We start from the raw sequence: 72,089 nt of genomic DNA, 5'->3' as shown, positions 1-72,089 counted from the left end.
TCAGCCGGATATGAGTCACGGATGATTTATACAGTCGGGGTACTTGAAGTTAATGCGTTTTCAGGACACGTTTTGGCTATTCTAAGCCATTTGATGGCGTCAGGCAAGGTTTCCAGGCGTCGATGATGTCATGCGGCGTCGGTGCTGGATTATATTAGCTATAATTAAGGATCTGGATTTATCCGAATTCAACCGGTCCCGATGCGATCAGAGGTAGAAGATATTATAACACAATATATGGCGTTAGCCTATGTTCGCTTTAAAGTCGAAGAAATTGAACGATGTAGCCTATATGAAAACGAAGTATATGGGCAGAATGCATGTTATTAATAATAATTGCTCTTAAAAAAAAGGGAAGAATACGTCAAGAACCTGTTACGAGCTTGCGAACGAAATTTGCACTAGAAAAGAAGAATACTTCATTCATCGTCACCCCAAACCGCGAGCGATCATTAATAGAGAAAATACTCCATTGTTATGTTCCCCCTACGGGAGCTGAATGGAAGTCAGGTGCCGCCAATATTTTGACACATTTGTATTGATTTTCTTTGAGGTTCCACTTTTATTTTGTGGAAGTAATTTACGCGTTTTTTTTTCTTCTGTATTTCGTAACATTGCAAAGACTATTTGACCTAAAGCGTAAGGAATTTGGCTGAACTAGGAACAAGCAGTTCCAGTATCTACAGGTTAAAGTGGATGCGATCCACTATTTGCCCTTATTTCTAGGTTGCGAACCACGGACCCTTTGATTATTGCCTTATAAACATCAGGATTCACGTAAAATTGATCAGATTCTTTACTGTTAGGGCCAATATTTCACATTTTTCGCGTATGTTTACTCAGAAAACGCTATTTGAACGATTCAAGCAAGAGTTTGCATGGCAATTTAAACACAGAAACTGTGTTTCTTCAACTTTAGCTGAAGTTTAGGTTTATGTTTTACTCTAATATCACAATTTCATCTATTCAGGCAACATTTTTTATTAAATTTTGGACTCACAAAGACATTTTTTCAACTTTTAACTTGTTATTTTAAAAGTTTATTTCCATTTTTTACTCAAATAACATAATTTAAGCTATTCTGGCAGGAGTGTTTATTACATTTTGCACTTACAAAGAGTTTTTTTTTCAACTTTTAACTTATTATTTACAAGTTTAGGCTTATCTTTTACTCTAATATCACAATTTCATTTATTCAGGCTATATTTTTTATTGCAGTTTAGACTCGCAAACATAATTTTTCAACTTCTTTTATTAATTTTTCTATGTATGGCCTTTTGTATCTTATATTTATTAATTTTTAACTTTGAGTTTTGTTCTTTATTTTAAAAAATTCTCTAATCACTAAGGAAGAAGTATTTTTAAGTAAAACTTTACCCACAAACTTTATTATTACTATTATTATTATTAATATTGTTTTTGTTTTGATGTAGTTGTTGAATATTGTTGTTGTTGTTAGGGTTTATTGACTTCCACTATGCTATTTTTGGTTTGCTTCATAGGAAACTTTGTTTATTTTAGAGTTTTATCGGTATTTTCTTACTGTTAGGGTAGGTAAAGTTTCCTAAATATATGAGTAGGGTTCCATATATTCATGTTCTTGCATGTTTTTCATATGATGTGATCACTACAACTCTCCAAGTGCCTTTACTGCATGTTTCCATTATATTGAGGCTTAGTGATCCCTAGAGCCACTTTATGCATCAGAGAAAGCTTGAAAATTTCGATCTCAGATAACCGCCAACCTTGTGTCAGAGTATTTTCGAGTATATTTTAGACTTATTATGGGCCACTAGAATATCTCTGCTTGCTTATTTTTTTAAGTATGTTGCGCAGTTATTGTATTTTTGCTTTTGCTTACTAGATAAACTGCACGAAATGTTTAATATTTGTACTTTTTTGCACTTATAAGAGGCCAAACTTTTACTGTAACTAAAATTATTATGTGTCTAAGGACTGAAACCCCTTTACCAAGAGTACTACAACTGAACGTTTATTAATATTGTTTCTTTCTTCCCTTAAATATAACAATTTAACAATATAATGACAAATCACAGGACAAGTCGATGTTAGCAGATGACTACGTGGCTCTTAAGTCAATCTGCCAAACTTTTCTTACCATGCTATTCAGCCTTATAGGTTTTTAAATTCTGGGTACGTTTCAAGAACTATTGACTTTTTGAGTGTTTGATTAATACCAGGGGTTATTTGTATCTGTTATACTGTATTATTCGAGGTTTCTATTTTTTTATTCTACAATCACTATATGTCCCTGAGGACTAAATTCCACTGACTGAAGCTTAAAGCTTAGGCTCTACAGCATGTTGAATGGTTAATCACTGGTCAATATGAATTTTACAGAGGCTTGTAGGAGGCATAGGAACACACGCCAGAGCCTTATTAGCGTGCAAGAATCACGTTCAGGGAGTACTACGAGGAAACGGAGTTGATTTTTTTGAGTGCTTTACCAGTTACACAGCCAATATTTGCTATTTCAAGTAACTACATGTACCAGAACATTTTACAGCCCAACACTAACTAGGCTTCAATTTATACTATATTAGGTGCTAAATGTAGCAAGAACACTGATTGTACATACTTTTGAGAATCCAACTATATCAGGATTTTTCTATGCAAGTATATTTTTATTGATTACTAACTTTAGCAGACCAATCAGGAAGACTGCAAAATTCACTGAACATAATACTATAGTGTAGGTGATTGCATGAAAAGTAGAAACTATAACAACCAGAAGATTTCGCTTTTTTGCTTTTGTGACTAATGGTGACGCTGAAGATGAATGGAAGGCCAAAAATCTTAAGGACTGGATGTATTTTACCACTACAGATGCATATGTAGAAACACTAGAGTACTGTTAGCTTTCAAAATTGAGGTTATACTGTACTTTCTTAAATATTTTGTATTTGGCACGCTTAACAAGTTACACTTATATCCATTTCAGGACAAATATTGCTAAAACTCTCAAATTTACTGTGTTCAAGTTGATATTTCTGCTATCAGAAATTTGCTGTGTGGTTTAGTCAAACCATAAGACAACCATATTTTTTTTTCACTAATCCTCCATGAAATTAATTGTGTAACAAAGATATTAGGAACGGTATGTAAAGAGTGAGATGCATAAATATTTCCAGGAAAAGTTCAATGCAGTTCAATTTGTTAAATACACATAGGACATCACAAAATATTGAAAATTATGAACAACTTGCCTGGTAATATTTTAACATCTCGCTGTACACATTATGTAATTAGTATGCCATATCAATTTCAAAACACTTCTTAAGACAGCCACAACAAAGTTTTACACTCCAGCCTACACCGTGTATAACTATTAGTACTGTCCTTCCCAGTGGCGAACACTCCCTTTGAAACAGAAATAACCGAAGCTATGAGACACACACCCACCCTTTCCTATTTCCAGATTTGTTGTTTGAATTTGTTTTTAAGTCCACTTTAATCACAGAAAGGCTAATCGGGACTGGACCTACTAAAGTTCAAAGTGAGATCTGAACCATTATGAACCACTACCGAGTATCGAACCTCGGACTCCTTGATACATGTATTTAAGTGTTCATGTACATTTGACACTTTAATTTTCTTTTCACACTCACTATGTTGACTAAATGTTCAATACTAGCTAACCACCTCTAGCGTGTGCTACACTTGGGTACATATAGTGGTCGCCACTGGTCCTCCCATCTCAACATATAAGCTTACTTCCTAAGAGACGTCTGTCATTTCAAGTTCCTACAGCTTAAAACTTATGAAAATAATGAATAATAAATTGCCTTGAAAAAGAACAAAATTAGATTTGAACTACTCTACTTACATTGCATATCTGTGTAAACCCAACGCATGCAGGATCCTTGAAAAACTGCTCTCAGTGATGAGTGGCGTAATGTTCAGTGTAGGTTGGAACTAAGGCAAGTGTGTTTGTGGGCGTTATCCCTATCCACTGCTCTCTATGCATGGCAAATTCCTGAAAAGTAGTTGAAAATTAAAATAATGCCTAAAATTTTATGTTACACAACCATATGTATGTGTAAAAGAAATCTAAGACAACACTCTAAAAGAAATTCTAGCTGCTGCTTGAAATTGTAAGTTTCCTTAACTTAAATTGTTAATGTTTACAATCCCCCAAGGACCGAAAATTAGAAGATACTATGGACGCACACTACAGAAAACCTAACGAATATCAGCTTCGAAGGTGGAAAGGCGATCATTGTTCCCAAAAATTAATGTCAATGTATATTTAACTTTCACGCCCTTGTTTACAATGTGTCTTTTTTCCTTTAAAAATTGTGATATTAGACGCAATCGACTACAACGAATGAATGAAGTGAGTTTAAGCAGCACCTTACAAATCTTATAAACTCTTACAGAAGCCTGTACCAAATGCATTAACTGCCAAGGCGAGCACCCAGTCTGGCATCGTGCTTTCCAACAAGAGAAGAAAATCAGAGAGTTGGTCGTCACAGAGAAAATCTCCGCTGGTGAAGCAAAACAACGTCTCCGTGAAAGTATACGCCCCATTTTACTTGTGCCATTCGCTACAGTTGCTGCAGCTGCTCTTACCCGTCGCAGTGTAGGTGTACAAACCAGCGACGTGTCCATTCAAACTACAACGCTTCCCGTAGTAGCTCGCCCTGCTTCGAGGAAACCAGCAACCACTCCTCGCTCCACAGAGAAGAAGTTCAAGCAGGTACACACTAAAGAATACTTTCTGAAGTCCAGTAGCTCTCCAGTCAGGGGGGCATCGACAACCCTGAGACTTAAAGCTCAGCTGAAAGCTGCCAGGCCGGGGGCTAAAAGCACCCGCCCCCACTGACTGCCCCTTCTTCATCCCCTTCGCCCTCTGTGTCCTTACCCGAGGACATGATACAGGACGAAGCCGCGGATGAAGAATTTATCAAGGTGACAGGGCCTAGAAATAGAGTACGCCTTAAAAGGTAACTATCATACCTACAGCAATGGCTTATTGTCTCCAATGGAAACTTAACGGTTTCCGTTCGCATCTCGAGGAATTGCAAATCTTAATATCTGAATTCGACCCTGCCATCATATGTCTCCAAGAGACACATTTTCGTCCAAATGAATCAGTGATTCTGAACGGATACGCGCTTTACAGCACCGACAAGCTTCCTGAGGGTCGTCGCGCACACGGTGGTGTTGCAATCGGTGTTCGAGATACCATCTACTCAACGCCAATCTTCCTTACCACCCCCCTCCAAGCTGTCACCGTGCGGGTCCATCTACCACAGCCAATATCTGTGTGCTGTGTCTACATCACAAGGGAGGAGCGATTCTCTCTTGAGGACCTCCTTTCCATATTCTAACAACTTCCGTCTCCTGTAGTTCTTTTGGGCGATATTCATTCCTACCATCGTTTGTGGGGCTCCGTTTGTACAGAGCCTCGGTGACAAATTGTAGATCAATTCCGTGAGGTATCAGGTTTAACGTTGCTGAATGATGGGACTCCCACATATTTCAGTCCTTCCTCAGGTACACACTCTGCGTTGGACTTGTCCTTCTGCAGTCCCAGCCTTGCTCCTACCACATCTTGGAGTCTTCACCCTGATCTCTGTGGGAGTGATCACTTCCCACTCATTCTTACTTTCGAACATCTTCAGCAATCACGTGAACAACACCCTCACTGGCATCTCAGTCGGGCTGACTGGGGTGCCTTCGAGCGTGCAGTGGACCTTGAATTCGATCTTGCGTCGACTTTGCCAGCCTTCGACGCCTTAGATATCTTTGTGTCACGAGTGCATGATGCTGCACGCACCTCCATTCCACATCCCAGTGGACATGCGAGGCAACGCCCAGTCCCCTGGTGGACTGCGGAGATCAGTTCAGCCATCAAGGACCGCAATCATGCCCTAGATCGATTCAATAGGAACCACACTGCCTCAAACCTCGAGCAGTTCCGCATTAAACGTGCCCGTGAGCGTCGGCTCATTCGAGACAGTAAGAACGCGTGCTGGGTCAAATACGTGTCTTCTCTCACGAAGCAGGCTTCGTCGAAAGCCGTTTGGACCAAAGTACGTCGCATCCAGGGGGGTGCATCTACTCCCCTGAGTGCTCTTGAGCACGATGGGACGCTGTACAGAGATTCCGGAGACATAGCTAATATCTTGGCCACGCAGTTTTCTGATGCGTCTAGCTCGGAAAATTATGAACCACGTTTCCGCCGTGAGAAGGACCGTCAGGAACGACGCCCTCTAGTTTTTCGAAGTCATAACACCGAGCCATACACCTCTCCTTTCACTGAATGGGAGTTCGATCAGGCGCTTCGAGATTCTAAGAATACAGCTCCTGGAGTGGACAAGATCCACTATGAGATGCTTCGCCATCTGCCCATTGGAGCAAAAGATTTCCTTCTGGCGGTATTCAACAGGCTTTGGTTGGAGGACTCTTTCCCTACCTCCTGGAAAGAAGCAATTATCGTTCCCATCCTGAAACCAGGTAAACAACGCACCGCAGCCTCGAGTTATAGGCCTATTGCCTTAACTAGCTATGTGTGCAAGTTGATGGAACGCATGATCAACAAGCGTCTCACCTAGTTTTTGGAGGAAAACTCATTGATAAGTAATTTTTAATGTGGTTTTCGTTCCAACCGTTCCACACTGGACCATCTGGTTCAGCTGAAAACACATATTCCGGACGCATTCCTCAACAAGGAACATTTAGTTGCAGTTTTCTTTGACCTTCAAAAGCATATGACACAACGTGGCGCTTTGGCATCACAAGGCAGCTCCATTCTTGGGGCGTCCGTGGCCATATGGCGTACTTTATTAAAAACTTTTTATCAGATCGCTTTTTCCGCGTATGTGTTGGGAACTCCTTTTCAGATCTTCACGAACAAGAGAACGGTGTCCCGCAGGGCAGCGTATTAAGTGTGACACTGTTTGCCATAGCAGTGAACAGTGTTATGGCAAGCATTGTTGCCTCTGTACATGGTCTTCTGTATGTAGACGACCTCACGATCTTTTGTCAGCTTCTCGTCAATTCCAACTGACGATAAACCGTTTGGTTGAGTGGTCCTCCCAAACAGGTCTCACCTTCTCATCCGAGAAATCCGTGTGTATCCACTTTTGTCGTCAGCGTACATGTCATTTAGATCCTGACCTGTCCATGGGAAAATCCCCTCTGCGCTTCGTGAATGAGGTCCGCTTCCTGGGCCTCATTTTCGATAAGAAATTAACATGGCTACCCCACCTTCGCCAGTTAAAGTTCTCTTGTCTTCGAATTCTCAACCTTTTACGCGTTTTATCTCATACTTCGTGGGGTGCTGATAGGGCGGTACTGCTTCGCCTGTACCGTGCACTCATCAGGTCGAAGCTTGATTATGGATGTGTTGTGTGTTCTTCTGCCCGCCCATCTAGACTTCGCATCCTAGACACCGTCCACCATGCTGGTATACGTGTGTGCTCTGGTGCTTTTCGTACCAGTCCAGTCGCCAGTTTGTATGTAGAGGCATCTGAGCCGTCGCTGTCTCTGCGAAGACAGCGGCTTTTAGTGAACTACTTCCTCCATCTTTGCTCGATGCCTTCACATCCTTCATTTCACACCATCTCAGACGAGAGCAGGCTGGCAAGGTATCGCCTCCACCCTAGTGTCTCTAGACCATTTGGTGTTCGTGCAGACGAGATCCTGTCAGCACTTTGTGTTGACAGTGATCTTCCTGGGGTCTATCCACTCATTCCGCCTCTCCCGACCTGGGAGTTTCCTGCACCTTCTATCGATCTCTCTCTGACTGCCCTTCCAAAGGCAGAAACACCAATGGTTGTATACCAGCAACGGTTTTTAGAACTTCGTGCGAAGCACCCCAATTTTAATGTGTCTTACACGGATGGGTCCAAGACAGTCGAATCAGTTGGTTGCGCCTTTGTCCTAGACTCTCAAGGTTCCACTTTCTCACTACATTCTGCCTGTTCCATCTTTACGGCAGAGTTGTACGCCATTCTAAAGGCACTGGACTTTGCAGACGTGAATGGGCTGAAGAAAGTCCTTGTGTGCTGCGATTCGACCAGCGTGTTGCAGTCTCTGGATTCGCCGTATTCCCGGCATCCGGTAGCGCAACGCATATTCAGACGGCTTGTATCCTTATCTGCCAGCGCGAATGTACACTTCTGTTGGGTCCCTAGCCACGTGGGCATTCAGGGGAACGAAGCAGCTGATGCTGCCGCCAAGTCTGCTGATGCAGATGGCGACGTTCTCGTCCCCCTTTCGCCAGCTAGCGACCTGCAGAATGTGTTCCGTTGTCGCCTTCTTGACACTTGGCAGGCCGAGTGGGATGCGGAAACGGGGAACATGCTTCACGCTGTTAAGCCCACAATAGGTGCTTGGCGTTCCTCGTCCCGTCCCTCTCGGCGAGAAGAAGTTATTCTTACCCGCATGCGTCTAGGACACAGCCGTCTAACGCATGGTCACTTGCTGCAAGGGCGGGACCCTCCGTTGTGTCGTGCTTACCTCCGGCAGACTTTTAACCTTTCCGGCTGTTTGTCATCCCTCTTGGGTGATGACAGCAGTATTTTATCACATGTTTTTAGTTTTTTGCGAAGAGCTGGACTCTTCCACCGTCTGTAAGGTCTTTAGTTTGTTTATTCTGACTTTTTAATGTGTTGTGTAGGTCTTTTTACAACCTTCCACTTTTAGTTTTTCCCAAGGGGATATATACACACCTTTTTTAAGTTGTCAGTCAGAATGTTAGATAAGGGGATATTTCCCCGTATACATAGAAGGGTGCGAAAAGGCCTCAAGTGCCGACGCACCCAGAAATTTTAAATCAATTCAATTGAATTCAATTAAAAAAGGCTTTAAAAGTTTTGCCCAAAATTTTACTCATAAAGTTTATATTGTATGGCTTGTCACAAGGAAACTACAAATTTTGAGAGCTGGTGGATTCATTTACTCTTTGGATTAAATGATAGAATATAAGAATATAAACTGGTTCCTCTATTATACACTAAACTTTTTTCGATCTAATGTTTAATCCTGCTAAGTAAGTAAAATTAATTACCACTATGCACTATTTAAATTAGATATTTGTAGGATTTCGGGTTGATTCAGCCCCCTTAGCCCTCCCCCTGGCTACGTGCCTCATAACAAGAAGGCATAACCCTTCTCTTATGGTCATACCTTTACCATAATCCCAGTGACTTCGGAAATATTAAATTGTTAATTGTGGTGGGGTCCCATTTGAAACATTAAGTTTATTTTACATCTCAGTACAGAGAATTGTCTTGACACCTCTCGTTAAACTTACTGTAAAGTAGTAAGGTTAAACAAATTATTTAAACGTTAAAAAATAATTCCAATTACATTGAGTACTCAGGATGTGTACTCCTGGTGTTATATATCTGTAATCTGTGTTTTGCATAGGAGCTTCCTCCTAGCCGAAAAAAATAATGAAATAAGAATAGGAAAAGTGTAATGCAGCCCGACAGATAAGCGTTATGAATGAACACTAGAAATACCGACTCCAAATAACAAAATTTACTTCTCCAACATAACATTGATAATGAAGGCACATTATATTTTCATGATATAATAACTACAAAGATACAGTAATACCTTACTGAAAGATCGAACAACGAAAAAGAAGAAACATTGTAAACAATAACACATAGCTTTTTTTATGCCTTAATTTGTATGCACTTGCAAGGTTGCATATGTCACACGTTCTTTCAGGCTATAAACATGTATTTTCTTTGTTAAAGTGCAGTACGAAATGTAGCAGCAAATCTAAGAAATGTGAGAGGAAAAATCATATTTTTCTTTCGTCTTAAATTTTGTTAATTTCTGACGTAAAGCAGTGAAATGGTACTTGAAAATATGAAACGACTATTCAAATAGATTATTCCCGAAATTTACATGTAACATAACAGGTATTTATTTCGTACACTTTCTAATTATAAAAACATCACAGGGATCTAAAAACTGATAGGTTTATTCAAAGGTCCGTCGACCGCTAGTTTCTCCCGCAGGAACAACGTCGACGGACCTTGGGTTTTCGACCTATTTTGAAAGTATTTCACTAGTTGGTCACTCGAACCAGCGCCACTTGCAGTACACCGCCTCTGTTGAATATTTAGAGAACTGCTACAGGGTGGTAATTTGTTGGGAAAAGGGTTCAGCAGGTAGACAAATTGCCTCGGAGAGCCTGGCAGGGGGTCCAGGACCACAAACGTTGTCATGCCGGCAAAATTCATTCGGTATGACAAGGCCTGTGAGTGGATTTTCAGTGGGAAGGTTGTACATGTGGCATCACGGTGCAGCCGAAACTCACCCAGAGAGGTGTATAGGGAAGGTTTTCACGACAGATCTGCACTCACCCTAGGGTAGGGAGGAGAAACTCACTCAAACGGGTGAGGATTCCGAGTATTCTGACCTTCGAAGCCTCCAAAGAGCGAAACTCACCCAAAACACACTTTTTTTTCTATTTTTTGCAGTGTACCTTCTCCGTGTAACATGGAGTTGCCCCTGCACTTGGTAATAGTAATTGTGTGTGGTGTTCACGATATTGGCGTTAAGCTCTTCGTCAAATTTCCAGAAAGTTACTTTCTTCGTCTTGATGGCATGTGCAGGTGTTACATGTTTGACAGGAAAGGGACACTTCATTTCGATAATGCCATCCTCACCTACCAGGTCGTCTGCGGACGCTCCTAAATAGGGAATGGTGGGGTTAACAAACAGGCCGCACGGTGTTACGATCACGTTAACCTCCTTTTCCACATGTTCAATGGCAGTGAGTTATTTTTCCCTACCGTACCGCATTACTTCACAGTCCCAGTCACTGTAAAGTAGGGTTTTAACTAGTTTCTCGCATCCGGTGTAGGGCTTTCTCTTGCACACTATCCCGAAATGGGATGCTGTGAGTAACTTACGCCTCTCTTGCTTCCAAAACCCTGAGTTCCTCTGCACTACAGTGCTCCTTTCGAGCTCTTGGCGTTCCTGTTCTGTGTGTGATAACGACTGCAGGAACTCTTGACATCTTTGCTGTAGCATATCAGGCGAAAGGTCTGGTTTTTTGGGCATTTGGACCGTAATCCTTGTTATGCGTATTACCAACAGCCGTAGGATCAAGTCGCAACCTCTTTCTGGTTCTGGGATGCTGCCGATTCTTGGAGAGGCTTAGTCGACGCTTTCGCCTTGACTCTAGCAAGTTCGTGAAAAATCATGGGCTGTTCTCGGCGCACATTTCTTTGTGTAGGCTGTAAAATGGAGTGTGGGTGTTATGAGAAACCAGAGCAGCGGAGCATCTAGCTCCGTAAGACCTCTTCAACCCATAGTTCACTCGTTTTCCACCAAGAAACTTTGCTATTATGGAGTTGAACTGTTCCACAGGGTTGTTGTCTTAAGTTGTTGAGGAGACTTCTGCAGTGAATTGCGAGTTGACCCACTGCTTCCATGATGAACGAGTAGATACAGACCGGCTCCCTTTAGTTCGGGAACAATATTAATTTCTTCTGCAGATTTTCCAGAACACATTTCAACGCAATGCAAATGTTCACCGAACACATGGCTTGGCCCGTTGATAATATCTTAATACAACTCTGTTGTCGACAAGCAGATGTCAAACCGTCCTGACGAATATGATGTTTCACGGCCCTTGTCACGGCTCCTCGTAATCTCAGAATGCTGGATCCGATTCGTTTTCTCAGGTGAACATACTTCAGATTACTATTAGAGCTTGAGTCTCATTTTCTTACATTAGTTCCGCATTTTTTCCACTGTGACATCAGTGTAAGGTCTTGCTTCTAGAATTTTTGCATACACGCTGGAGATACAAGAGTAGCACAAGAGCCACAAGAGTAGCACAAGAGCCACAAGAGTAGCAAACTTCACACTCTACAACTCCAAACTTCGTTTAAAGCCCTCCACAATTATATCAGACTCCATGCTCGTGGATGTTTCCGTCCAGTTCTTGAAACAGCGATGTGGCCGGACTACCGCATTCCTGGACGCTGCCCTGGCGCACATTGTGCAGTACTTGTTTCTCACCCCGATATAAAGCACCTTCTTAGTGCGGAAGCCGACGATGGCGGCCTGTGGAACACAGAGCAATGTAATTATTCACATGACGATTCGTACACTTACTAACAGTAAATACATTCCGAATTTCGTAGATATCTCAAAATAGCAATTTCAAGTGTTTAAAAAAATAAAAAAACACTTCCATCTTTTGGTGCCATTTTCTCAAACAAGCCATTTTTTTAACATGTTAAACTATGTCAGATTGTTCTTACGTACATGAATATTAACCATGCCAAATTTTGTAATGACTACATGTCTCCATAGGGCCTCCCCCATGGCGCAGTGGTAGCGTCGTCGCCTTGTAATCAAGGGGTCCCGGGTTCGATACCCGATGGAGGCACAAGTGGTTCGGATCCCACTTTAAACTGTAGGCCCAGTCCCGATTAGCCTTACTGTGCATAAAGTGGACTTAAAACAACAACTCAAACATGTCTCCATAGCTGAATGGTTGAGCTTATAAATTGACCATTTGTCTTCTTTACTTCAAATCATAAATTGCACTTAACGTTAGTTTTTAATTTTCCATAAATTTTTAGAGAAAATGCACATAATTTCCATACTAAAAGCTTCAAGCAAATGTGAGACTAAAATGTGAGACATAACTAATATGAATAAAAACCCTATCTAATTACATTATACCAATGTCTATCCCAGTGACACAAACTTGTCAGACATTTTTGTAGGGGGTATAGGCCAGTAATAAAAGTAGAATAGTAGAAATAATAATAATTACAACTGTTATGAATGTTATACAATAAAGAATTACTAAACTAATGAAATAACAAATTTTATTCGAAATTTACTATTATTTATTTATTAATGCTATTCGAGTGCATATCCAGCACAACAGTTAACCTACAATACTGAAATGCATAGTCATTGTATTTTATTATTTACTTTTGCAAGTGTCGTTCAAAAAATATCTTATTTTACTAATAAAGTTTACATTAATTACATTAAATTATAAAATTATATTTTTTTTGAATTCTGAATGAGTAAGCGTAATCCGGTTGCGTAACCCAACAGCTGGGGATACGTTGGGCTGACCTTTCCCCCCAATCCTGGTTGAAGATCTCCACGCTTAGAGGTGACGAAGGAAAGCGTGGGAGGGAGGCTGGCAGCTGGTAGGTACGCCAAGGCGCTTCATGGGCTGTTACGCACAGGGGGAATTCTAAATGATTATAAACAGTTCCAATTTTTAAATATAGTCAACACATGTGCGTTAGACGATTATGATTTTCGAAACACGTAAAACATTTTCATTTGAATTAATCAGGTGATGTTGTGTCGACTATAGAGCCTATTCCCTCGTGTTTGTGTCCAGTCTTTTCGCTTTACTGCCTGAATTCACTGATTATTACATATCGGATCTGCCTGAAAACTATGTATAGATACCCCAGAAAAAATATTTGTTCCCAACCTTGCGTTGCGCCAAGGAAGCACAGAAATGTAAACATCCAGTGAATAGCCCCCATACGCCTTCATGGCGTAGTGCTAAGCACAGGGGAGCACTTTACCTTTTTTTACCTTAGCTACCGACCGTGGTTGTATTATTCTATGGTTGTATTTCGATTTCGAGTTCTCAGATGAGGCCCCTGGCCATATGATCTCTGCCCTGGCCTTGACCCCCCCCTCCCAACGAAATCCGGGCTTTTCTCTAGTAGGTTGACAATATCTCGTAAATTGCAAGAAACAGTTGCCACAGTTATGTGTGGATTCATAATATATAAAAAATTTAATATATACAGTATGTAACATTGTTATTCGTACACATAGAATTTTCGAGGGGAAAATGTCATATCTACTAGTAAATATAATCATTTTCATATCTACCTGGAAATTAATGTTAATGAAGGTTACACCAACAAATGTCAATAAAAATGTATGTTCAAGGTGTATAAACAGAGCATATAATTTGTGTGAAAACAGAAAAACACGCTGTTTCATGCAACAATGTTATTCCTTCCTCGCATACAGCGCCACCGCTATTCGGGCGATTTCGTGCAGTTTGCAACTTCGTAACAAGTTCGAACATGCAGGTGCTCTCCCTGTCAAGCGGTATGCTGGCCTATAGCCTGACAAGTTAAGTCCCGATATGCGCAGATCACTGCGGAGCACTTCCCATTACGTCATCCTCCCCACCACTCTTCTACTCACTGGTCTGGCGTTGAGAGTACCAGTGGTGCCAACTCAGCAAAATTAAGCTAAAACAAATATGACGATTTTCATGGTACAGTGGCTCTCAGCGACAGACAAACCTGCAAACGAAACTGAAATTGATGCGGAGAATAGAGTGAAAGCATTGTGAACAATGAACAAAAGGAAATTGTACTTAAAAATTCAAAGTGTAGCTTATGTGAAACAGTATGCGATTGACACCAAATTTAGAAACGCGGAGCACACCTTAATACGACTTCCGGCTTACCACGCAGACTTAAATCCCATTGAACTTGTGTGTGTGTGTGTGGGGGGGGGGAATCAAGTGTAAGGCAAGGGAATTCATTCGGATTCACTGGACGCAAAGAAAGATTTGCTGGGAAAATTATTTAGTAAATATTCTGTACAGAAATGGATTAAATGTTGTGAACACGTGAAAAAAATTGAAGATTCTTACTTTGAAAGAGACGGGACTTATGGACGAGCGTGTAGATGAACTGATAATTGGACTTGGTCAAGCCGATTCAGACACTGACACAGATTCATCGGTAGACACAGATTCGCATGAGTGGGAGAGTGAAACTGAAGAAGGAGAACTGGAAAACATTTAGAATGTGAGCTCAGTTCTATCGTTTATATATTTTTCATTTTTCTATCGTTTTATTTCATACATTTCTTATGCTGGTAAGAAATATCCCTAATATAACTTAATTCATTTAAGGTTTAAAGGGAAAATATCAAAATGTATTTAGAATTTAGCGTAATCAATAGGTAGCGTAGGTGAGGGGATACTAATTATGTCTTTCACATTCTAATTTCGTTGAAAATTCTCAGACGATTCCTCTCCCTCCAGGTTTGCAACACTGCGAACGAACGTCGCCGCAGACAATGGGGTGGGGAAATGTGATGCGAGGTGCGCAAACAATGGATTGCAGCGTCTTGTTTTTAAACTTGTCAAGTTATAGGTACTGTTGTAGGCCGATCGTCTATCTATCAGCATGTTCGAAACGGGCAAGGTGAAGGAACTTAGTTCCGATCTGAAGGATGTTATTATAAATTTGGCCCTTAGAGATTATTCGTTAAGAAAAATTGGACAAACAGTCAATAAATCACACTCCACAGTTCAATAAAATAGTAAACAAATTTAGAGAGGAAAGTTCAACACAGAATGTGCCGAGAAAACCAAAAGAGTGCGAGAAAACCCCCGACTAAGTGTTCCTCAGTTACGACCGTTAGTAGAAAATGTTGCTGGCAAGATGATGTCCGATCAAACTGTCTGACGTGCCTTGTGGAAGCATGGATATCATGGCAGAATACCACGAAAGAGGCCGTATGTAAATAAGGTGAATCGCAGGAATAGACTTTCATTCGCGAAAGAGCACATCCACAAGGACCAGGAATTTTGGGATAGTGTCATATGGTCAGGCGAGTCCAAGATTAATATATATAGGTCAGATTGGATAAATAGGGTCTGGAGAAAATCAAATAAATACAATGATCACATTAACACAGTTCCAACAGTTAAACACGGTGGTGGGTCATTGATGATTTGGGGCTGTATGCAGTGGCGGATTACCAAATAGGCCCACTAGGCACGTGCCTAGGGGCGGCAACTCTTGGGGGCGGCAAATCTTTTTTTCCAGAATATCAAGAATAATAAAAAGTGTCTTACGTACACAGTGACAATTTAGACCTACGAAACCAATGTTTCAAATCAACGGTTTGGAACACTTTCGCTTCATAAGAAAGAAACCTTGATGTATTGGATTTATGTGTTATCAAGAAATGTTTCGTCTGTTCTGCCTCCTTCAGGCGGCAATAAATTTGTTTTTAACACGAGAGGTGGCTTTTATCGCTTACAACGACAATGCAAGCCGCCCAGCCTTTGTTGGTTTGTTTTTTGTAAATGCATACCCCTCGATCTTCCACTAAGCGTTTGTTAATGACCAGGCAGGAAAGAAGACTGATTGTTTGAAACTCGCATCTGTAACAATGCCAGTTTTAAAAAAAAATAAACACATAAACACTGCTGATAAGTGAGTGAGTGAGTGAGTGCAGCTTTTGCGTGGACCGCAACTAATTTAATTTTTGTCTTACTGTATTCTCTGGCTGGTGCTTTGAGTTTGTTGCTATCGCGTTTGCGATTTGGTGGTTGTTTTTTTTTATATATACAGCAGGCAGCATGAAGCGAACAAAGTTAAGTGGGGCGGGTTATCGTAAACTTGCAAACGAAAAGCGTGAAAGAGAAGCAATCTTACAGAAAAAGCTTGCTACAGTGGACACGTTTTTTTAGGCGAAAGGAACAAGTGATTTCCGAAAGTAGTTCAAAAATTGAAGTGGAAGCGGCTACATCGAGTAAACTCTGTGAAACGCAAAATGTCGAAAATACTGTGGGTTTAGTGGAGGAAGAAAGTGCACCTGAGGTAGTGTCCCCTCAGTTCGTAGGAGTTCCTGATTGTGACAGTGAGAGTGCAAATTTCGTTAGTGACGATCCTGCCGAGTGGTGTCTGAATGAGTCTACAATTGACGTTCTTCTAAGACGTGGAATTAATCAGAATGCTGAAAACGATTTTTCTAAATCGTAAAGACTCATAGCAGGTAAGACAAGATTTTTAAATATTAGTGTTGTTTCTTTTCGTAAACTTGTAAATGGCGAATCAATTTTGCGGAATTATTTGGTATATTCGTGCAGCACTGGTGCCGTTTATTGTGCATCATGCAGGTTGTTCAAGGGCAAGGCAAACATCGCAACTCACGGCATTTCAGACTGGAAAAACATTTCAAATATTCTAGCATCACACGAAATATTCTGAAGAACACAAAAACTGCGAGTTGGCACTCTTAACAAGGCAGAAATCTGTTGGGACCTTGGGGAAAATCACACATTCAGACGGAACTTATGTACTGGGTCAGTGCAAATAAGTTACTACTTTTCTTTTGAGAAGGGCGCACATTAAGCTTGTGCCTAGGGGCGGCGAGGAAGCTTAATCCGCCACTGGCTGTATGGCGTCAAAAGGTGTTGTACCATCCAGTTTATTGATGGTATCATGGATGCATATGTCTATTTGGACATATTGAAGAACAATGGAAAGCAGAGTGCCCAAAAATGGACATGCCACCTATCTACAGATTCCAACAAGACAATGACAGTAAGCATAAGCCGCGAGTTAACATGAATTAGCTAATATGGAATGAATGTGCCCAAACTAGTACAAACACCAGCTCAAAGTTCAGACTTAAATCCCATTGAGCATTCTATAAATCAGGCGTCAAGTCCAAACAAGAGTTGAAAACTGTTGTGCAAGCCAAGTGGAATAAAATAAGCTCTGAAACATGTCGGGAACTGGTTAATTCTATGAAGAACAGGTGTCAAGCAGTAATTAAAGCCAAAGGATACGCATCAAAGTATTAGAACTGTCAGTCAATTTGCTCTGAATATACTTTTTTCTTTTATATTATTAAGTGTACGAATAGAAAAGTTGTACAAACAATGGCATGTTTCTCTTTCAGTTTCATTTAATTTATTATTGTCATTGGTTATACAGAATTTGGGTAAGATTTTATGTTCCTAATGATATTGGTTATTGAATTGTAAAGAAACAATTTCAAAAGAGTGTATTTCCTTTCAGATATTAAAGCATTTTCTTTGAAAATCTGTGTGTACGAATAAGAATGTTACATACTGTAGCATTTTTTTATGCAAAGAAAACTTGCCACGCCAAGTATGATGAAATGGAAACGGGTTTTTGAACGCTCTAAACAAAAAACGTTCGAGTCGCAATGTACAAAAGAAGACGAAGCGCAAAGCGTTGCTTGTAAAAGCGAAGGTGTTTTTGAATGAAGAAAGTACTTTATAAAAAGTTTTATTTTCTTATTTGTAAAATTATATTCCACAAAAGGATGGACATAACTGTGTTTCCTCCTGCGTACATTTAATGATATTTTTTAAATAGTCGGAGCTGCTGCGTGTTGATAAGGATTTTCTTCGTGTCTGATTTTGCAGTAACTAAGTGTGTATAATTTCATGTTTTCTGGTTTATTTATAACTAAGAAATTTGTCGCGTACCAAGATTTCTACAATGCGCGTTATATAAGGACTGATATTGAAAGTAGTAACAGTTCGTTATATCGGAGACACATTGAAATCGGATATTTTGTGTTTCGCATGGTTCGTATTTACCAATTGTGTATTGCGGAACATAGTTTAAGGTGCCATTATGCTTTTTACACGAAAACAAACACAATTTTTCACATACAGAGTGATTTTTCAAATTCATTTCGGTAAATATGCGATATCGCCCGGACGGATTTCTTCAAATTTACAGGAGAAAGTACTTACTGAAATGAGTTTCTTTAGCATTCTGGACGTTCTTGGAGGTATTTTCTTTCACGGAAAGTAAAAACTTCGTAGTTTAATGCTGCCGAACAAGAATCAATCACTTTTTACGTAAGAAATTGCCATTGCCTGCCACATTATGCCGTTGTTTACATTGTGTGCGTGCAGATGGCGAGAGCGTTGAAAGTCACGCGATCCCTGCAGTGTTTCCAAACGTGCCTTCTTTTTACGAAAATTTCTATTTTTGACTATGTTCGCTGTGCTTTTTTTTCTCGATGAATTTAGGGGTGAAATGAGTGCTAATGGATCCTAACCTAACAGGCCTAACCTAACCTTGCGTGAATGGTTTGTGGGGCTATCCGTGGATGGTTTGGTAACACTTTACTATACCGGAGACGGATTTCTTCAAATTTACAGGAGAAAGTACTTACGCAAATCGTTTTCTGTAGCATTGTTGATGTTCGGGAATGTAGTTTTGATCCATTTTAATGCAAATGCATGTGGTTTTCTACGAAAATCTATTTCCGACGCGCTGTTGCTGCTGCCGCCATTGGAGCGATTTTACAATACAGGGAATTTCTCCATTTTGTTTGAAATTCGGCATACTCACTAATTTTGGCCCCCTAATCACGAATCTGCAGTCAAAATTTGGCGCTCACACGTGGAAATAGCAAAATAATCGAAATTAAGTTCTTATTTCCACACCCTCGATTTCCGAATTTCCCGCCGGTTCCGGGCTCCGCCCCTGGGGTAATCGACCTACCGCCCCCAACCGCTATCGCGGCCCCGCCTCCGCTCCGCTCCGGCTTCCCGCCTATATCTATAGACTCCCTGTTAAGGGCATGTTAGAAAGTGGCCGGATTCACCTGCCCCCAAATAAGCGCCAAATTTATACGTGAGCGCCAAATTTTAAGTGCAGATTCGTGATTAGGAGACCCAAATTAGTAAGTAACCGAAAATTCAAACAAATTGGAGAAATTCCCTGTATTGTTAAATTATACCCCGCCATTTGCTTTCTGCATGAGTGGAGTGCACAATACGTGCTATTGCTGCTGCTACAAGATGACGTGTCGAGGATGCGTCATGAAGTTGTTGCCGGGTGTGGAAGATGCCGTGGAATTTGTAATTCCGATGTTGTCTGTATATGCTAAATTGAACGAAAGGAGTGCTAATGGAACTTAACCTAACAGGCCTAACCTAACCTAGTAGGCATACCTCGTCCCCGTGATGGTTTGTGGGGCTATCATATGTATGAAATATACATTATTTTCGTTAGATCTCCATTATTTCACCTAAAGAAATGTTCCGCAATGCAGAATAGTACGTTTGCAATGTAAAAAATTGCGAAATAAATCATTAATAGGTGTCTCCGGTATAGTAAAGTAGTACCGATGGTTTTTGGGGCTAACGTCAATGGTTTGTGGGGCTACCCATGGATGGATTTTGGGGCTAACATCAATGGTTTGTGGGGCTACCCGTGGATGGTTTTTGGGGCTAACGTGCATGGTTTGTGGAGGTAAACATGAAAAAAAAAAAATCGAAATAGTACGTAATTTTCCGTCATGAAGGTTTGAAACACTACTTGTGCACTGAAAATTGACAAAACACAAGCTGGCACGTCATGACGCGCGATGATCCATTACAAGTGCACGCCATATTGTCTATTACAGAAGCGGAACAAGTAAGACAAATAATCAATCTTAGTATGAAAAGTTAGTATTTAATGGAAAAAGGCATAACTTCACCTTAAAGAATGTTCTGCAAGGCAAAATAGGTAAGTACCAGTGGTAAAATTAAGGAAATACATGAGTGAAATTTGTCCGGGCGTTATCGCATATTTACCTTAATTTCTTCGCTTCTGTAACACACAATATGGTGGGAACATTTTGACTCAAGTTCTGGGTATGTAGTGTTTCCAACCTTCTTCACCGAAAAATATCTACTATCGTGTTCGTCACGTGTGAAAATTTTACATTATGCAGGGGTAGCTGACTGATAGCCCGGGCAGCTGATGGATAGCCCCATGAACCATTTCCGATAAGGTTAGGTTTGGTTAGTTTAGGCAAGCATAGTGAAAGAAAGGGGTTGGAAACACTGACAGGGGCTTACATCATCAAACGTATGAAGCATGCAGTTCACATAGCGAAAGCAATGGCAATTGTGCGTCGGTGAGATATTTCTCTTGAAAAATACAAGATTTCCTGGTCAAATATATTCCACGATGAAAGAAATACCTCGACAAACGTTGGAAAGCTTGGAGAAACTCATTTCCGTAAGTAGTTCCTTCTGTAAAAATGAAGACATGTGTTTCCGATATAACGAACTGTTACCTTGAAAATAAGCAACATTTGAAGTTCATGATACGAAAAATGCAAGTAACATGTAGGCTGTTCCGGTGAAATTAATTGTGTATATATGTAACCTAAGAGCAGGAAGTGTGCATACACCTATTTGCGTGAGTTTCACAATTAGTAACCAGTTCCGAAAATTATTTTTTCTACTAGTTGTGATTTTTATCTCTGGCCCAAGTTCAGTATTGCATGTGCATGACTCATATCGAGCATGGATGTTGAGAACAAGAATCATTGTTCCCAACGCTTACCTTGCAAATGATATCGCTTCTTTTGTTTTTAAATATCAGTGTTTCCAACCTTCTTTACCGAAAAATATCTACTATCGTGTTCGTCACGTGAGCAAATTGTACATTATGCACGGGTAGTTGCCGGATAGCCCCACAAACCATTTCCGATAAGCTTAGGTTAGGCAAGCATAGTTAAAAAAAGGTATTGGAAAAACTGACATGATTTCCCGGTCAAATAGATACCACGATGAAATAAAATATCTCGACTAACATTGGAAACTTTAGAGAAACTCATTTCCGTAAGTAGTTTCTTATGTAAAAATTAAGAAATATGTTTCCGATGTATGAAACTGTTACCGAAAAAGTCTCGCAAATAGGGTTGCCAGATTTCTAAAATAAAAAAATGGGACATACAGATTATATAGGCTTGGATATAGTTAAATTTATTTTTTATAATGTTTTTAAGCATTACAAAATCAATTTCTGTTTAAAGCATTGTTAATCCCTAATTTTTAACATTTTGACAAAATATATTAATATTTGAGTGAACTCTTGGCGTTAAGAGGACTTTTTTCCAATGCATTACTATAAAATTCAGAACATGACTTATTCACTTATTATTTCTTTAGCTAAATTCGGGACAAATGGGTGTCCCAAGAACATTTTCCGGGTTACCAGGACATTTCTTTAAAAAAGGGGACAATCTCGTATCTGGCAACCGTACTCACAAACAATCTTTTGTGAACTTTTGAAGTTAAATAAGCTGGCCATTTATAATTAAAATATCTGTCCAATTAGATAAAGCATTAAAGAAAATGTCCGTATGTCGCATGCATTATGTACTACAAAAATACATTTCATGGTATAAGAATTAGCATTGTGGGGTATGATTTATGCATTCCACTTATATTTTCCATAAAATATGATCCTTTTATTATAACAATATTACAATTTTTAGAGCAAGGAAAATCCCTGTATTAGTGGAGCTGTGTGAATTTGAATATGTTTCACAATGTAATGCTTTGAGCCATATTAAATGCATTATCATCCACTACCAACACAAAACATGAAGAAGGCATTTATACCGGAAGCACAGCAAAACATCTGTGACAATCATTGCAAACAACAATGAGCATGTAATTTTGGAAGTGTGGCCAAAACGAACAACCAAACTTAAACATTGCAGCATTGCAAGGAGCGAATGTAGAATATAGAGAATGTCTCCAATTTCATTAATATTTGGTATACTAACTAAATTTGGCCTTCTAATCACGATGAAAAAAGCTGATGTAAGTTGAGATTTTTTTTTTTAAAACTGTATCGCATTGTTTTATGATTGTGTGGCTACCCATTCATAATGTACTGATCAGAAGGCCAAAATTAGTTAAAATATTAACAAAATTCAAGATACTTTCTTACCCTAACCTTACCGGAAAAAGTTTTGTGGGGATATCAGTTAAATCTTTTCCCAATTATCGCATATTGTAACAAAATATAAGTTTTGTATCACTAGCTTCCTCACTGCCCAAAATGCCATTTTTCTAGAAGAAGGCTCGAACTCCATTACCAAACCTACCTCTAATCAAAGTCCGCATTCCACATGCTCTTCTCAACTAATGCTCTGCAAGTAACGAAGGAACAGTGTGGCAACGCTGTAGACAGCCCAACGAATGCTGAACATCACTTGTTCGTATCATCAAACATGGTTGTTATGTTTATGTATGGAGAATGATTGTGGTAATGAAGAACGTAATTTTGCAACATATATAGACAGAAGTGTACAATTTTAACACATGACCCCCAAATCTTACCTCCAGATACGTTACCAGGACTGCATATTTAGTGAGTATAAGAAGTAGGAAAGGAATTGGAGACATTCTCTATATTGTGCATTCATACCCATTGCAAATTATTAAGATAGCATATATAACAATGTGTGGGTATGCATTGACTTGTTTGAAGTTATTACATGCTAGTATGTCAGTCAAATAAGAAAATCCCTTTATCTCAAATATAGTTGTTTTTAATTTTAGTACTTACACTTCTGCAACAGTGAAGAATTTTAAAGTATGGAATTATTTGATTGCATTGAAATTGTATTCTCTATTCTTGTCAAGTTGTAAGTGATACTTTTCCTTAGTCGACACGGACAGTTTTCTGATCTTATTGTGTGTTACTATTGTACTATAAATGAGAGCAATAGGAACTGTTAAATTGTAGATAAACATTTACAGCATGTAGAAAATTAGTGTTTGTTTCTCTCAGTTAATTCTGTCATGATACTATATTATTAGGATGTCAGATTTAATTATGTATGTAAGTTTGTTAATTATCATTTCTTTTGTGTGTAATTCAGGAATTTTTATTTAATTGGAAATCAAAATGATGGATTATGACAGTTCAGGAGATGAAATGGAGTGCTTTGTATGTGGTGCTTCATGCTTTGAAGAATCTCAAATGCAAAATATTTCCACAGATGAAGAGTTGAAAGTGAGACTGGAGTGTTTGTTAGGTAATGTAAACAGTTTTGATATTCTCTTTCTAGTCACATTTATATTTATGAACTAACCTATTAAATGTTAGGAAAGTCTATAATGTTGGAATGAATATAGCATGCATTTTTTTGTCGGTCCCCGTGGCAAAGTGGTTAGCACATCGTGCTACAATGCCAGGTCTCCCGGGTTCGAATCCTGGCTTGTGCATGGATGTTTGTGGGTGTCCATTCGTCAATTTCATCATATCATCACTCATCCCCATCTTAGCCAAAAGTAGCAAAAAAATACGAAGTAAAGTAAAGCAAATCAATCAATATCTTTTTTTGTTTCATTTGAGGACCAAAAATAAAATAACCATGGCTACTATTTATTTTTGTTAATTAGTGTTGCTTTTCTGCCACTTTTTGGCTAATTGCAACAATGAGGATGAGTGATGATTAGCTGAAATTGATGAAAGGACACTTGCAAAGAACACTTGAGCCCAACCTGGAATTCAAATCTAGAGACTTTGGTGGTGGGATCAAAAGTCAACCACCTAATGTGCTCGGCAACCAAGGCAGCTATAACCATGATATTATAGGTAGATTTTTCTCATTTGAATGATCTAGCCAATTTCAGCATGGATAATGTGATTGTATTGTGACACTGATAAGAACAAGATGATCAAAACCACACTAAGTCAGCAGCGGCTGCTCCTTAGATGGCAAAGTTGCACAACCACAACTTACGACGGTATATTTCATGCAATTACCTGAAATGAAGACTAGTTTGGACAGCGATGATATCATGGTGGAATTAGTCCTTCTCTATGCACTTGCCATGCTAGGTGACACAAGGGCGCCGACTTTGCAAAATTTCTGTGGGTGCATATCAATGGCGGTTAGATCTGTAATTATCAAGTATTGTATACTTTAAAGAACTTACATGCACAATGATTGCAAGATGCAATGATATTATCAGCACGTTACTAAAAGAAAATACCACATTCATACAAATTAAAATGAAAAAATCTTCATAAATGCAAATAATATTAATTGTATTGCAGATAGAACTATGCAAGGATTTTGTTGTGAACAGAAACTACAAAATGACTAATTTTATGTACCAAATAATAATAATAATAATGACATGTTAACTTTCAATATAAAACACATTCCTTCTTACGTCATTTGCACTTATGAATTTGTTTGCAAGTTTGGTAATGTCAATATTTTTAGTCATTTCTTTATGAACTTGCAAAATTGCCAAATCATTCAATCTTTTTTGCGTCATTGTTGACCGCAAAAACGTTTCAATCGTCTAAGTGCTGGAAATGACCGATTAGAAGTACAAGAAGTAACAGGTATAGTTAAAATCACCCGTACAAACTTCACAAATTCTGTGAGCATTTCACGCATACGACCACTGTTTTCTCTACTTAAAATATTTGTAATGTCTCACAAGTTGGCCACTTTTTCTTTGCTCGTTCTGCATACATCTACAAACATGTCCCTGTGCAATGTTAGCTTGTCTTTATCAAAGTCTGTCCCATAGAACTGCAGAATTCGACCAGCACCAATTTCACCGATAGCGAAAGCTTCAAGTTGTGAAATAAGTTCCAAAACCTTTGTTTGAAATCTACGATTTAGCAAATCCACAGCCACATCAATTATTTCAAAAAATATTTGTCTGTTCCTCCGGCGTTTGATACGTATGAGGATCACTACCTTCGTCGTAGCGTTCTAGCATCTTGCTTTTTCTAGGCAAAACTGGTTTATCAATGTTCAATTCCTTCCCTTTCCTCATGGTTTCATTCCACAACTCAAAAAATATATCCCTTTGTGAAGCTAAACTTGCAGACAAAGTTTCCACCAAAGTTTTGATTTCTCGGTATGACAATGATTTCTTCTGAAAAGAAGAATGAAGTTGTTCAATCCTGCCGAAAACTGAAATTAACATTTTCAGGAAAATAAGAAATCTGAATTGGTATAGGTTTGAAAAATATCCACTAGCCTTCCCACCGACTTCACTTTTTTCTTCTGACAGATCTTCCAAAAATTTCAAGAGAACGTCATAATTGCTTTCCAACGATTGTAGTGATTTTACCCTCACACACCACCTTGTGGGACCAAATGGTCGCAAAGTCAGTCTGGGAATGTTTTTTACAACACCATCTTCGTTGTCTTCTTGTAGCGATTGAAACACTGCTAGCCTCTTTGGCGAATGCCTTACAAATTATATTAATTCACGAAGAATCACCATTCGGTTTATTCTTTATTAGTGCTCAATATCAGCAAGTAGTTATTTTAAAACAATTGTTGACGAATGGAGTGGGCGTATTGTAGTGTGTCACTTGTAAGGAAACACCAAAGCAAGCCGATTCTATTCACAATACGATACAGTTCCATTGTTATTGTGGGGACTGCCTTTGACTTGGCCAGAGACAGGCAAGGAAGGGGGGAATGTGTTGCTTGGTTGTCTTTGCACAAACACATTTAAAACAATAATGTTTTAGAGGTTACAAATTTTAACTTCCAGCTCAATGTTTAATTGCTTATTATTTTTAGATAATGGCAAGTGAGAAATATTTATTTTACTTTGTTTTTACCAAACTAAAAATCTTGTGGGTGCGGCGCACCCACAAGATTATTTATGTGGGTGCTCGGGCCCCGGAGCACCCACGTAGTCGGCGCGCATGAGGTGACACATTTCTGCCTGCTGTCTTCACTAGGACTGAGCCGATACCAATACCCTGTTCAATTCCTATACTGGTATAATTCCAGTATAAACTAACATATGCTAGTTACCGAGTCATACTAATATATCACATCACCAGGCACGTATCTAGAAATATAATTTGGAGGCCAGTCCCAACCAAGTGTATCAGAAATATAATAATGAAAGTGTTTTTATTTAATTTGTTAATATAATGTATAGGTCTATTTGTAATAATATGTAAATTAATTAATTGGTACTTATTTACTGCAATGAATACAGAGTAATGTTGTATGTAATCACAGACTAAGAAACTGAGGAATGTTAATGTTAATACCTATTTTGTTCTTTGTTTCTTGACTAAAAAATTATTGGCATTATTATTACACAATTAGTAAAAAAGTCGCTATAAAATTAGAGATATAACAGAAAATATTCATCATCTAGTTTATGTGTAGGTAAGACTGCTAATATTTGTGTAAAAACAACTGTCTTGGGAGGAAGTTAAAGTAAAAAAAAAATGATTGTTTATTGAATAACAAAAAAAATGATGGTAGGTTCAGTTGATGAAAAGTAAAAGTTCCTGATTAATATTTTATGTACATTATTATAAGTAGTGGTGTACATACGTAAATCTTTACAGGGACCTCCCTGATGGAATCGTGGTAACATCGTCACTTTGTAATCAATAGATCCAGGTTCGTTACCCGGTAGAGGCACATGGTGGTTTGGATCCCACATTAAACTGTATGTCCAGTGGACTTGAAACAAAAACTCAAACTCAGTCTTCTTTAGTACTGTCATTCAAAGCTGTATCGTCCCAATCTAATCGTGGCAGATATAATAACCCTCATTGGCCAATACCAGCAGTCGTACAAAATACTGACATAGAAGGGAAGCGGACAAGAAGAAATGGCTGAATCCACTTCCTGCCCGAACGTAGCTAATTTCACAGCGACCTTCTTCCCTCTTTTCCAAGAACTCCGCCATCACCTGACCCAGCATTAGCAATAATTTGAAATGAATTTTATTTCCAAAAATTAAGTATGCAGTTACATGCCTTCATGGTGATGTTTGGGTTCAGCTTTCACTTACCCATGCCTTTGATCTTGTCATCTGCTTCCCAGGAGGGTGAGTTTATCCAACTTTTATAGGAAAAATCTATGGAACTTCTTGTGCTAGTTCCCCAATCTTTCACAAGGAAGGGTGAACGAACTCTTAAAAAGGACAAATGTTGAGATGAGCTGTTGCTCTTGCCTGCTCTTCCAGCCACTGAAATACATCGGTAACGGCTCAGCCCTAATCTTTACTTTATGTAAACTGTTTGTGTAGAACTCTGCTCTTTGGGTGTGAAGTCACTGTTCCATCCTTGGTGTCAAAATGGCATCCTTTGAGTGGACACTTCACTTCTGGAAAGAGAAAGTAGTCACTAGGTCCATGTCTGGGAAATATGGAGAAGGGCAAGATTTTGAATCTCAATGGAACTGCTTTCAAAACTGATGCACTGGCAGAATTAACTGGTGTGTTGTCTGCCAACAACAGCTCCCCTTTTGTGAGCATTCCTCGCCATTTTCACCTTCAATTCCTCATGTAATCAAGCTACAAAATCACAATAATAGTCGCTAGTGTTTGACCATGTGGCAGCAGGGGCGGCCACTCATAAGGACGATACAGACGCCGCACTGCCTTGTGTAACCACAACTGAACAAACATTACATTAACATTTATATATTAGCTTTATATTGTCTGAATTGCAAATATTCCATTGCTTATAGATCGTTGGTTAGTTGGTTCTGTAATCATTCTTCTGTGACAATTGCAAAATTTGTACGCCACCATGCGGGAGAATACCCAGCTTCGAGAGAAATCTGGCGGGGTGCCGTCCTCCCACTTTACGAGATGTAGAGGGGTAAGAGGCAAGGGAACTGGCGGAACTGGCAGAATAACACACGCGGGATCTGTGCATGGGAGGACGGAGGGTTTGTCATCCGAAACCCACTCCCTGGGCGAAACTGGCCCTCTCTCCGGAGAACGGTGAACAACGAAGAGTTGCCAGAAGCAATGAAGTTAACAGAAGATAGAAAATTACCAACCGTTGAAAAAAATCATTCTGTATGCCATAATCTTATTCACTTATGACATAAGAGTAGAGCAATAAATAACGCAATTTCCAATGAGGAAAGAAAATATCGGTAACTGAAAAATTACAGACTCTTGCTTCATTTCTTATATTTACCGTCGCTTTCTGCTACTTTTTGGTAATCACGACAATGAGGATGAGCGATGATATAATGAAATTGATGGAGGGGCACTCACAAAGAACGCACGTAGCCATGCTGGGATTCGAACCCAGGGGTCCTGACTTTTGTAATGCGGTATGCTAGCCATGGAAGTCAGCTATAGATTCTTGTTACTCCCAAAATTATCGCATATGTGCATTGTATATTTTCTGAGTTTAGTGGAAAGTACATTTGGATTACAATAATGTGGATTACATCATGTAGATTTAATTACGTTTTGATCAGCACGTTTGAAAAAATCCTGATAATGTGACAAAGTTGTCCAATTTCTTTTCAAGCCGGCTGTTAAATAAATTAGAAACTCGTCAATTAAACTCACCAAGAGCCGCTACAGGAACTTGTGAACTACAAATTTCTGAAAATTTGGCAAAATTGTCTGGCAACCCCGAAGCAATAAAACGACCGAATGGGAAGTTGATAGTATTGACACTTATTGTTTCTTCGTTTTCCATGGAAAAGAGAAGCTTTTTTGGTTTGTTGTGTGCTGTAGTTGTGCATTTGTCGCGATGAACAGTGTGGAGAAATTATTGGTGCGAAGTTTTTCTACCAGAAGTCTGTATGAAATAATAAACATAAAAAACCTTGGCCGAATTTAAATCTAGAACAGGTGTCCAAGAAGGGAGGTTGTGAGTTCACTCGCAAATTTCGCGTTCAAGGACAGAAGGATATATTTCAGTTACAAGCATGTCTGAAGAAGATTTCTGGTAAGTTTAAAGTTTTTACTGTAGATGTTCTGGTAACGCAGATATCACCTTTCCAGTGAAATATTTATTTTTGTGCCCTATTCACATATCAATTAGTCATGTTGGACAGGATACTTTTTCTGTGTAACTCTTTTGCTATAAATTTTCACGATCAATGCACGTAAATATTCGTCATTGTGCTTATCAAGTTGTGTAAAAATTAATATCCCTTCTTCTGAATTTTCCCCTCTGTTAATTTAAAAAATGCTACAACTAAATCTATTAGAACTCTATTTCTTCTTCCATTTACTTTGCATTACTGTTAAATTATTTAATTTATTATAATATGTGCAAACTTGCAGAACATGATATTCAGTAAACACGAACATATCAATTTCTTATCACATTCTCTGTTCATAATTTAAACTCGCATTACTAGTAGAGCAAATTTGTGAGCTATCGCTCCTCCACTTTGGTTCACCACGAGCTGCCACTGTGTGGCAGGTAGTTCATAATGATGACTCCCTTACAGTCAGGGTTGGCCCGGGCTTGCACACTGATATAATTTTGTATTGATTTAATTTATTTTACCTCGCTTTTCCGCCACTTGTGGCTAAACACTAATTAGAGAATGAGTGATGAAATTGATGATGGCACCTTCACAAAGAGCACCCATGTCCATCACGGAGGTCGGCATGGTATTTTATAATGGAGGGTAGTAGTATAGCCGAAATCTATTACCAGATGGCCAAATTTTACTAGCCTAAGGAGTGAACAACAGAAAGCCAGGCATTGGTGGTGTCAGTTGCAGCTGAATTATAAAGAAAATGTAAAAATTATTGCAAATAATGTGGTGTGGGGAAAAAAATTGTATGTGACCTTGTACCATTATCATTTAAAGTAATTTATTGTATCAGATTGCATAGTAGATAATCTTATTCAGCATTGTGTATACATTTTTTTTCCCCCCAGGTCAAAGGATGATCTTGTTACAATCTATACTTGGAAGTTTGCTGTGCAAAATGTGTTTGAAAGTTTTGGAAAAAGTCAAAACATTGCAACTTCACTTGCAGAAATTGTTCAATGCAACTCTTGTTAAACACACTAATGCATCATTTGGGAATGAGGAATTCCTGTTTTGTCATTGTGGTGCAAAGGTAAAGGCATTTATGTGAAGTTATTATTGTAATGATGATTTATAATAAGTCACTGCACACTTGGTGGTGGCAAATATTTTCTTGGGGCATCTTGGAACTAAGATTGGTGATAAGTAGAGCCAAATGTTTGTGATAAATAGAAGATCAAGATATTGGTACAAAAACTGGACATATTTCGGGATCAAAAGTGGTAAATAAAATGGCATTTGGTGTTAAAATGGTGAATAAAAACCTATATTTGCTTTAAAACCTATACTTATTACAAAAATTAACATTTCACTTCTAATAGCACATTTGTATACTAAGTTTATTCCTGTGTAACAGAGTCCCAATTTTTGCTCCTCAAATATTTACCACAGAATTAATCAATATGTTGTGACTTGCATCAGAATTAATCATTTGTCCATGATTTGTATATCTCACAGGATAATTCAGACCTCAAAAGGTGTTGTGTTGGTTAAGCTCTAAATTTCATGTTTAAGAGTGTATTTTTCAGTTCATTTTGAATTTTTTCGTGACAAAATATGATATCAAACCTTTCAAAACCATGAAAAATTAACATTGCAATGTGTTTTTTCACATTTCATGTTTTCGTTAAAAACAAAATATGCAGCCCCTAGTGATAAGTATAAGGGGGTCATATCAAATTAGGTTATTTTTTTTAAGACATTCATTTCTGCAATCAGATTTTAACATATGTGCTGTGTACAAAAGTTATGGACATGAAAATTGAAACAATTGCCCCCAAAGGGCCATGTTATTTGCAGCTATTTAATGTGATCAATCCTTGTTGCCTCTCGTGTTGGGCTCAGAGCAGAAGGTGCTTTGCCCAGTCATTATTCACCTGTTCAAGAACATTGGAGAAATTGTGTTACAGACCTCCAGGATGGTATTTTGTTATTTTGGCATGCATTAGGGAAAGAAGGTCATATTATGTAGTGGGCAACGTGGGGGTGGATATCACCTGTCCCTTTTGTGCCACACTATTTCAAATATCTACAATTTACCAGTAATCTCTTCAGCCACATGTAAAATGAATTATGTGATAGATATGGAGGCAACCTAATGTGTCTCTCTTGAGCCCACATCAGGATTACTAGGAAAAATAATACCACATTTCTGGATGAATTACAGTTGTAACTTCAGGCACACAAACTGTGCATCGTGTGGCATGTAAGACTTTTTAAGGCATTATGTAAAGGTAAAACCATGAAGACACTTTCAGTGGGGCCCCACACATTCTTGATCTCAGCTATTTTGGATGTCAGTGGTCAGCACCATGCTCCAGCTGCCTTTACCCCACAGGATTACTTTTAAAGGAATATTTTGGTTATTTTTATTAGCTAACATAAACAAGCTGTGGGTATTTTGATACAATGCATATCCTCCTTGGGTGGAGGTTTGTTGCGTGTGTAAACATAATGGGTTGTGATCAATAGTTAACTCTGAGGCTCATTTCTCAGATTTGGGTCACATTTTCTGTTGCACCTTCCACAGGCTATAGCTCTAGAACTATTTCTTAGGGGCATCTAATACTTTGTATAGAACCATTTAGCCAAATTTCATCCAAATTCAAGGCTATAACCCAGAAGGCATGGTGGCCTCCCAATGGCGCAGTGGTTGCGTCGTCGCCTTGTAATCAAGGGGTCCAGGGTTCGATTCCTGGTGGATGCACATAGTTGTTTGGATCCCACTTTAAACTGTAGGTTCAGTCCCAATTAGCCTTACTGTGCATAAAGTGGACTTAAAACGCCAACTCAATCAATCAGAAGGCATGGTGTAATGAACACTGGAAACTTGCTATTCCCACTTTGACTTCCTGACTGCAGCTCATGTGACTGCTTATAATAAGGGACCTTGATATTTTGCAAGTTGTGATGACACTGTAAAAAAATCTATGTGCAGTGACATGACATGTTCTGAACACATTTTTCATCCATTCAAAATTATGAAATTTGAATTTGCCCTTTTCACAAATTTGAAGAATTTTTGTGCATAAAAAATTAAGAATACCACAAAAATATTTAATTATTGTGCTTTAAGGTTAAAATATAAAATACACCACCACCAATTTTGGCAAAAAAAATTACACCAAAGAAAATTGAGGTATCTAAAGCTGTTAACATGTTCTTTGTCCTCGAATTCTCATGCTAATTTTCTGTGGGTTTTTCCCAATAACCATTGTCTTGGTCTTGTTATTTGTTGTTTTGTAAAGCTTATATTAAACAAATTTTAACAGCTTTTTGTAATTTATATTTCGCAGGATCATTCAAATTCAGGACGAGATAATTATCGATGGGGTTCCACTAGTCCCCATGACATAGACAATCAAGTGAATGTGACTGCTGAGACAAGATGTGATAATGATGTGTTATCAGACTCTACAGGGGATAATTTATTAGTGCAAAGGAATGTTGAGTCTGGGAGAGAACAAACCTTTCTAAACGTAACTGTGATAGATGATGAATTCCGTAGAACAAAATCAAAAGCCATACTCTCTACTGGCTGTACATGTAATATATGTGGTGTGACCTTCTTGAACAAGAAGGAGATAAAAGTTCATATTGAACAAGTGCACGACGGCAGTACAGTGTATGCATGCTCGTTGTGTGGTTCTGTGTTTGAAACTCAAGAACATATGACAGCTCATCAAGAGGATCGAACTCCCATTCCGTGTGAGTTTTGTGGAAAGATGCTTTTTGGGAAAGATGGATATGTTTATCATATGAGGTCACACGGAGCTGACAGAAGGTAGGTTATGTCGATAACCAGTATTTGAGATCTTCAATTGTAAAATGCTGTTACATTTTACAATTTGTTAATCCATCATGCACTGATGTCACTATACTACATTTAGAAATAATTTAGTAGGTCAAACATCTCTACGTGGGCCTCCCCAGTGGTGTAGTGACAACATCATCACCTTGTAATCAGGGGTCCCAGGTTTGATATCCACTGGAGGCACATAGTACAGGGTGATTCTTATAGAACCGGCCCAACAAAATGAGCTGTAATATGAAATATACAATACAGATAATAATGTAATTTATACATGACATACCTTGGATAGTGTGCCGTTGATTGTTCATTGTGATCAGAGCATGTGTTCAAAGTGTTCGCCGTTTTCAAGAAGGCACGCCTCCACCCGCTTTTGCATATTCGCCGTTACTCGCCACAGTGTTTGTCCGGTGATGTTCCTGGTTTCAGCCGAAATGTTGTCCTTTAAATCTTGTAATGTACGCAGTTTGTTTGCATACACCCTGTCCTTCAGTAAACCCCACAAGAAAAAATCCGGGCCGGGGGCCTGATGCCTGGACAAACACGTTTGTACGTGCAGCACTATGCGTCCTTTAGCCTTGCAGAATAAGTGCTGCCACCTGCCAGACCATCTGCACACCATTTGACTCAGCACAGCCCACAGATTATTATGTCGTAATTGTGAGCTTATATATGCATCACCTGCAGCATTATTAGCAAATTTATCAGGCTAGTTTTATAAGAATCACCCCGTAGTTCCACTTTAAAGTGTAGTTTTGGTCCCAATTAGCACTGGCCGTACAAAAGGAATATAGTCAATTAGTGAACTTAAAACAAACTTTGACATTGGTATGAAACATCTCCCTAAATTATACAATTTTTTGATACTTAGTTGCAGAATTGCTTTAGGTTTTATGATTTCCTGCTGGATTTTTTGTGCAGCTTTCTCACAAAGGAAAAAGAATTCTGACAAACAAAGGCCAGATTTGTTAGCAATTCTTTTCTTCCACCACTGGAAACTAGACGGGTGAAAAGTTTGCTTCTCGGTACCCAAGGTCTCACAGAATTTTCCCGTGTCGCCACAAGGAGGGGGGAGAGGGAGGGGTTGAGGAAAACTGCTATTACAAAGAAAAGTTTGAAAGCAAGACAAAAACAGGTCTTTGTTGCCAAGCACATGTTTTTCAAGTTGCTGCAATGTGACCTGCATTATCTAAAAATAGAAAGGTGCGGCAGATGCAAGAAAGGGGAAGATTTGGCACACTTTCGTCACCCCTTTCCTGGCTATTGTTCTAGCAACATCCCGTAGCTCAGCGGTGGTGGTTTCGTGCATCATTTGGCTTTTTTTGTGTGAAGTTTGTTATACGACCTCATCAATTAGTTTGTGAGTGTGTGTGTTTTTGGGAACGAGCTGTTCAAGTGCCATTAGTGCTAATAGTGCCTGCACTGTTTCCAAAAGGCTTACATTCGACCATGGCTTCTCCAAGTGATCTCCTTTTGGATGAAATTCGAGATGAGCTTGAGGCAATGAACACGGACTCCGAGTGGGAAGATGTATATTCTGAAAGAGTCAGTGGCACACAGACATGTCGTTTAGGGGGTACAAGTCGTGTTTTATTGGTCATATGATAATAGTGCAATTATTTTCGTGTTCCTAAAACTCTAGCGATTATTTCCATGTTCATTGTTACAATGTTGTACTTTTTGTCAGGGTGTGTGTGTGTTGGGGAGGGGGGCAAACCCCCATTTTTTTTCAAAAAAATTCTTGAATTTTCAGGTTCATTCCCCTTCTCTTCATATATACGCCGAATGTGCATAAATTTTATACAGTCCAAATCTATGGTTCATTCTGAGTAAAATGATATATCATTTGTCTGTCTACGGCAATTAGCGTCCAATCTACAGTTGTTTGAAGGTAACTATGCATTTTGTTGAAATTCGAGACTTGAGTCAGTGGCACACAGACATGTCGTTTTGGGGGTACAAGTTGTGTTCTATTGATCATATGATAATAGTGTAATTATTTTCTTGTTCCTAACACTCCAGTGATTATTTCCATGTGTATTGTTACAATGTCTTGTACTTTTTGTCAGGCTGGGTTGGGGGGGGGGGGGGGGGGCAGGTGGTCGGCAAACCCCCATTTTTTGTTCAAAAATTTTGGAATTTTCAGTTTCCTCCCCCCCTCCCTCCATATATATACCGAATGTGCATAAATTTTATATAGTCTGAATCTATCGTTCATTCCAATATATCATATATAAGTTGTCAGTTCTTCTGATCTACAGTCATTTTTATAAAACTCTACATTTTGCTGAAAATCGGCTCGGATGGCAAGGGGGTTACATGCAAAAGAAGCTCGGGTGCTTAAAGGATAAGAGTCGCATTACATGTGGACACGTTCCATAAAAAATGATAAAATTTAGGAAGTGAGTTGGGAGTTCAAGAAGAAGTGAGGAACTTTGCAGAGTAACCTATATGTGACACCCCAAGTGATACATTGCTGCAAAGCAGTGCTCAAAATTTGGGTTTTTATAGATGTGCACCGCAATAAACGTTTTACTGTTGTATACCAACATCTCACAAGTCATTAATTAAAGTGTAAAATAACTATAATATTAATGTAATATATGAATGTAATAGTTTAGTTTCTTTTCTGAATTTTACAATCACCTCCACTTTAATATTTAACCTCAGTTTGTTTTGAGTCCCATTAGGATCAAATAAGCTAAACAGGATTGAACCTACAGTTTAAAGTGGATCCAACAAACTGAGCTATATTTCTATTATTTTTAAATATAAATTCAACAAGCATTGCATTTTTTGATTGATGGAATTATTTGCAGTTTATTTGACTTCATAAATTAAAAGTGAACTCTGTATGAATTTTCTCCATAAACATCAAGATAATGTGATGACAAAAGTTTAGTATTTGCATACTGAAGTAGCAGAAAAATACAACGTACAAATAAAACAAGACACTAATTTTCTTTTTGTGCAATTGAAACATTTTTTTGTTCTTTGCTACAAGGGTATTGATAATGGATCATGTATCGCACAGCATTGTTATTAATTGCACTGAATTAATTAAATTTAGACTTTTACACAGCTAATTACTGTGTGTTATGAACCCGGAATATACCGGGTATCCCAGAAGTCTTTCCCTGATTACAAACCTTATTCATATCCGCTATATGCAAGGTAGAGATGTGAAAGTGGTGCCAAAATTTTCGAAAACTACCAAGTTTTTTTGTTGCAGGTTTGAGTAACGTGGCTGTAGTGTAGCAGTGTCAGTGCCCAGAAAACCAGATAGGTTCACAAGTCAGGAAAAAGCTCAGCATGTCCTCTGGTATCACGAGACCGGTCACCAATAACAGTGCAGAGGAACTTTCAAATGTACAGAATTCTTTCGTCTAGAATATCTGCCATCAATAAGTTGGTATTTAAAAAATGAAATTTATCTTCATTCCCAAATCCTGTCAAGTCCAAGAAACATTGTATGGAAAGATGCCACCCAATGTCAAGAGCATTAATTCCGGATTCCTTGGCACTGACACTGCTACACTACAACCATATTACTGAAACCTGCAACAAATAAACTTGGTTAGTTTTCCAACATTTTTGGCACGACTTTCACATCTCTACATTGCATATAGCGGATATATGAATAAAATTTGTAATCAGGGAAAGACTTCTGGGACACCCGGTATTATAAGTTATAAGTGAATAACATACATATATTTCTTTGCATTTTCCCCTTTTTGTTAATCTTGCATGTGGTTAACTAACATTTCTTTGCTACCACATTAAGTTAATTGCAATAGTGAGCCTGAATTATGAGAAAGGAGAAATAGGTGAAACAATCTGGGACTTGAACCCAGAACCTTCAGATCATAAGTTTTCACCAAATGTGATTGCCATCAAAGAAATGTATTCATTTCATCAATTCATAATTCACCCTCACTGTTGTGACATAGGTAAAAAGTGAAGTGGGATAACAATAAAACAGTTAACAGCCATTTACATAAGCTACTCTCTTCTAAACAGGTATTCTTGCATTTATTGTCCTCGTGCATTCATAAGGAAATCCGACAGAGCTGGTCATCTTTTGACACATACAGGAGAGCGCCCTTACCAGGTAAATATTAGTTTTTCAGGATATATATGTAAAATTTGAGCCATCTGATAGAAACTACCAATATAAAATTTAACGACAACATCAATAAGTAGGGATGTAGGGATGTAGATTTCTTTATGCAGACACATTGAAAGCAACAATTGACAAGTAAGTGTTTATGTATACACTGTGGTACATTGTAATTATGCTTTCCATCATCATCATCATCATCCTTTGCCGTTTCCTGCCTCTGGATGGGTCGGCATAGAAGTCAAGGCTCTCCATTTTTCCTTGATCTACCACCACTCCTCTCTTTCCATGGTGTTCCAATCTTGACCTCTTCTCCTAACACTCTCCACTATCTGCTCTTTCCACCGACATCTTGGGTCTCCCCCTTGGCCTTATTCCCATTCCTTGTGCATGGTAAGCTCTTACTGGTAGTCTTTCTCCATCTAACCTTTTCATGTGTCCGAACCATCTCATCTGTGCCTGATCTATCCTGTCCTGAAGCTTCACCACACCCACTGTCTGTCGGATTCTCCTTAAAAATTTCATCTGCACTGCCTGCATCTTTCTTTTGTCTCTTTCTGTCATTGTCCAAGTCTCTGCTCCATACATAATTATCGGCACATAGTATGTGTTATATACCTTCTTGCATTTCATAGGTACATCCCTGTTCCATATTAATCTTCGAACGCTTTGATATCATCCACCTCCCATTTGTCCTCTTCTGTTTACCTCCTCATCTATTCTTCCACTTATCTTAATTATGCTTCCTAGATATTTGAAGCTCTCCACTACCCTCAACTCTTACGTGTCCATCTTTATTCTTGGTTCATTTCTGGCTCTGTTGCTTGTTATTAGCACCTCACTCTTTTCTGCATTGAATTTTATTCCTGCTTTTCTCCTTACAACTGTCAAGCTGTCTCTGTACTTATTCTTCCCTGTTCCCCCATATTACTAATGCTTTCCATTCATTCAAAATCATAGAATGAATTTGGCATAGTAACTGAATTTCACAATGTTTTGCAGCTATTGGAGTTTTACTTGTTAGTAGGGATGTGCCGAAGCCGATTACAGATGTATGGAAATCGGCCGAAATTGACATATCGGCATCGGTATTGGCAAAAATCCGATATTTAAACCGGTACAGATTATACTAGAGTTTTACCTTCTAATAAGTTTTATATTCTAGTTTTGTAAGATTTATTGAAAATTTGGTTATGATTCATCATTATTGTAGAGTTTTTGTAATAAAATTATTGCAAACTCTCATTCAGAGGACCAACCTAACTATAAATCGGAAATAAAACAGTACATTGCTGAACCAGGATCTGCTGTTGTATTGGAAATTCAAAAATGAATATTCAAACCTGAAGCAAGTCCTGAGAAAATACTTGAGCATACCTGCTGCATCAGTATTCAGTGTTCCGTGTTGCTGAACAGATTTGCGATAAGAAGTAGGTTACTTCCTGAAGTGCTTCCAAATCTCGTATTTCTGAAGTTGAATCTGGCAGAACAGGAATTCATTTTGCATTTCATACAACTGCTTGTGTACTAATGTTAAATCTCTAGGTTTACATAACCTTTTGTAGATGCAAATGTACATTCGCATCTCTTGAGAAAATATATGTATATATACATATGATATGCAATAGAAATGTACATATACCAATTTTTTTTTTGTCATGCAGAAAATAACATCCCATTTCTGTTTAATAATCTTATGTATCGGAATCGGTTAAATATCGGCATCGGTATCGGTTCCAAAAATTATCGGTGAGTACATCGTCATCGGTAAATTTTCAGCTTCGTCACATCCCTACTTTTTAGCATTCTGAAATGCCTGGCAACATGTAAAGCAGGCTTGGATACATGTAGAGATATATATGGGAGTAAGAAAAAGAGACCCAGGCATAGAAACAAAAGGATACAGAAATCTTAGAACAGAAATTAGGAAAGTAGATGAAGGGAGAGAAGAAAATGTGCAATGAGGGAGCTCCTCCTGTCTTTCTGTGGAGTTGATCAATGAAAGAATGCTAAGAATTATTTTTTTGTCCATTCACACAAGCTTTTTCTTGTGTGAATTGCATGAAGTGCCATCGAAAATCAATCTGGCATTTCTTAGATATTATTAAATGGCGAATACTCTGTAAAGCATCTAAATGGGTTAGTCACTCCCTTAATTAATATAACTAGCTGACTGCAATGGATTTTGTCTTAGAAAAATTAAAGCAAATTGGTTATAATCTCAATATTAATAATACCATTGATTTTCATGGTGGTATGCATTACGACCATTTTTTTCCTTGATGAAAATAATAATCTTTTGTATTCATGAAAAAATATTATACTACAGTGTTTGTCAATAATTTTTGTGATTAAATTACTAACATTTGTAATCATAGCAAACTGTCTGAAGACAAAAACAGTGAATAAAACAATAACAAACTAGCAGAATTGTGCTCCAGTTAAAGGGTTCATTATAGAAATAGGTAGGGGCAAGCATATTTTGTTTTTGACAAAAACACGAAATGTGAAATGACACATTGTAGTGTTAATTTTTCTTGGTTTTGAAAGGTGTGAGGTGTATTTTGCTACCTTGTTTTGTCACAAAATGATGCAAAATGAGTAGAGGCACATATTTTTGGTAAATAAAAAAGCAAAATTTCGATACAAAACAGTCTATTTCGGGTTCAAAAGAGGTAAATAAAATAAAATGTTGGTGTTACAGCGGTGAATAATCACATCAAAAGTGCTATATAAAATGGCATTTTGGTTTTAAAAATTGTGATTATAATCCTAAATTTGATTTAAAAACTGCACTTATTACACAAAATAAACTTATTCCTTCTAATAGCACATTTATGTAGTTACCACAGTATTAAGTTTATTGTTGTGTAAAGGGGTCCATTTTTTCTTCTCAAATATTTGCAGCAGAATTAATCAATTTTCCATGAATTGCATAACTGACAGGATACTTCAGAGTTCAGAAAGTGTCGCGTCGGTATATAAACGGTAAATTTCGTGTTGAAGAGCATATTTCGCATTTTGCAGTTCATTTTGCATTATTTCGTGACAAAAAAGGGTAGGAAAATGCACCTCACACCTTTCAGAAACATGAAAAATGAGCATTACAACATGTTGTTTCATATTTTGTGTTTTCGTCAAAAACAAAATTTGCATGCCTCTAAAAATGAGCAATAAACTCTTAGACACGAAATTTAGGTTTTATTTACTGACGCGGCACCTTCTGATGCCTGAATTACCTGATAGTTATGCAAATCACGGAAAATTGATTAACTCTGCTGTAAATGTACATAGAAATGGACTCCTTTCCACAGGAATAAATTTAATACTGATAACTATATAAATGTGCTATTAGAAGTGAAATGTGTCGAGATCTTGATATTTTATTCACCCTATATATGTGACCCTAGAAATAGATAATTGGTAAAAATTTGTCAGCAATTTCATAATAATTTAAAAAATGCTGTGGTTGAAAAGTGTATGTTGTCAAATTCTGGAATAATATTAGTAACGAAATCCGAATTCTGATGCATACAATTTTGATAAAACACTTCAGCAGAAATTTTAAAACTCATTTCCTGTTTCTGAATTAGGTCTAACCATTGCTTTTAAGTGCTTCCTCTCTTTTATCTGTATTTTTGTGTTTTTATTGCTCAGTGTTGCTTTTTTCCACTTTTGGCTCATCACGACAATTATAATGATTTGATGAAATTGACACAAAGTAGTGTTGATATCAAGTTTGGGAATTGAACCCATAACCTTTTGTGGCAAGGTTGTTAGACTGCCATCTGTAGATTTGGAAACAATCATAAGCAGTGTTGCTCATTCTGTTAATTAGTGAGTAAGATGTTTGATTATATTCATAAATCTTGTGTAAAGACTAGATTTTAAGAGAACATTGTGTCTTTTCAGTGCAGTACATGTGGTCAGAAATTTAGAGGAAAGTCTGTTCTTAAGTGTCACATGCTCAGGCATTCCGGCTTGAAGCCTTTTAAATGTAACGACTGCTCAAAGACTTTTCGTAAGAAATACCATCTGGATGTTCACAGGTAAGGAAAGACCTGTACAAAATGTGATACTTTTGATGCACATTATTTGTCAAAACATTGCACCTTTGGCTATGCTGCATGTTCAATAAAAATTTAGAAAAAAAAGATGTGCACTATTAATTTTTGTAATCTGGAACATATTATTGTCACACATTGCATCACAACTACACATTCGGCAATGACATGTTTAATTGTATGCATAATGAAACTTAGGGCATTTGCACAATTAGTTTTGAGTGATGTTAAGGATAAGAATATATAAAATAGACAAATGTCAGTGACTTGTCACTTCAGTGTGAAATCTGCTTTAATTTATGAAGCAAGTATTAACATATGATCATAAAAGGAAAGGTCACAACATGCATTGTGTACTTCCTGTCCATCTACTTGAAAGAACTAACATTTTACTCATGATATTTTGACAGTTTTAAGCATAATTAGCTCAGCAGTGGATGAGAAATGTATATTCAGGTCATCTTAATGATTGTTTCAAATTATTCGTGTACAAGTTATTCAATACATTATACACTTGTCACAAAAAGTTTTGGGTATTGTTATATTAGGCACAACAAGTTTGGAATATTCTTATATTAGGCAATAGGTTATATGCTTAGTGGCATATGTTGACGAAAACGAGAACATCCATGTGTTGTTGCATTCCAAGGCTGCACCTAATACAACAATATTCCAAACTTTTTGTGAGGAGTGTATATATTAGAGTACGGCATTGGACCACTTTCACTCGAAAATACTCGATCGAATCTCCCACGCTCAAGCATGATACGCTCAATTGTACCACACTCGCAGTGGAATGATTGACAACGTTCCGTATTTCAGAGCCTAATAAGCAGCACTGTCAACCTAAAACCCATACATGGAAGGAAACATTCTATACAATTACAATTCTAAATAATAATTCCGTATATTATTATGTAAGGCTCAAATACAATATAGAAAGTATGCAATATCTACAGACCGAAACGTAAAATGGATACACATGCAGACAGACCTGCCTAAGCAATTACAAATATCGTATCACAGTGCAACAAACACGTGTACATCATTGTTCACTTACCGAAAAGGATAATTATATTCTACGAAATAATAAAATGCAGTTATAACATTCAATCGTACATCATTTTAATGTGACAATAATCGTAGAAACATAAAACGTCAGCTTTGGTAGTTTCAGCCCATAATCATGTATTTTATTTTCACATATCTCGTAAGATATACAAAACTGCATTTTAACATGGAGATGATGACTATGTTCGCTTACTTTTCAATTTCACTTCGTCTTTTACTTCAAGACCCATATTTGAGGACCCATTACCATAAACAAATGATGGAAATACGTGTCGTAAGACCTAACAATTCTGCTAGCCATCTAGCGATGCCCGTGCAAACTATTTGCCACTCGAGCGAAAAACACTCATTGCAGCACACTAGTATACATACAGAATATACAGGTACTTTGTATATGTACTGTTCTCTATACAGAATCCTGTAACTTATTGTAGAAAAATGCTTAAAATGTGCTTGGCTCGGAGGTCTGTCAACCACATTTCATGCAGTTTGATTTATGGTATTTTCTCAGCATCATCGCATGTAATATCCATTGAAGTATGTGGTACTATCTTATCTACACCCTGTAGATACAAATTGCACCTATGTGGTAATGGGTTTGACTCTAATTTTCTTGGTATTATTTTTCTATTTCCAGGCGTATCCATACAGGTGAACGACCTTACAAATGCGGCTTGTGTGGGAAAGGTTTCATAGACTCAGGGAATCGAGATGCTCACATGAGGACACACAGTGGGAGAAGGAGATTTGAGTGCAGTACGTGTGGCCAAGGTTTTCATCAACGGAACAAGTATGCTGAACATTTAGCTACTCACGATGGGGATGATGTTGATATCATGAATTATTTATCAGCAGATCTGGTAAGAAGAAACCCAATTCTGAGTCATTCCATAGGTTTTTTAAGGGTGGTTGGTCAATTCGTAATAAGAAAATCTTAACATTAAACCTGATTATATAGTGCAAAATTTTTCCATTTTGTTATTATATTTATGGATACACATATAATTCATATGTTCTGGTTTTGTAAACTACATATCTTGAAAGACAAATCTCAACTAGGATTTAGGAACATTCATAACTTTATATCTGAGCAGTACAATATCTGTTAGCATCAGTTAATTGGACATATTTATTGGCTACTGCTTTTGATCATCGGGATTAGAGCCAAAAGTCACAGAAAAGTTATGTAAAACTTATCCTAAGGTGAACAAATTTATTTTTGCTGAACAGGACAGGATCATGTAATCATGGATTTTGCATTTTTGTTGAAGTTTCAACAACATTAGTTGCCCTGCCTTCTAGTTGTATTATTTGTGGCCTTTTTTCCCTGTCGTGGTTTGCTTTATTTTGATATTTTTTCCTTTCGCACTACTGTCATGCTAATAGAGCATTTAACATTGTATTACATTGTGGACCTGATCATTTCTATTCTATTACATATATTTGCTTTTGTCTTTCTTCTGCCCTTGCCATAAGTGGTTTAATTTAGTGTTGTATATTTTGCTGGTGGTGATTAAGTATAGTTAAAAGCATTAGACAATGGATAATGTCCAATTAACATTGCATGCTAATGTACAACCATTGTCATTACCATTCAGAGAATTACGATATCAGTTTTTGGTCAATCCGTAATAGACATATCGAAGTCTTATGGATAAGAGTGTAAGAACCAGTTAATCTGTTCCATCCCTCATTCATACAGTCACGCGAATATTGAAATGGTATAGTTTCTGGAGCACCTTTCATCAGACTTTTACTTGATTGAACTAGAATAAAAACATTATAGTTGTAATAACGCACGATACATTTCAGTCTAATTGAAAAAGATAAGGCACTATGTTCTTTAAGATTCATTGTATGTCAACATTGGATCTGACAGATTTACTCAACTCATGAGGATATTTTAATGACTCTACTTTACGATTTGGCACACACAGGAATGAATGAATGATTTTTTTTTGGGGTGTGTTGACCCTTTTGCACACTTCAATCTATGTGGGGGAAAATTCCCTTATCCAAAATCCTTACCTAAGAGTTAACAAAGGGGGTGTAAAAGTAAAAAGTCCCTTGAATAAGGTTAGAAGTGCAGGTTGTAAAGCGACCTGCACAGGACATACACAACACATTAAAAAGGAAAAGTTAGGCTATCAACCATTTGTTGAAACACATTAATCATCACCCAACATGGACGATATATAGTTGAGGGAAAAGATCGAAACTTTCTCTGAGGAAAGTAAAGTCAGCACAGTCAGTAAGAATATGCCGAACACTTAAAATAGACTTGGGGCTGCTGCTTTTTCTTGATTGAATTAGGTTATTTTACATCGCTTTTTCGCCACTTTTTGCTAATCGCAATGATGAGCAGAATGAAATGGATGAAGGGACACTCACAAAGAACTCACAACACTGATCAAATCAGTGCACATAAGGACTTTTTGAAAAGCGTGAATGTTGACAAAATTCGGAGTTTTGAAAAACAAAATATAGAGTTCTGCCGTGTATATCGAACATGCAAATTGTAAAGCGTAACTGTAACTTTCAGAGTCCACAACAAAGGTGCAACCAACTGATTTGACTGACTTCGAACCATCCATATAAAATACATTAAAATTGGGGTACTGCGATTGAAGCTCTAAAAGCTGCTGTTAACATTTTCCCATTGGCGTTTCTGCCTTTGGGAGGGCAGTTAGAGACATATCAATGAAAGATGCAGGAAATTCCTAAGTGAGGAGAGGTGGAATAAGTAGAGACCCCCCAGGCAGATCACTATCAACACATAGTGCTAAAAGGATCTCATCTGCACACTTACTGACTGGTCTTGTGGCACTAGGATGTAGCCGGTACATTAACAGTGTTCTCTTGTATGAGTCTGTGGTATGATGGATGTGAAGGCATCAAGTGTAGTTGAAGGTAATAGTTAAGCAAACTGCCATGTCAAACACCTGCCCAAGGAACACAAAATGTGCCATGCTAAGCAGCACAGTGCAGCAGACAGCTCAACTTGCCAATCACCACCCTCCAGTGCTGTGGGAACAGAAACCAGAACATCCAGCAGATAGCACAGCAGATGACTCAAGCCAAGAAACACATTCCAGCACCACCAGATGGGAGAAATTGGAACTACTGCACGTAAGAAGAAACAAAGCAGTGATGCACTATGATCTCTGCCCCCCAGATCCCATAATATTGTTAATGAAAATCAACTTTATGCATGTTTTCTTTTAAAATATCAAACTGATTTAAATTTGAAGAAATTCAATTTATATAAAAAAAAATATTTTTTTAAATACAGTTCATGATTTTTATCCATCCCACAACCAGTACAAATATGTTACCAATACATGTCTACCTTACCTAGTGAATATTTTGAATTCAAAAGTGTATGGGAATCAGTTCCAGTGGAAGAGCGTACTGTAGACAGGCTAACTGAACGACTTAGGCTAATTGAAATGAGACTTCCCAACAAGAGTAGTGACACAACAGCTTTTGTGGTAAAAAGTGATGATCCGAAGAAACACAAGAAACGTCCAGAAAAAGCGAAAAAGTGTTTTAAATGTCACAAGGTAGGCCATTTTGCCAAACAATGCAAGTTGGTGTTAAATAGATCTTCAACCAGTGGAAGTGACCGTGTTCCAGAAGGAGGAGCATTTGTGAGCTTTGAATCGAACTGTCCTGTTTCTGAAGTTTGGATTGCAGATACTGGAAGCACAGCACATATGACTAACCGGAAGGACTACTTTCTACAGTACCAAAAATTCCCAACACCAAAGGAATTACAGGTGGGAAATAAAGCCATCATATTAGCACATGGCAGTGGTATAGTGAATGTGGAAATGTTGGTCAATGGTAGGTGGGTGAAAAATCATCTTCGTGATGTGTGGTATGTGCCAAATATCAGTAAGAATTTATTTTCTGTGAACTCCACTACAAAAAGAGGTTTTCTATTCTGTGCAGACTCCATGAAGTGTTTACTAAAAAGGAATGGTAAGGTACATGCATGGGGAAGTGTTACTTTAAGTGGTTTGTACCAAATGCACATGCGTGCATTACCCCCCAAAAATCCTGCTGAAGTGTGCTTAGTGTCAGCTTCCGATACATTGCAGCTGTGGCATGAAAGGTTGGTACACCAAGGTAAGCAACATGTTCGGAAGTTTCTAGTGCAGCATGGAATTGATGTAAAAACTGATGATCAGTTTTGTGAAGGCTGTGTGGTTGGCAAGCAACATCGTAAAAGTTTTGGACAGCGGGTTACTCATGTAGAAAAACCAGGTGAAAGAATCCATGCTGACGTGTGTGGACCAATGCAAACAAAATCATTGGGTGGTGCACTATATTTTGTTTGTTTCAAAGATGACTTTTCGAAATTCCGACGCGTGTTTTTTCTGAAACAAAAATCGGAAGTTGCTGCAAGACTAAAACAGTTTTTAGCTGAAGTCAGTGTTGCAGGTCATGTAGTAAAAGAATTGCTCACTGACTGTGGGAAGGAATTTGATAATGCGGAAGTGAAGGCTTTGTTGAAAGAAAAGGGGATCAATTTCAGAACCACCATGCCTTATACACCTGAACAGAATGGAGCTGCAGAACGTGAGAACAGAACATTGGTTGAATCTGGACGCTCGATGTTGCATTCAAAAGGTCTTCCATTGAAACTTTGGGCTGAAGCAGTGAATACTGCAACGTATGTTCTGAACAGAACTGGACCAACCACTGTAGAGAAGAAGACACCATATGAACTTTGGTATGGAAAAGACTTACCAAGTGTAGATCATTTGAAAGTGTTCGGAACAGAGTGTTTTGTTCATGTACCAAAGCAAAAGCGACAGAAATGGGACAAAAAGAGCATTAAGGGTCTTCTGATTGGTTACTGTGATGAAAAAGATGGTTACCGCATCTGGAATCAGAAAACTGATAAAGTGTTGCTCAGTCGTGATGTTATTTTTTGCACGGAAACAATTTTGCCAGTAAAAGAGTCTTTTGAAATTGTTTCACCAGAAAAATCAGTAATGTTTGAATCTACTGTGGAAGAACCTGATAGCCCTGGTAGTGAGTCTGCAAACTACGATGATACAGGAAACAGATGCATCACAGGAGATGTAACTGGGGGAAGTGAACCACGTTATGAATTGCGAGATCGTCAAAGGGTGCAGAAACCAGTGTGGCAAGATGGTTATGTGTTACAGGTAGATTGCTTAGAACCGAGCTCATATAAAGATGCCATTTCATCAAGAAATGCTGCAGAGTGGAAATTAGCAATGGAAGATGAAATGCAGTCTTTAGCTAAGAACCATACTTGGATACTAGTTGAACCTCCAAGCAATAAGAAAGTTATTGATAATCGGTGGGTTCTAAAAGTAAAGACCAAAGCAGATGGCAGTATCTACAGATTTAAAGCAAGACTGGTAGCAAAGGGTTATCTACAGAAGAGTGGGATTGATTACGATGAAACCTTTAGTCCAGTGGCTCGATTTGATACTGTACGAACTGTGCTGAGTGTTGCAGCTTGTGAAGGGTTGAAGTTAGCTCAATTTGATGTGAAAACAGCTTTTCTTTATGGTGAACTTGATGAGGAAATCTATATGTGTCAACCTGAAGGGTTTGATGACGGGACTGGTCGTGTGTGTAAACTAAAAAGGAGTCTTTATGGACTGAAGCAAGCACCTCGTTGCTGGAATAGACGATTTGTGAATTTCATGTCGAAGCATGGTTTTACATGCAGCAAAGCTGATCCCAGTATGTTCATTTGTAAGAGAAAAGTTTCAGGAAAAAATGTTAAATGTGGAACACATTGATGCTGAAAGTCAGGTAGCAGACATTCTCACGAAACCATTAGCAAAAGTTAGGTTTGCTAAATTATGTGGCTTAATGGGAGTGGGAAATTAAAAGTAGTGTACTTATTGTTATGTTAAAGTGTAACAATGTTTTTTTGTAAAGGGAAGCTTGTGAAAGTTGTTTTTGAGGGGAAGTGTTGAACGTTGTACAAAAGACACACTTTCCCAACATGGTCAAATTGACTTATCATTTGTTTTTGCTCTGTAGTGAGTAGTCTGTGGAGAATGCTCTCCAAGAAGGTTGTATTGTACCAAGAATGTAGCAATGTACATCGCGTCGCGGTCGGTCGCCTTAGACACTAATAAAGTGTTAATTAACTGTTAGCACGTGTTGTTACTCCTTGTACCAAGTTACGGAAATATCTGCGTTGAAGTTCAACAAAAATCAACTTTATGCATGTTTTCTTTTAAAATATCAAACTGATTTAAATTTGAAGAAATTCAATTTATATATAAAAAAATATTTTTTTAAATACAGTTCATGATTTTTATCCATCCCACAACCAGTACAAATATGTTACCAATACTGATAAAATATAGAACTACAACTCCATAGCACAACAGCCCTTCCCCTTGAAGCTAGTTTTCTTTGGGTGATATATGCTCAGCTCATGGAGTCCCATCACTGCTGTTTGTTAGCTTTCGAGACTGGAGTCTGCTACTTCTTCTTTTCAAGTAGCTCTCCAACTGTCTTCATGATGTTGGGTCACTGTGGCTCAAAGACAAAACACAGTCTAAGCAGTGGAAACACTATGACTCGCCACCACCCAAAATGGTACGTTTCGAACCCTCCACTCAAAAAGATGATGCTCACGGTGTTTTTGGATGAGAAGTTCCTGGCAAAAGAGACCACAGTAACTGGGATGCATTATGCCTCATTGCTCATGAAATTATGGAATGCAGGTTCTTTGCAAGTCAGTTCTTCTGTCCAAAATGCAAATGTCAAAATAGGGAAGCATGCTTCTGTGGCTAAGAAATTGAACTGCATATCCTCTTATTTTCCTCACCTTGCAGCATCTGACTTCCACCTCTTTTCCTCCATGAAAGGCAGGCACTTCCTAGATTATGACACACTTAATAATGACATGCTGTCCTGCATCAGTCCCTACCTGCTGATTTCTATAAGAGGAGTCTGTGCAGCTGCATAAAACGATGGGGGAAGTGTGCGACTGTGAATGACAGCTACGTAGAGAAGGACTAACAAGTGTGAGGACTTGCCCATGGTAAGTGCGTCAGAGGAAATCTTTGTTGAAGGTCACTTGTAATAATCTATTTTATTCACTTGAAAGTTGAATACAGAAAATGTAATATGGGTCATTATCAATAAAAGGGGTAGAAACGAGATGATTTCACAAAAAATGAAAATTGTTGAAAATTTGTAAAAATAATGAAATATTCTGTTCTTGAAGAACCTAAACAAATGCTAACCTTGGCCAAGATCATTTGCTCCTAGTTTTCATTAAAAAATTAAAAATTGTAACTTTGGCTTGTCCATGGAGGCAACTTTCATTTCTATAGAATGGATTTTGAAGTCCTTTGAATGGATTTCTGTGTTATTTCCCTTTTAAAACTTTTTCTGTACCTAACCTTGGGGAAAAGTAGACTTGAGCTTTATTTATTTTTTATCATAATTTTTTTCTTCCAAGTGAAAGATTAACTTTCTCATGGTATTTTCCTTTTATGATAGTATTTTCTGTTAATTGTTACAGCATAGCTGCTTTCTTCTTTGTGGAACCTTCTTTTTGGAAACATTTCATTGATGACTTCAACAAACAAATTTTTTTTTGTTTCTTCAGTGTTATTTGTTTCTAGCAAAGTCTTCACTTCCTTCCTTGGAGTAGCATGATATAAAATAGATTTGCCATCTCTACTTCGTAATTTTTGCAATCGTTTTTGGTACTTTTCAAACTTCCTTTCATAATTTTTCATTTTCCTTTTCCAAATTAGTCTTCTGTTTCAGGAGTTCCATTTGGGTTTTTCTTGCCCACTTTTCACCACTTTCTATTCTGAACTACTTGAGGTGAAACTTGACTAAGTGGAGTTCTTTGAGTAGACAAAATTTCCACATCTCTGTGAGTTCCTGGGCCTTTTTTTTTGCTTCTTAACATTCTGTCCCGTACAGTAGAGGTCTGCACGGGCTCGGGCCTAGGCCCAGCCCGGCCCGTGGGCCAGACTCGGGCCATAATAACCAGAACTTCTCGGGCTCGGGTCGGGCCCGGGCCTCGTGGCTATTTTGTTAGCGAATATTGTCATCGAAAAATAATTTTTAATTATTGAAATTATGGTTTACTTTGAGAATGAGGCCTAATTGGCCTAATTTCCGTCAGTTGAGAATGCTTGAAAATACAGAGAAAGAGGAGACAAGACTGGATTTGTGTTCCTTAATACGGGATCTAAAGAGCAAAGAGCCAGAATCCCAATGTAAAGATCATTCTCAGCGAAATAGTTCTTCTGTCCCTTCTCAATCTCAAGTTGCCAAAAGACTAAAAATACTGGATTTCACGTGTATCGAAGATGAAAATATTGATGCCCGAAGTGAAAACGAGGCCGAAGAAATTGAAAAATATTTAAATCATAGTTACGGTTCGGTTGACATTAAAGACCTACTGGAATGGTGGAAAGATCACGAACAGGAGTTACCGTATTTATCGTGGCTTGCCAGACAATTCCTATGTATACCAGCTTCAAGTGCTACCAGTGAAAGGAATTTTAGTGCAGCTGGGTTGCTGATCCAACAGAGACGAACCAGCCTCAGTTCTCGAAGTGTGGACTCTGTACTTTTTCTGCACAATAACATGGGACACTAACCAGTAACCAGTCAGTAAGTAGGCCTACATCTTTTTTTTTTTAAAGTAGCGCATGTTTTGTTAATATTTGTTTCACCAATAGTAGATGTAGCAAAAGTAACAGTATTTTTTTCTCATCGATTGTTTACATTTTTTTATAACAGCTAGTTAACGAAGTACAACAGTGCCCATTTTTTTTCAAATGCTGAATTGGAAAGTAATTTTAATTATGTTTTCGGGCTCGGGCCGGGCTCATGTTTACTTATTATCGGACTCGGGTCGGGTTCGGGTTTCTTTTCCTCGGGCCGGGCCGGACTCGGGCCTTACAATTTAGGCCCGTGCAGACCTCTACCGTACAGTGCCTCCATTTCGCGTTCATGTCCGTTGACCACTAGATTTAACTAAGGTTTTTGGAATTGGAGGAGGAGCAGGGAGCAGAAATAAATTACATCAAGCATGGTTTTCAGAAATTGTTTACATGTAGGCCATGAAATTGAAGTATAATTATTAGGAGTCTACAAGGAACTATTAATATTTTACAAAACTGCTTCAAGACTAGAGAAAAAAATCACCCAATGACTTTTCATGTTATGTTGTTTGTTAATTGAAGGTGTAGAGGAAAAAAGCAGGTAAGTAAATGCTCGTCAAACTTTAGAAAAATTAAATTTTGATTGCAAAATGTTACTAGATACAAAAAAAAGACATGCTTTGATGAATAGAAGTGTGAAATGTATATAACAGAAGAGAGCATGTAAAGTCCAGTATAGCATCCACAAGGAAGGAAATTACACCACTACCTCGCTTAGGACAGAAAATTGACTTAACCTGTTCTTTTGTTTTTTTCCCTGACCCTCCAATTTATTTCAGTTTCTTACTCAGAATTAAGAAAATTTAATAGGGTATTCAGTTTCAGACAGATTATTGCAATATTTTAAACTACCATAAATGCGCATGTTACATTTTTTAAATAATTGAATTGCTTGTCAATAAGTTAGCTTATTCATTTGGTGAACAAGAAAAGAAAGAAATGTATTTGAATCTACAATAACTCACTTTAAAAGGATAACTGCGTCTACAATTATCAATAGTTTTATTGATTTGGATTCAACAAATGATAAAAACATGAAATTTTCTCCTCCGTGGTAATCAAGGGGTCCCTGGTTCGATTCCCGGCAGAGGCACATAATGGTTCGGATTCCACTTTAGACTGTAGGTCCAGTCCCGATTAGCCTTATTGTGCATAAAGTGGACTTAAAACACCAACTCAATCAATCAATTTCTCCTATGTGGACAACACTATCTCCTCCGTCAGCATCTTGGTCCATGGAGGAGACAAAATGTTTTCTTTCATTGTATTACTCCATGCAAATAAAAGTTAGGAAAACATAAATTTTCAGATAACTTATGTACATAATGTTAACTGAAATCATAATAATTAATGATTTTAAAATTTCTCACCTTACATGTGATCTCAACAAAGTTCAGATATCAGAACTTAATCCCAAAAATCTCATACAAGACAATCAATCACCTCCAACTGTCCCTTAAAATAACAATGGCTTCTATTCCCTCCAATTTTCTGATGTGGACTGAACAGTGTTGCACTCTGTGGATTTTTATAGGAACTTTTTAGCAGTGTCCACAGAGTGGACAGTTCCCCTTAGGACACTTTATTTTGATATTTGATATGATCCACATTGTTATGTGACGTCATCAGTAGAAGATATGTCACTAATGTATTTATTTTTGTAAAAGAAAGCGTAATTTCTTTGTTATTAAAGGTAATAATGCACCTTGTTTGTAATATATATCTTTTGTTTAATGTTTATTGTATTTTATGCTCTGTTATGAGTAATTTAATGTATCTTTGTTTGCAAGAGTGCTCTATACGAATTTGTATTTCTAAAGATGTATAGATGTCAGTCTTGTTGATAGTATCCTTTTGTAGATAGTGAGTGATTCATCTGTACTTGAATCTGTGTTCTCGAAAATAGTATAAAAGCGAGGCTGTCGCGTAAGAATCAACACACTTTCGCCACGGATCGACGAAGCTTTTAAACTTAAAAAGAACTCCTCGGTGTTGTGCATACATCCTGGTATGGTAGTTCGGGGCGCAAGCTAGGCCTATGTGAACATAGGTACGCCGATAGCCATGCATTGATGATATGCACAATACTGCAACCATTCCACATCAAATAATAAAGTTAGCCTAAAGATTAATCTAGAAATAAAAGGTTAAAGAGTAAATATTGGCTCAGTTATCATTGCATATCTCTTGGTGTGGTAGTTCGGGGCGCAAGCTAGGTCTATGCAATCATAGGCTTGCCGATAGCCACGCATTGAGTTTTATGCGTTTTAATTGAGTCAATTCATCGACAAAGCGAAATCCTCGCCTTCGTCTCAAGTATAGTTGCATTATAATTGCATTAAATAAAAATAAAACTTTTCAATTTATATATACGGCAGTAATGTGGTTTTATTTCTCTGTGCTGTGAATATTGTCTTTGCCTAACACTATCCCTGTACCTGAGAGGAGTCTGTGTACTTCACCGAGTCTCATCGTTCACCGCTGAGTATTATTGAGTTAATATTAATAGTAAAATAATACGACGCCTGAGGTAATTCGGCAGACCTTTAATAGAACGTATCAAATGGCAGCTCAACGTGTTGGCTCGATTCTGTAGTGTACAAGGGCAAGACAATTGTTTAAAGTTGAAATTTATTGTGCAAGAGCACTAAACTTTTATATTTGTAGAAAAGCACAGAACTATTTCGTTGAAATGGAAAGAAAACATTTGCGTAGCGCAAATAAAAATCTTGCTTCTAGTTCAGAGCTTAATGTTCCCGATTGTTGTCGGAACGTTGATAAAGATAAACCCACATTTGTGTGCAAGAAATGTACAAAGTTTCTACATTATGAATGTTGTGGCTTAGATGTTCGATCTGAAAGCCACGAAGCTACCGATTTCGTTTGTAAGGAATGTGAATCATTGTCTACAACTATTACCTCTGATCCATTAAATATGTTTGAAGCTTTAAAAGCCATGATTGAAGGAATTAGCAAGCAGCAAGTTGAAAGTATGGAAACATTACAGGCTGATATTAGCAAACAGTCTGAAGCACTGAAAGCTGATATGTGCAAACAGTCTGAAACATTGCAGGCTGACATTAAACAGCAAGCTGATTCCATTAATAACTTGAAGGCTGATATTAGCAAACAGTCTGAAACATTGCAGGCTGACATTAAACAGCAAGCTGATTCCATTAATAACTTGAAGGCTGATATTAGCAAACAGTCTGAAACATTGCAGGCTGACATTAAACAGCAAGCTGATTCCATTAATAACTTGAAGGCTGATATTAGCAAACAGTCTGAAGCACTGAAAGCTGATATCTGTAGACAATGTGCGCTATTAAAGGATGATATCGGTAAGCAGCACGATGAATCTATGAAAGCTTTAAGAGCTGAAATAGGCGAGATGGCCTGTGAAATACAACAACTAAAGTCTGAGAACGAGAATACTAGGGCCCGATTCTCTGAAGAAATTCGGCAGGCTAGAGAGATGGACTTTGATGAGTTCCGGCGTAGCTTGGCAGCCGATGTTAATAAAGCCACGGAAAGTGTTCGCATCGATGTAGAGGATATTAATTCGAGATTTACTGAGGAGTGCAATAAGATTATTGAAAAACAGCTGACGATGGAACAGATATTGGCCGAGGCCGAGACTGACAAAATACAGTTCCGGGCTGAGGTCCAAGAAAATATTAGTCAGATTTCCGTCGTTGTGTCTCAAAGAAGCAAGGATGTTGAGGAAATAAAGACTCAGGTAGAACAACTTACGAATCAGTTAGAGACTATGCACGTTTCCCGGCAAACGGAAACAGAAACTGGATCTCGAACAGCTGGTCACCCGTCTGCGGTTGCTGAGAGTGCAGTGTTACCAACCATTAACATTGAACTAAATGAAGCAATGGACAGAACAGGTGGAGAGAGAACTAGAAAAGACAAACAAGTATGTCGCCCACGAGTTACTGCTGATTCAAGAGCTAATGAAGTGGCCTCTGCAGTTCCACCTACCTTTAGTCTCTCGGGCGATGATAGAGGTTACAGAGAGCGTGAATCTCCCAGGGCACGGCATCGTCGTTTTGAAGAAGGGGCAAAGAGGAAACGTCTAGCAAGGAAGAAAAATCGCAGTTCCTCCTCTTCCAGCACCAGCTCGGACTCTCAGGATCAAGCGAATATCAGAAAGCGAACACGAAGGCATGGAAATGTGAGAAGCGGGTCAGATGAGTCACCACCGCGAACTCAGCGATCAACGATGACAGGAACCCCAAGGATGGCAGACCTTAATTCCTTGTCCAAGTTCAAGGGAGACCTGGAAGCCCAGAATGCTGAACAGTATTTAAAAGAACTCAATATCAACTTTGATTTAATGCAAGTTCCATACGAATATCGATTGGAAATTATTCCTCGGTTATTCAAAGGCCAGGCTGAGCATTGGTTTCGAGCAAACCAGTTAGAGTTCAAGTCCTATTCTGATTTCTGCCGTCGTTTTCGCAAACAATATGCTTCAGAAGAGGCCAAAGAAAGGCAGCTGACAGCAGTGAGATCTCGTCGATATTCAAAGCAGTTTGGTATGAGTATGGAAGAATACGCATGGTCCATTTACTCAGCCTACCGCAATCTGTCTGCCCGTTATGTAGAACCAGAGATAGTGAACTTAATTATCTCTCAGCTTCCATATAGAGCCCGCAGTCTGAGTTTGGCTAATTCTCCTCGAACTGTACGACAGCTTGCTGATTTTTTGAAAAGATTCGAGGTGCTTGAAGAGCAGGACAGTTGGAAACCTGTGTGGAATAGGGAAAGTGCAGGCCAGGGAAATGCTCCCAGACAAAATAGAATTGGAAACCAACAACCCAGAGTCAGACAAGTTATGCAGAACCAGAGGAATGGATATTCCAATTACAACAGACGACGTAATCCTCCGAGAAGGGATGGCAGGAACAACTACGCACGTGGGCCGCGTCGTTCCAGATCTGATCCAGAAGACCATTCCCGTGACTCTTCACGTAACGCCTCTGAACCCAGTAATTTCAGAGCGACGGCGCCTCCGTTTGAACCTTCTGCTTCACGTTTGACGAACGAGCAACGTCAAAGCGTCGACATGACAAGAGACTTTTGTTGGGCACCATCGACTAGTGCTAATCCGAGTGGTATGCAGTCGGATTTAGCCAGTCGCCCAACGTGAATTCTTCGTTCCCGATCACGGTTGGGCTAAAATCTTGGACTTCTCTGGGAACCGATGACAGCGTTATAGATAGGGAAGATAATCATCTTTTTGTTGTGCTGACTCTCAATGAAGGAGAACAAAGTTTAGAGAGAGCACTACAACAGGCAGTTGGAAAGGAAAAACTACCCAGGGCTCTGTTAATTAAAGCAACTGTAATAGGCGTCGATTTTATTTGTGTTCTGGACACTGGCAGCGAATGTAATCTCATGAGCTACGCCATTTGGAAGAAGATTAAAGAGAAGCTGCCGTCATTGCAGTTACAAACTTGTCCAGATGTTAGGCTGACTGATTTCACTGGGAGAAACAAAACTAGAGTAGTGGGATGTAGACAAGTATATCTGGAGATTGCTGGAAGAAATTTATTGGAGGACATGTTTGTCTTGAAGGGTCTCGAAGCTGACTTTATTTTGGGCTACCCGTTCCTCAGGAAATATGAAGCAGGAATTGACCTACAGTGCGAGAAGTTATCCCTCACCGTAGACGGATTTCCGGTAGAGCAGGACCTCGTGAATAATGGATCTTCGAAAGGGACGTATGTAAGAAAGGTCCTTGAAGATTCCCATGTCGATCAGTGGACGGCTAGTCCTGACGACATTCTGCAGAAGGTCAGTGCGAATGAGATTTTATGCGAAAGGGGTAAAAACCAATTGAAAGAAGTCTTATTGAAGCATAGAGATGTATTTTCCGAGAGACCAGGTACTATTAAAAACTTCCAGTGTGAGATTGAACTCACCACCACAGAACCTGTGTATCGATCTCCATATCCCATACCTATAGCAAAAAGGAAACTCCTGGAGGAAGAATTAGAAAAGTGGAGACAATGGGGTGTTATAATGCCTTGTAATTCCCCTTACTTGAACCCTTTAATTGTAGTCGACAAGCCTGACGGTACAGTACGCCCATGCATTGACTTCAGAAATTTGAATAAAATTGTACGTGTTCCACGAAATTCAGTTGAGCCCATTTCGGATGCCTTACAAAAATTTAAAGGTGCTCGTTATTTTACAAATCTGGATCTGGCTTCTGGATATTTACAGATCCCTGTAAAAACTGACTGCCAACCATGTACTGCCTTCTCCTATAAAGGACGTCAGTGGATGTTTGCTCGAATGCCTTTTGGTATCTCTAGTGCTGTGTCAATTTTCATAGCTGCCATGCATGCTGTATTTGGTCCTGAAACCGAAGAATATGTAACTCAGTATATGGATGACTTGCTGATTTTCGACAAAGAACTCTCCAAGCATCTCAAACATCTAGACGAAGTGTTGCAGCGACTCCAAGAAGTGGGCATGACTGTAAAACTGCTAAAGTGTGAATTTGTCAAAAAGGAAATCACCTACTTGGGTCACGTTGTTTCTGGAGATGCGATCAAAATCCAACCAGACAAAAATTCAGCCGTTAAGTTATTTCCTAAACCTAAAACTAGAAAGGATGTTCGGAAATTTCTTGGCCTCGCCAACTGGAGGCGGAAGTTCATTGAAAATTTTGCAGCTAAATCTGAACCGCTCACCAAGCTGTTAGGTAAAAATCAACGTTGGATTTGGGGAGACGAGGAAGAACAAAGTTTCCAGCTACTGAAGAATGAACTTGTAAGAGATGCTGAATTAGCACAGCCTGATTTTGAACAGGAATTCTGTATCCAATGCGATGCTTCTGGGAAAGGATTGAGTAGCATTCTTTTCCAAATGGATGGTGAAGAGAGAAAGGTCATTCAGTATGCAAGCCGAAAACTGAAGGAGAACGAACGCCATTACTCCATCCATGAGTTAGAATGTTTGGCCATAATCTTTGGAGTTGAGAAGTATGCTGTTTATTTGAAAGGTAGGCCCTTCACTATCTACAGTGATCATAAAGGGTTGGTATGGTTACAAGACGTAACTGGAACAGTCGTTTGACTCGCTGGTCTTTAAAACTCCAACAGTACCAGTATAAAATAGTATACGTCTCTGGTCGCCAAAACGATCTGGCAGATATTTTATCTCGGTATCCTGCTGATGATATACCACAGATTCATCCTGAAAATAGCCAGCAGACATTCAGAATAAACTACCTGTGGGCCGAAAGAGGAGAAATAGATGACGTCGACAAGTGGAGAGAGGCACAATCTGAAGATGAATTCTGCAAAAATTTACTCCAATCTCTAAATTCTCAGGAACCTAACCTCAGATTGCATCGTTCCTATCGCATTCAAGAAGGAATTTTATTTAAGAGAGGATCAGACAATCAGTCCCTTTGGAAATTGTGTGTTCCGGTGGTAATGAAGCAACCTCTCTTGAAAGTAATTCATGATGAAGCTGGACATTTTGGAGTATCCAAGACATTGAAGCGACTTGCAGTACGATACTTCTGGAAAGGCATGAAGGTTGACGTGATACAGTACATCCGAGACTGTGAAATTTGTGCCCAAAGTAAACCAGACAAATTGGGGATACTCAAAGAGACCCTTCATATCAGTCCCAAGCAACCTCATGAGATGCTTTCTCTGGACTTGATTGGGAAGCTTCCTCGATCTAATGGATACCAGTACATCTTGAGCCTTATTGATGTGGGTACACGTTTTGTCTCCGCATATGCTTTACGGACTGCCAGCACCACAGAAATTATAAACACGCTTCAGAGAGGATATTTTGCTCACTACCCAAACGTTACGTTTACCCTGAGCGACAGAGGAGCTCAGTTTACCTCTAAGCAGTGGCACGAATTTACCAAAAAGCTTGGTATCCATCACGTTTGCACCACAGCTTACAATCCAAAGGGGAACATGGTAGAACGAGCAAATCAAGAGATAGTCAGATTACTTCGTCTATTTTGTTATCGAGAACATCAGACTTGGTCTCGATACATATCAAAAGTTGTTTGGTTAATTAATTATTCCGTTTCTGAGACTACTGGATATTCACCTGCTGAACTATTCTTCAACCATCCCATACCCAGAGAGATCCTAACCCATTTCAATTGGCCCGAACGGGAAGAAGCCCAACCGGATTGGAAGTCCAAATTATTCTTAGCCCAAGTCAGGGAGAAGAAGAAGCTGTCGAAGGATTTAAAACAGAAGGGAAACGCCAAGACAGTGACAGTTGGAGACTTCGAGATGGTTAAAAACCATTCCTTAAGCTCCTCATTAGATAGGACCATTCAAAAGTTATTTATGTTGTGGATAGGACCTTATCTAGTGGACAAAGTGGAAAATAATGTTGTGACATTGCTAATTCCAAGGACTAAAGAATTATATGGTAAGGTTAACTTGGATAACGTAAAACTGGTGCGTTTTTCGGAGGATAAAAAGAAAGAATTTGTAATTTAAAACTAAGTTTCCTCCAGGTAGATAACTTCCTTCCTGAAACTTAGTTTCCGAAAGGAAGGGGCAGATGATATGATCCACATTGTTATGTGACGTCATCAGTAGAAGATATGTCACTAATGTATTTATTTTTGTAAAAGAAAGCGTAATTTCTTTGTTATTAAAGGTAATAATGCACCTTGTTTGTAATATATATCTTTTGTTTAATGTTTATTGTATTTTATGCTCTGTTATGAGTAATTTAATGTATCTTTGTTTGCAAGAGTGCTCTATACGAATTTGTATTTCTAAAGATGTATAGATGTCAGTCTTGTTGATAGTATCCTTTTGTAGATAGTGAGTGATTCATCTGTACTTGAATCTGTGTTCTCGAAAATAGTATAAAAGCGAGGCTGTCGCGTAAGAATCAACACACTTTCGCCACGGATCGACGAAGCTTTTAAACTTAAAAAGAACTCCTCGGTGTTGTGCATACATCCTGGTATGGTAGTTCGGGGCGCAAGCTAGGCCTATGTGAACATAGGTACGCCGATAGCCATGCATTGATGATATGCACAATACTGCAACCATTCCACATCAAATAATAAAGTTAGCCTAAAGATTAATCTAGAAATAAAAGGTTAAAGAGTAAATATTGGCTCAGTTATCATTGCATATCTCTTGGTGTGGTAGTTCGGGGCGCAAGCTAGGTCTATGCAATCATAGGCTTGCCGATAGCCACGCATTGAGTTTTATGCGTTTTAATTGAGTCAATTCATCGACAAAGCGAAATCCTCGCCTTCGTCTCAAGTATAGTTGCATTATAATTGCATTAAATAAAAATAAAACTTTTCAATTTATATATACGGCAGTAATGTGGTTTTATTTCTCTGTGCTGTGAATATTGTCTTTGCCTAACACTATCCCTGTACCTGAGAGGAGTCTGTGTACTTCACCGAGTCTCATCGTTCACCGCTGAGTATTATTGAGTTAATATTAATAGTAAAATAATACGACGCCTGAGGTAATTCGGCAGACCTTTAATAGAACGTATCATATTTTACTCAACTAAGATTTTTATAAAATTATTTTATGATGTTCATAATTACTTCACTAATCGCAATACATTAAAACTTAACTTGTCTAAAGGAAAGGCTATTAAAATAATCTGCATCTGTATATTTTGAATGTGGACAGTCCATGGAGGAGAAAATCTACATATTCTGTGTAAAATTCTGAAAAGTGGGAAAATTATTTTTGGAAGAATAAAGCAGATGAATCTTGTAACTAATGACTAAATTAACTCCTACTGAAAGAAATGTGAAAATATTTTTAGAACATTTTTCATGACTGCCGGACAAGGTTTCTACCCCCTCTTTTTGAGAATGACTCATGTTCATGATAAACATAAATACATCCATAGAAGTGTTTACATAATTAAATAAAAGTTTGTTTAAACACACATTTTATTTATGTAATTGTTGACTCTTTCTTTTAGGAAACCTGTGTAGAGAATACGGTGGAGATTGTAGAAATCTCTGAGTCAGCATTGGATACAAGTGAAAGTGCAGTTCTCCCTGAAGTTGAAACTATTTGGTTTGACCCAGGAATAATGCCAAAAGCAGAGCCATCTGACAGCTATGAGAGAGTCCTTTAGAATTATCTTGAGAACTTATGTAGAAAAAGTTAAGGTAAGCCTTGTCAGTCACGTCCTACTGACTTCTGATCTTTGAGGAAGAACTTTACATGCAAAATTGAAATGTTGGACACAAGATAGGTATTCTGCAGGAGTATGAAGACTCTAATATCAATGAAATGGAAAGTAATGTAGACATTTGTGAAGAATTTTGATGAGATTTTCAGTCTAAGTGAAAAAGCTAAGTCACAGTGTTCTGGCTAGATGTGGTGTGAATAAATTCTAACAACAAGAACTGATACTGTACTTTGTTTTACTATATACCATGTAATTGAAAATGTAAACATGTGGTAAGAAGCTACACCACATAGCGCACACACCTAATCAGTCACTTTCTTTTTCAGGTTGGAAAAACTTATTCACTATGCAAGTGCATGACACATTTGTTTTTAAGAAAAAGAAATGTGTTGGTCTGAGTGATGTGTGGAGGATAGGGTCATTTCAGTGGAAATTGTTGCATTTGAACTTGACTGAACCGTTGGTAGCATTTTTTGAATTTTCCTATCTTTTTGAAAAACTGCTATGATATTCAAAAATCAGAAAAAATACATCTGTTTAAAATTCCTTCTAAGAGGATTCACGTGAATCTTTGTGTGGTGTGCTTTCGATATTATCTACAGGGTGGCCCAAAAGTCTGCATCATAGGCGTATGATGATAAATGTAAAATGTGAAATGTTTGCGATTTCTTCCTGCAGGTCAATCATGTTGACACAACAGAGGGAGTTGCTTCCATTGAATTTTGCAGTAGTCAAACACAATAGTACGTAATTTAATTTCAATTTCGTAATAAACCTAATCCTGTTATATAAATATTGCATGTCGTGTGAGTGCATTGCTTCTGAGTGCCATGCTATTTTGCTGGACTTGTTGACCCACCGCTACAGTTGTGCTTTGACAATGGTGGCCAACACATTGAACAAATATTGTAATCCAGCCTATGGTGTGGGACTTTTGGGCCACCCTGTAAATATTATCAATAGTTTAATAGACTTGCGTAAGCACAAAACTATTGAAATTATCTAGGCAACAGTGAAAGCTAACCACACAAAAATACATGTGAATCCTCTAGAAGGAATTCTAAACAGATGTAATTTTTCGGACTTTTTAATATGGTGTTTTTTTTTTAAAAAAAAAAGAAAGGAAAATTCTAAAGTACCTGCTCTCCTGCTGGCCAAAGGTTCAGTCCAGCCTTAAGACTCCTTGTGAAATCACATGTTGCATCAGTGTGAAATCTTCTATGTTCGCTTTAGTGCATACAAGATCATATTTAGATTGGTGGGGACAGTTAATACTGCATATGTATCTTTACTTATTTTTTCCATATAGGATATTGCCTGCGTGGGTATCCTCAGAGACTTGGAAATCTCAGGGAAAATCATCCATCAATATGTCTGAATGAAGATTCTGGAAAACTCAGGGAAAATGCATTTAGAGTTCACGGGAACCCTGATCCAGTGAATGTGGATAAATTTCTACAAGGGACTCACTACTTTGCCCCCTTTTGCATGCACCCCAATACAGCAAGGCAAGCAGTGCTGGCACACACCATTACAGTTGCAAAATACTTTTTTTAAATGTTTTTTTTAACTTTTCATTATTTCTTCTGTATTACTTTCAAGTTTTGTCCTTTTCTGATGTGGAACCATCCCAAGGTCCTAGACTTCTCTCCCAGCAAAGTGGGGTGGGGAAAACTGGCCATGCACACCATCATGTCATCTTTCGACAAAACATGCGACTCATCACCCTGGCCAGGGAATAGCCAAGGGAAGGAGTGTTCAAGTATGGAAACAGGCAACCTTGAACCATCCAATCACAGGCTACTTTATATGAAGGCAAAGTCCCCCCCCCCCAAATCTGCAGTGCCTGAAATAACAGTCGAGTATTAGCAGTGAGGTTCACTGATGTACACTGTATATTGTATGTATGTATACTGTATATTGCCAGCACTGTAGCAGATCAATCAAGCAGGTTATAATTTTAATATGTATTTTAAAATATATTATAAAGTTTTAAAGCACAATAGAAATTCAGAAATGTGATTGCTGACATACATATGCTATTCTACATGAAGATAAACATTTCAGAGCAATAGCTCTATTATAAGACATCTAACACGTCCATGGACAGATCTGACAAAAATAGTTGGTAACACTCAGTGCCCACGGTCATATTTTTTGCATATGCTGTGCAAGGTTAAAAGTTACTGTTTTTCAGGCATGTGAATTTATTTGTTTTTTTTATGCACATATTTCTCTCACACTCTGTGCTTGTGTGTGCATTGTTTAGTATTTGCTACAGAAAGAGCTACGTGGTGCCAAAGTGGATTTGTGAATATTGCAATTTGTAAAAATCATGAAAATTGTTTCAATTATCCACATTTGTCTGTTGCATTAAATACGTTTGGCAACAGACAAAAATTAAGTTAAAATAAAATTAACAACTGCTCCCTCCCTCAGGACATTCACCTTTTCCCTCCAAATAGTCAAGAGATTGAAGATTGTCTTGAAGTACTAGAGATATTAAGGAGACAGTATTGGGTAAAGTGCTCTTTATTTCAGTGTAATGTAACATGCAGAAACAATGAATTCTTGGTTTTCTTAATTTTTTTTGGAACTGCTTCCCCAACAAAAATTATCGTGGCACACCACTGGTGTTCACACAATCAGACTTGTCATATGGGCAATTTTTTGTTGTGGTTTCAGTGGACAAAAGACATGACTTTGAAGTTTTCCTAGTAACTTTTCAGTTTTTAGGCATTTATAACACCATTAAGCCTTGTTTCCATGATATGAAAAACTCAATATGCTGACCAAGGCAGAAAATTTATTTTATTTTAAAACATAAACTAAACGTAACATTTCAACCTTCTAGCAATGTCTTCTTCAGACTCTGTACCCAGTACAAATGAAACAAGGTACAAAACCCCGATTTTATGTTTTTCAGGGGCCCGTAAATGAAAAACGTAAAATGCGGGAAACGTAAAAAGCGGAAAAGCATAAGGGAGGGGTGAAACTCAAGTGTCAGTAAGAAATGACTACACAATCGACTTTTTAGGGGTATATTATATAAAAAATTGTTTAACAATGTGATAGAACTATGATTATGAATTTCCAAGGAAAAAAGCAAGACCTGCTGTAAAAGTCAATGACGGATTAACGGGACCCACTTTAGTAGGGTAGGGACGGTGGTTGACTGCTTCTAACTGCCGTCTATTAGGTTCATTTGATTGTGTGGGATATCCATTTACTCTGTAAACTAGTAATTTGTTGCTAGTTTTTGAAGTCCTGGGTAATTACAGGGGTAGGTGATCATTTATAGCTGGATGTCAAGCATCTTTGTATACTGTAATCAAAGTGTCCTGAAGACATGCAGAATAGTTCAGGTTCCACTTTGAGCTGCATATGTATCCAGTCTCGATCAGCCCAACAGCATGAAGTGAACAAAACAAGCTTTGTCAAACTTACGCATTTTTAGACATCACAAGAAATTATCAGTGATGTGTGCATGATTTTCGAAAGGGAAGGATGAGGTTATGTATACTTTTAATAGTAGTCAGCCCTCACTTTGCCATCTTTTCCTGCCTATGACGTTATCCCTTTTTTTCAGAAATACTTGCCAAAAGGGGGGGTTGACTCCCATCATCCCCCCCCCCCCCCATGGGCATGCCACTGAGTGTTATTTACATCCATATTAATCGACAATTTATTTTTGGATTTAGAAGTCTTGTGGTGGAGGGCAAACACCCCTTCCACCAATAGTTGTTTCCTTTTTTTTTTTCTTCCCGACAACTTTTTTAATATTGCATAATTTATTTTCAGCACATGAATGGTTCCGAAGAAAACTGCGATTATATCATTCTTAGCATCATGTGCATTTCCTTCCTGCACTGCTCTGTGTGTTCAAGGCGTTTATCAGAAGGCAGAACAAGAAAACAAAAAAATGATAGTCCTTTTTTTTAACTCTCGCATTGTGTCTAATGATAGTCTTTTTTTTAACTCTCGTATTGTGTCTGCTGCTCGTGTTTCCTAATCGTCAAAGCAAAACAACCTTCTGAGGCGAGATTCAAAATTGTTGCTGTTTTTCTTCCCTTATGAGTCATAGCTCTGGAGCCAGGAGACGTTGGGTGCCTCCAGGATCGCTCAACAGAGTTGACCTGCTACGTCACACAGTTTTATGGCTTTTCCTGGATGCAAGAGTTGAGAAGTAGCAATGTTCCACCCGATAACAATTGAAAATCGCATTGTGTTGCCTTGTGGCATCTGCAGCGAAAATGACAGGGCGTGTTGGGCTGTTGAATACGGTGGTACTATTCATGGATTATGAATCGATGTGATGACATATATATGGATGTTATTTTCAAAAAGAAAGTGTGGTAAATCTCAAAGTAAAACGTGAGTAGATCTAGATCTGTGTCTAGAGATACAATTGGGGGGAAATGTTATATTCCTAATTTGAGAGCTTTGGATACAACAATTTCTCTGTGGTTGCAATTTTCTTTCTCCAAAATAATACGTAATAACCATGGAGGAGTGACGTTGAGTGTAGAAAGGTTGTGGCAAGCTTTATTTAAGGATATATATGTTTAAATTAAATATTTTCGTATAGGAGCGCATGTTCAATGCAACACTCTGCTTTTTTGTGTGTGTGACCTTATTGTTATTGGTTGTAAATCTTTGTTAAAACACTTATAACATACACTATACTGTAAGTGAAAGAAAGATTAATTTCGAGAATATGCTTTGGGATGGGATCATTATTCCTCAATAGTTTCATGCCATTGTTAATAGGCCGGGAGCCCCGTGGTGGAGTGGTTAGCACATCACTCTACGACGCCTGGGCATGAATGTTTGCGAGTGTCCATTCATTAATTTCATCATATCATCACTCATTCCCATCTTCGCAAATTAGCCAAAAGTGGCATGAAAGCAAAGTAAAATGAAAGAAATCAATCAATCAACAATTGTTAATAGGACAATAATAAATACAATTTGAGAACAGTAATTTGATATGAATTTTTTTATCATCGCTTTTCTGCCACTTTTGGCTAATGGCGAAGAGTTTGTTTGTTTGAGTTGTTGTTTTAAGTCCACTTTACGCACAATAAGGCTAATCGGGACTGGACCTACAGCTTAAAGTGCGATATGAACCACTATGTTCCTCCACCGGGTATCGAACCCAGGATCCCTTGTTTACAACGAGAAAACCCTACAACTATGCCATCGGGGAGGCCTATCGCGAAGATGAGGATGAGTGATGATATGATGAAATTGATGAAAGGACACTCAAAGAACAGCCAGGCTGGGATTCACACCCGTGACCCCTGGCGTCGTTGCCACGGAGGTCAGCTTATGAACAGAAATGTTAAACAGTGAGTATAAGCTGCAAGATGTGTGCAAAATTGTATAACGGTGTTGTGTCCATAACAAATCGCATTGTTTTCACGCATTAATGTTTGATGTAGTTTAAATTATGAATTACTGATTATGCTTGCATAGCTGCCAAAAAATGTAAATTAAAGCAATATAAATAAACACGTACGAACTGGTGTTTATACATGAATATGCCACAATATTGTTAGTTGTCTTTACTCGATGCCTCGATACTTCATGCCAATATTTCTTGCAAAAATAAGCTGGACACGTACTTGAAGAAGGGACATTCACAAAAAACATCCCTGAGTGGTTAACACATTGTGCTACGACACCAGGGGTTCCAGGTTCGAATCCCAGCCTGGGCATGCTGTTCCTTGTGAGTGTTCCTTCATCATATCATCACTCATCCTCATCTTCTCGCGATTAATCAAAAGTGGCAAAAATGCAAAGTAAAATAAATTAAATCAATCAAATAACATCCATGCCTATACTGGAACTCGAACCCGGAACTTAGATAGCGAGATAAAAGGTGCTCTTGACCTCAAGCTGGACATGTGTCTGCAAGAGCACCTCACCTGTTTTCTCAAAAAACTTAATGTTGTGAACAGTACCTAGGTTCATTACTTTTTTTAACTGCGTTATTTGGTTGGTATTTTTAAATATACCTCAGTTGAAGTCAGTCATAATTATCCGTTGACAGATGACTCATTCGCTGATAATATAGTGGGGGAAAAGTTATTACTATTTAAGTCTATCGGATGCATGACCGAATAGTGCGCTTGGCGTACTTAATCAAACTTGCAAGTATATACTTTTTACTCCACGCATCTTAGTTCCGCCGCGCCATGTTGCAACTAGCAGACGACCACAGACTTGCAGACTGTTGACGGCAGGTAGCGAGGGAATTTTATGTTGAGTGAAGCCGCGGTCGCTCCTTCTCAACAACCAGGAAGCAAGTGCCTCCAGGGTTCTTGCTACTCAAGAATGTTGAGTTGCTGAGTGATCTTGGAAGCACCCATTGGCGCTGGTTGCCAGCTGCCCGCTGTTTTCGCATACCCCCCTCCGACCAGTTTGCAAGGGGAGGGAGGGGAAGGCGGAGACGAAAACAGGTGGTAGAGCAGTGCCAATGCTCTCTTATCAGAAATGTGCTCATTCCCTCTCAGCCAAGTTGCAGAAAGGAAAGGGGGCGGGGAGGAAGGATCACTGCTTGACACTCTCCCATGCTGTCATGTCAATGCTTCAGACATAGGAGAAAGATTTCCGACGCAGGGCATTAAACAATGAGAAACTAGCACAGCTGTGCATAGCTGTGCACAGTGGCGGATTAATGAGATCATGTGGTGGGAAGATGGGCTGCTTTTTCTTCTTCTTCTTCTTCTTTTCAGGATGCTATGTTTGGCTATGTTCGTTGAATGCGCATATTCAGGTTCAAGAGCAACTGCGTAATTTTAGACGTCAGAGGAAAGGAGACGGGAAATCGCTTTTCGCCTTTATGTTAATTGGTTAAGATGTCACTTCCACATGAGCAAGAAAATCGGGGCAGGAATACTTGGCACTTTTCAGTAACGACTAGTGATGATGATGATACCATAGGGGGTCATGAGAAAGCATAATCTTCAATTATAATTAGGTAAATTTGAGTTTGAAATTCTTGTATAACTAACAATTTTTCGTAGATAAGTATATTCCGTAACATTTGTGACTTTTTTGTAGATGTATTTCGAGTCTGAGATGTGAAATGGCAAATGTAAACTCTACACCTTAAATTAAATACTTTAAATATACAGGGGATGCACAAAAATATGGAAACACCACGACATCGGAATGGGTGAAATCGTCGCACTTTTTTCACTTGAAATCGGATGGTGCAACATTCATTTGTTTTGCGCCGTGAGATAGGACTCTGTCTGACTGGCAGGAGTAGACAGGTGCGATGTAGACAGCATGCAGTGCAGTTGATACTGAATCATGTCCGAGCTGACAGTGTTTCAAAGGGGACAAATTGTTGGTGCCGCCCTTGCAGGGGCTTCTATTACCAAAGTAGCCATGTAATTTGGCGTATGGAGAGGGTCATGATGGCATAATAGTGTGTCTGGAAATACATCTTCATATAACACCTGCGTGGACGAAAATATACTCAGTGACAAGAGACATTGAGGAGGATTGTGACCATGTTTTGCATGAAGAATGGTCCAAGATCCCCTTATCCATCATCCAGGACTTTTATTTGTCCAATCCTCGAAGACTACAGGCCGTTTTGGATGCTAAAGGCGGTACTACACCTTATTAGCTACAGCATTCCAGCTTTTCGCAGGTGTTTCCATATTTTTGTCCATCCCCTGTATATGTGCTAGTGTCCAAAATTAAAGCAACGAACGGAAATTCTTTCCCGTGTGTCCATTTGACCACATAATACCATCAGGTGATAGTAATATTTATGATGTCATAGACAACTGGTTTAAGATAGAAAATAAACTAACCTTAATGTGCCAGGATTCAGGGGTGCCCCATCCCCCCCCAAGGCCAATGGCGCATGCCCCCCAAAATCATGTCATGCGTTTCCCCCAAATCATATCATTCGCGCCCTTAAACCATATCGTAATCCTCACAAAATATTAAATTATGACAGCATGTCTACCGAAAGTAACTTTTTCCTTAGCTTTACTGCCAGGATTTATCAACAAAAAAAATCATTATAGCAACAGGTTAAACTTGGCAAATTTATCAACAAAAAAAATCACACGAGGAAAGGATTTCTGTTTGTTGCTTTAATTTTGGACACTAGTGTATATATATATTCTGTTTAATGGAATTGAATCAGAATTTTGGATACATTGGAATCACAAAGACCCTTTATATTATTAATATAGTGTATTTATGTGTTGTAACGTTTGCGATGTATTTACAAAAATACACACAATGTTACAGCATATAAATGAACCTTGTGCTTGAACAGCAGAAGAAGTTTTCAGTTCCGCCGTCAGAAGGTAGTATCATCTGACAGCCTAAGTTTCTGCTGCCATCTGACAGTACCGCTTAGAAACGTCAGTTTGGCGAATGCAGTCATACTTTTGACCTACACTGCGGGTGCAGTCATCGTGCGGTAAACTTTGCTTCTCTTCTCTTTACTAAGTACATCCAGTCGAGGCCACGTACGAAATGGAACGAACCTTGCTTTTAGTTGTGTAAGGGAGATGCCATTGTCCATGCACGAAGGCCACGTGTATTGGAACTTTTATTTCTACAATGGACAGTAAAACAACGAACTAAATCATGTTGTTAAAAAGGTATGTAGAACTCCACTGCGTTTGATTATAAGAGAAGTGAAAAGTTTGCTTAATTTGAACATTCAAATTCCAAACAATAAATTATATCTTCACTACTCGAACACTAATGCAACGAAAATAAATTATGTGAATACTATATGTAAATCTAACATGAATAAATTACACAATAAAATCTAGAACTTGCACGATAAGAACTTGAATGACAATTGTGACTTTGCATGATTATCAACTCCCAATAGGAAAATTACTTCACTCATGCAATCTAAAACTTTGTTATGACACAAGTGATATCGTTATAGTGAATCAGGAAAACTTTTGTAGCGTTTCAGACGTGTGTGATATTATGTTGAATGAAAGTGCAAAGGACAAAAGTAATCAAAATGGTGCTTCATTTACACAACGTTATTCACTACCACTATCTAACTGTTTTTAGAAACTAATCCCTAAACTCTTATCCTGAATGTAGCATCAATTTAAGTACTAGATCTGACCTACCGGATACACTTTGAAGGTAAAATTTTGTACCATAAGAAATTGTACGTGTTTTGTGCATTCGCTGGGTGAGCACCATTGTTAATGATGATAAATATATTTATTGAGAAACACTCATACATGTATGTCCGCTGTTAGTAGGCTAGTACATTGAGTGGTGACCACATCATTGGTCGTTAAGACTGTTGTTTTTGAATTGTATGTATGTTCGCGAAATATTAGTTCTTGCCGTAAAGAAAGGGAATAAAAAGGCATGTTGTTGAATGAACATTTTTCTTTTTCATACAAATTCCTAACTCAAAAATAAATGAAGAATTGTCAGTAGAATGTAGAATATTAATCTTGTGATAGTAAAGATAGTAAAGTGGTGGCATTCTCACAAAAATACTTATCCAGGTTATCATACATTTGGAAAAAGGAGGGGTCAGAATTATTGGTTTTAGCCAATCTAACAAAAAGTTATGCATATGCTTAGGAATTTCCAGAAACAGAAACAATCTTAAATGCTCTATACCCAATCCAGCTGACTCTAGTAGAAAGCTCTGGGCATTTTCAGATGCACCACATATATTTAAATGCATAAGGAATAACTTCCATGATAAAGTGCAGGTGTACTATAATGGTGATATTGTTGATTATTCATTTTACACAAAAGTGTATGAACATGATTCATCTACTGAATTTTCCGGTATGAAAGCTTGCTACAATGTGACCTCTGCTCATTTGGATCCTAATTCATTACAATGAATGAATGTAAGACTCGCACTGCAGCTGTTCAGCAGATCTGTGACTAATGGAATAAAATTTTATCGGAGTATTAGTGCAGAGGAGTTAGAAGGCAGTTAGAAGGCAGTGAAACAACGGAAAATTTCACAAGGGACCTAAACTGCCTGGTTGACGCATTAAATTCATTCACTCCTGCACAGGCACTATATAAAGGATCAGAAGCACATACAACTTTAATAAGATGGAATGCTGTCCTTAGAGATAATCGAAATTCCTTTGTTTCAGAGAAAACTCTAGAGTCCTTAAGAGTGACTTTAGAAAGTACTTTAGAAGTGTTTGAATATTTGTGGAAGAACAATTACAAGTACGTTTTGACAGAAGAATTTAATCAAGATCCCCTAGAACGCCATTTTGGTATATTACGGTCATTCACTTGTGATGATCATCCCTCCACTGTGGATTTTCTGCACTTACATATGCTGCAATCAATTTACGTACCAGCAAAACTTGCTTTATTTTCGGGCGAAAACTGTGAATACAGGACTGAATCTCCTCTGACGTCTTTTGTTAATCAAATGCGAACTCTGGCAAGGGCAACCGAAAATAAAAATCTTTCGGTGAAGAAGCAAGCTGAAAATAAAGTAAGGGAAAAAATTTCCATTGTTAAAGATGAAATTCAAATACCGGACTGGGAAAACAACATACCGAACTTAAATGAACAAAGTGTTGGTAAAGAATGCTTGATGTATCATTTGACAGTATACATAGTGCGGTATATTTCAAAAGTGACAGATTGTAAACTGTGTACAACTTTTCTGCACGGGGAACCAACTAATG

General features: G+C 38.3%; 1 protein-coding gene across 2 annotated transcripts; it reads left to right on the top strand.

Moving 5' to 3' along the window:
• Positions 1–18,017: 18,017 nt before the first annotated feature.
• Positions 18,018–61,595, top strand: LOC145991390 (uncharacterized). 2 transcript variants are annotated; one of them, XM_083127379.1, is made up of 8 exons: positions 18,018–18,224; positions 23,488–23,643; positions 30,276–30,460; positions 32,724–33,211; positions 37,259–37,349; positions 41,271–41,407; positions 43,131–43,353; positions 61,177–61,595. In XM_083127379.1, the coding sequence occupies exons 2-8, from the start codon at positions 23,514–23,516 to the stop codon at positions 61,333–61,335; spliced, it is 1,413 nt and encodes a 470-aa protein (XP_082983505.1). In that variant the 5' UTR covers positions 18,018–18,224; positions 23,488–23,513; the 3' UTR covers positions 61,336–61,595. The 2 variants fall into 2 exon arrangements, with proteins under 2 accessions (XP_082983505.1, XP_082983506.1); XM_083127380.1 differs by having other exon boundaries at positions 18,019–18,060.
• Positions 61,596–72,089: the final 10,494 nt, after the last annotated feature.

The sequence above is a fragment of the Lepisma saccharinum genome, chromosome 8 (assembly GCF_977018435.1).
Source record: "Lepisma saccharinum chromosome 8, izLepSacc3.1, whole genome shotgun sequence".
Classification (NCBI taxonomy): Eukaryota; Metazoa; Arthropoda; class Insecta; order Zygentoma; family Lepismatidae; genus Lepisma; species Lepisma saccharinum.
This window is presented reverse-complemented; position numbering and strand designations above follow the sequence as displayed.

Excerpts from the sequence above, each read along its gene's own strand:
- LOC145991390 (XM_083127379.1), top strand. The coding sequence starts at position 23,514 with ATGATGGATTATGACAGTTCAGGAGATGAAATGGAGTGCTTTGTATGT. Across the intron at positions 30,461-32,723 it reads TTTGTCATTGTGGTGCAAAG|GATCATTCAAATTCAGGACG; the intron begins GTAAAGGCATTT and ends TATATTTCGCAG. Across the intron at positions 33,212-37,258 it reads TCACACGGAGCTGACAGAAG|GTATTCTTGCATTTATTGTC; the intron begins GTAGGTTATGTC and ends TCTTCTAAACAG.